Consider the following 72,089-nt stretch of genomic DNA (forward strand, 5'->3'; position numbering starts at 1 on the left):
CAAAGCAAAAGTATTTTCAGTTATTTGTTACAGATATATGTGACATATGTTTAAGATAACTTGGTAAATTTTCCCACACTTGGCTTTTATTTTCCTTTTTATCGTCCTCTATTCCATTTTAAATGAATTTTAACATTTTGGTTTGTTTCTCAATTTATGTCCTTTCCGAGGTAACAATAATTTCGGTGTTAAAACCTAGTTTTATCGTTCATAAATATGTATAAACATGATTTTGAGTTCATTTAATTGAAATTTTTTTTTAAAATTGTTACTAGAATTGGGTAGTCAGTATATAAGACTAGGGCTGTTCTTTATTATCAGAGAGCACTAGATTCTAATACAACTACTGCTTTACTAGTATTTTTAATGGTAACCAAGTGTTTAAGATAAAAATTTTAAAATCCGAAAGAATTTAACCCCTTCCCACACTTAAGATCTTGCAATGCCCTCATTTGCAAGAAATCAGTAACAATTTAAATTATTGAGGGTGATTTTTGTGAAAATGATTAAATTTTTACCAAAGTTTCCAAATATATTGGCGTTTGTTTGCTGAATGATAAATGGTGCACATCATTTGTTCATTCCGTCTTGTTGTTATTTCACATATATTTTGCATCTTGTCGTCAAAATTAGTTGCTTTTGCTGAACTTAATACCAGTCTTTGAAAATGCGTTGTTTTACCCTGTTGTGTACATAAGATAAACTGCAAACATATATACATATTTTTGAAGTTTGGTATATTACCCCACATTCAAAAATTATTAAAATCTAAGAATAAAAGTTAGACAATTATAAAAACTATTACAATATTAACAAAAGTATTAAACGTATCAATCATTACAAATTACAAAAAAAAAAAAAAAATAAGTAGACTAGGGATGATATTGATACCAATAGGGGTTCCAGGCATAACCATAGGTGCTATAAAATGCTTCGGCAGGGTTATACGTAGGATATGGTGGCTGCATCTCTATAGACCAGGGAGGGAAGATGGATTTCGGTGTAGGAATATAGTTTCTACCTATATGTTGGCAATGAGCTATGATTTGGTTCTGATGAACTTGCCAATCTTCAAATGCTCTCTGTCTAGCATTTTCGTACTCCTGAGAAGCTATAAACCTTTGCATTTCTTGCATCTCATTCCCCCCTCCTACATTACCTTGCTGTTGGTTTCTCTCAACCTGTGGATGTCTACCATGGTATTGTACTGCGGCGTTATTTCGCCTCTTCAAAACTTTCGCACCATGGTATACATTTAAACCTATAGTATCGCGGGGTTCTGGTTCTTCTACTAATAATCCCCCCCGACTTATATCCACACCGAGATATTCACCAATCAAAGTAATAAAAATACCATCTCCTATTATGCTATGCGGTCTCATCCCCCGAACCATAGCTGATAAATAATAACCCACACAATACGGTATACTTACAGCGCTTTGTGGGTCTCGAATACACATATGGTAAAACAAATCCTGTTCATTTACTTTTTCCTTGTTCTTACCCCTTTGTGTAATCGAATTAGCTAAAAACCTATGAATTACTCTTAATTCAGCTCTATCTATATCCAAATAAGAGTAATTTCCCCCTTTGAAACGGTGATGGCTTGTCATTTGACTCCACACACCGTGTGTATCAAAATTTTCATCTATCTTTCTACCATTTAGTATCAACCCTTTACAATCGGTAGATGCTAACTCCTCAGGCGTATATATACGTAAAGCCTGAGCCATGTCTAGTAAAGACATGTGGCGCATCGAACTGCCTAACAAAAATCTAATAAAAGAACGATCGGTTAAACTAGCTACCCGATCATTCAACTCTATACTACACAACAATTCTTCACACCATAATTTATATACAGGTCTACGCATGGTGAATAAACGTGCCCAGTCATTAAAAGTAGAATTACCATACCTCTGTACAAGTAATTCTCTAATTGGCCCGGCCAATTCTACAGCTTCTAAGGGTCCCCATTCTATGACCCTCGGTACCTCAACAACCTTAGAATGAAGAGTATGCAAACCCCTTTGATATTTTGGATAATCTATCCAAAGTCTGTCAAATCTCAGGTTCAGGTGCAACTCTTCCAAGTGCATATCAGAAAAGGTCATGACTGGATGAGGTATATCCTGCTTGTAGTAGTTATCCACCTTCTGTTGTTCCGCATTCTCAGCAGGAGCATTGCGAGCTTGGGATGAAGATTCACCCCTTTCAGTCTGCAAAACACATCAAACACAATTTTTGTGCATCCAAATATGCATTAGTGTCAGCAAAATCATCAATCAAAATAATTACAATGACATGATCAATTTATATCAAACTTAAGCTCTTTTTCATATTTTCATCAAATCTACACTTTTTCAAAATAGCATATACGAAAATGTTTGCCAAGTTCATAAGTAATCAACTCAAACAACATGTCAAAATAATCATTACTAGCAATTAAACAAGTTTCAAATGGCATTATCTCTCAAAAATCAAGTTCATGAATTTTAGACTTGAAAAAGTCCACTTTAATTCTCAAAATCATGTTTAGGCTCAAAGTTTATATCATTTAACTACCTAGACATGTTACACTACTTAATTTAGCAACAATTCATGACAAAAATCGGCCATAACCTGTTTATATCAAAAAGCCCCAAATTTGCTCAAGAACACAAACCCTAGATTACTCAAAATTTGAAGTTTAAGGCTTCTAATCATGTTAAACAGCATCAATCTAGGTTATACAAACATAATACATAAACAATTTAATCATAATTACACTAAAAAGCATTAAAATCAAATTGGGGAAAAAATTGCTCAAGAACACCAAATTTCGGATTAAATGGTGTTTAGGTGTAGAAATTTACCGTTTTTCTTGAGTAATTCCTAGATAGCATCCTTCTCAACATGATTTTAGTAAAAAATTTGGTGATTAACGGTTAAAAATTGTGATTTTGGGGTGTATTTTTCGGGTTTTTGCGTGTTTATGTTCGCAGTATTTGTGTGTTTTGTGGGTTGGGACTGATCTGTTCCAGCTCTTTATTTTTTTCTGATTTTGGGTCCTCCCGCGACTCGCGGCATTTAAGCCTTCAGACTTCGCGAGTCGCGGAGTTTGGTATATATATATATATATATTTTAAATCTTTAACTTATAAAACAATTAAGTAAATAATTTTTAAAATTTTGTTTCCCTTATTATTGAGGACGAGGTCGTTTCGGATCGATGTCCTAGTCTGTCCCTCGACAAAATTTTAAAATTTGTCTTTTTGTAGAGATTGTTTTAAAAGCTAAGATTTTTGGTTTTTTAATGTTTTTGGCATACTTTAATTCAATAAGATTAAAAATAATGATAATAAAAGTTCTCGTCCCTCCCTTGGGTAAAGCAATTTCGGTTCAAAGACCTAGTCTTCAACTTACGACGAATTTTAAAAATCATATTTTTAACTTAATGAGATAAAGTAAATTTTTTTGTTTTTAAATTCACACAATTTAATTATAAAATTCAAAATTAATATTAAAAATTCACACCAAACTTACAATTTAAAATGCATAAAATTAAAAATTCATATTTTAAAAATTAAAAATTCATATTAAAAATTCACACCAAACTTATTTTAATTTTTCAAATATTTACAATTTTAAAAATATTGATTTTACAAAGTTTACAATATTTATAAAGGGTTCAAATATTAATTTTAAAAACATGGTAAAAACAAAATTAAAAATCTTTTTGGCTTTTTATCCCACTTTAATCAATCAAATATTATCAAAAATATGCGCCCCTCTTTTCGGTAAAGTAATTTCGGTTCCAAAACCTAATTTAACTCATGACGAATTTTTGAAATATTTTGGGTTGATTGATTAAAGATATTTATACCTTAAGAATAAACGTTAAATTTCGAAGTGATGTAATAAATTTTTGAATGATATCAATAATTTCGGTCGCCAAACCTAATTTTATTCAATACCAATTTAATACTTTTTAGCTAACAAATTAGCGTTTATTATCAAAAGGTTAAAAAAAAAATAAAAAAAATATAAAAACTGTACAGACTTACCTGTGAAATAGATTTCTTAGTTATATGATCTATCCCATTCATAAGATAGTCGGTTTAATTGGTTTTCCATAGCTACATAGGCGTAACCTCGAGCATTCAGTGTCTTTTCTTCTAAACATATGAATGGTCCGTCTCTGCATAAAGTAACAAATTCGGTGTTTGAATAGGTTTGATTATTTGAACATTTACCTCCATGTGACCATTTTCCGCATTTGTGACATCTTTCTAGGTGTCGTGCTCTTCTTTTCGCTGCGGATTTTGATTTTCCTTTACCAAATTGTAACTTATTATCTTCGCATCTGGATTCTTTTCTAACTCCGTCCATTCTTTCTCTGATTACTGATACTAGTTCACTCGGTAGTATGTCATTATTACGTTTAGTGATCAAAGCGTGTAGCATTAGACCATGATTTAGTTCACAGGCAGTCTTCATTTTGTAAAAACCTAAAAAAATAAAAATTCATAATGGGGGGAGAAGACTAGTTCTTTAGGGTCTGCTAGGGAAAGACCATTCGGGTTCCATTTTCGAGAACTACATGAAAATAGACAATCTAACTCTAACAGAAATACATATTATCCTTTAAAGACTTGATTCTCCCCACACTTAGTTAGCCGTGGTGTCGAAATTGTGATTAACTTCGTTGTCAACTTCCATCGGACCATGTATGTAATGTTTAACTCTGTGACCATTAACTTTAAATTCAATCCCATTTGAATTTATTAATTCTATCGTTCCGTATGGAAAAACTCTTTTGACTATGAATGGTCCAGACCATCTTGATTTCAATTTTCCAGGAAATAGCTTGAATCGTGAATTGAAAAGAAGAACTCTGTCTCCTTCTTTAAATTCTTTTGAACTTCTGATTCTTTTATCATGCCATTTCTTCGTTCTTTCCTTATAGATTAACGAATTTTCGTATGCTTCATGTCTTAATTCTTCTAATTCGTTTAGTTGACTTAATCGTAGACGTCCAGCTTCATGTAAATCAAGATTACATGTCTTCAAAGCCCAAAATGCTTTGTGTTCAATTTCTACTGGAAGATGACATGCTTTTCCATAAACAAGTCTAAAAGGTGTGGTTCCAATTGGAGTTTTGTAGGCTGTTCTAAAAGCCCAGAGTGCATCCTCCAATTTAATGGACCTTTCCTTCGGATTTGATCCTACGGTTTTCTCTAGAATACGTTTTAAAGCTCGGTTGGTATTTTCAACTTGTCCACTTGTTTGTGGATGATATGCGGTGGAGATTTTATGAGTTACTCCATATCTTTTAAGAACTTTCTCAAGTTGATTATTACAGAAATGAGTACCCCGATCACTTATTAAAGCTTTCGGTGTTCCAAACCTTGCAAAAAGACGTTTTAAAAAGTTGACTACAACTCGTGCATCGTTAGTTAGGAGAGCTTGTGCTTCCGCCCATTTAGATACATAATCAATGGCTACGAGTATATATAGATTATTATGAGATTTTGGAAATGGACCCATAAAGTCAATACCCCAAATGTCAAATACTTCACATACTTGGATGACATTTTGTGGCATTTCATCACGTTGACTTATTTTTCCGGCTCTTTGACATGCATCACAGGATTTGCAAAGAAGGTGTGCGTCTTTGTAAATTGTAGGCCAATAGAATCCAGCTTCATAAACTTTTCTTGCTGTTAGTTGAGGCCCATAATGCCCTCCTGTTGGTCCTGTGTGACAATGGTTTAATATTTTACTGGCTTCATCTCCAAATACACATCGGCGTATTATTCCATCGGGACAACTTTTAAACAGATGAGGATCTTCCCAGAAATAGTGTTTTATATCACTGAAGAATTTCTTTCGTTTTTGGTACGATAATCCTTTTTTAAGGAATCCACAAACTAAGTAGTTTGCATAGTCTGCAAACCATGGAATTTCTTTATAATCTATCTTCAATAGATATTCATCAGGAAAGTTGTCTTGTATGGCCGATTCATTCAGAACTTCTAATTCAGGATTTTCAAGACGAGAAAGATGATCAGCGTCGAGATTTTCTGCTCCTCTTTTATCTCGGATTTCAATATCAAACTCTTGTAAGAGTAAGATCCAACGGATTAATCTTGGTTTAGCATCTTGTTTTGAAAATAGGTATCTAAGAGCAGAATGGTCGGTATAGACCACCATTTTTGTTAGAACGAGATATGATCGAAATTTGTCAAAAGCAAAGACAATAGCAAGAAGTTCTTTTTCAGTAGTTGTATAGTTCGTTTGTGCTCCTTGTAACGTCTTACTAGCATAATATATAGGTTGAAATCGTTTTTCAATCCTTTGTCCTAAAACGGCTCCCATTGCAAAATCACTTGCATCGCACATTAGTTCAAATGGTAGATTCTAATTTGGTGTTATCATGATCGATGCATTAGTGAGTTTTCTGTAAGAATATTAAAAGATTTGATACACTCATCTGAAAAGATGAATGGAGCATCCTTTTCTAGGAGTTTATTCATAGGAGTGGCAATTTTAGAAAAATCTTTTATGAAACGTCGGTAAAAACCGGCATGCCCTAGAAAACTCCTAACTCCTCTAACATTGGTGGGATGTGGAAGTTTAGCAATTACATCTACTTTAGCTCTATCCACTTCAATTCCTTCTTTTGAAATTTTATATCCAAGAACGATGCCTTCTTTAACCATGAAATGGCATTTCTCCCAATTAAGTACTAGATTTGATTGTTCGCATCTAATTAGCATTCATTCCAGATTAACTAGACATGATTCAAATGTATCACCGAAGACTGAAAAGTCATCCATGAAAACTTCCATGCATTCTTCTATCATGTCGTGAAAAATCGCCATCATGCACCTTTGGAAGGTTGCTGGGGCATTGCAAAGTCCAAATGGCATGCGTTTGTAAGCAAAAGTACCATAAGGACACGTGAATGTGGTTTTCTCTTGATCTTCGGGTGCTATTGGAATTTGAAAATATCCGAAAAATCCATCTAGAAAACAATAATAACTATTTCCGGCTAATCTTTCCAACATTTGATCTATGAAAGGTAAGGGAAAGTGATCTTTTCTGGTGGCGTCATTTAATTTTCTATAATCAATACATACACGCCATCCTGTTACAGTCCTAGTAGGAATAAGCTCATTTTTCTCATTTGTAATGACAGTCATGCCACCCTTCTTAGGCACGCATTGAACTGGGCTTACCCATGGACTATCAGAAATTGGATAAATTAAACATGCATCTAGCAGTTTAATAATCTCTTTCTTAACTACATCTTGCATATTAGGATTTAGTCTTCGTTGGCGTTGCACATACGTTTTATGACCTTCTTCCATAAGGATTTTATGTGTGCAATACGAAGGACTTATTCCTTTAATATCATGAATCTTCCATGCAATGGCTGGTTTATGAGATTTCAACACAGAAATGAGTTGTGATTTCTCATTTTCAGTAAGAGAAGACGATATTATTACAGGTAATTCAGATTCACCATGTAAATAAGCGTATTCCAAATGGTTTGGAAGTGGCTTTAACTCTAATTTCGGTGGTTCATCTATCGATGATTTATATCGATATCTGTCTTCTTCTTTTAGCATTTGAATTTCTTCTGTTGTTGGTTCATATCCATTAGCTATAAGTGTAGCTAACATTTCAGCTTCATCAATTGGTTCATTACCTTCTCCTAAAGAACATTCTCCTGTTCCTTGTAATTCTGAAAATTCTTCTAATAATTCTGCATGTGCATCTATAGTTTGAATATAATAACATGTATCATCTGTAGATTGTGGTTGTTGCATTGCTCTATCAACTGAAAAGGTAACACTCTCATCCTCTATACTTAGGGTCAGTTTCTTACCGAACACGTCTATCATTGCTTTAGCCGTGTTTAAGAATGGTCTTCCTAATATGAGAGGAACTTGAGAATCTTCTTCCATGTCCAAAACAACAAAATCTACTGGAAATACTAAAGTACCAACTTTAACTAGCATGTTCTCCATTATCCCTCTAGGATATTTTATTGATCTATCGGCTAGTTGTATGCTTATTCTGGTTGGTTTCAATTCTCCAAGGTCTAGTTTAGCGTATAGTGAATATGGCATTAGATTTATACTAGCACCTAAGTCTGCCAATGCTTCTATTGAACTAAGACTACCCAGAAAACATGGAATTGTGAAACTTCCTGGATCAGATAGTTTTTCTGGTATCTTATTCAACAGCACTGCTGAACAATTAGCATTCATGGTAACAGCCGAGAGTTCTTCCATTTTCTTTCTATTTGAGATTAGATCTTTCAAGAATTTAGCATATCTAGGCATTCCTGAAATCACATCAATGAAAGGAAGATTTACATTTATCTGTTTAAACATATCCAAGAATTTGGATTGCTCGGCTTCAAGTTTCTCTTTCTTCATTTTACTCGGGTAAGGAAGTGGTGGTTGGTATGGTTTAACATAAGGTTTATCCTTAGCTGTGTTATCTTCATTAGCCTTTTCAACTACTGGTTCTTTTTCCTTATCTTGATCAGGTTGTGGTTCTTGTGGAGTAGGAATAGCTTCATCAGAAGTTACAGGTATTTCCGGTGGTTTAAGTGTTGTACCACTTCTTGTGGTAATAGCTTTAGCTGTTTCATTCCGGGGGTTAGCATTTGTATCACTAGGTAGACTTCCCGGTTTTCTTTCACCTATTAACCTTGCTAGGTTACTTACTTCTTGTTCCAGATTTTGAATAGAAGCTTGTTGATTTCTAAATGCTTGAGCATTTTGTTCATTAGTTTGTTTTTGAGATGTGAAAAACTGCGTTTGAGTTTCAACTAGCTTCGTCATCATATCTTCTAAATTCGGCTTTTTATCATCGGTTTGTTGTGGTGGTTTGTTTTGAAAATTAGGTCTTTGCTGATTGTAAGTATTATTGGATACTTGTTGATTGCTAGGACCTTGTTGGTTGTTGTATGGAATATTTCGGTTATAATTCTGGTTTTGATTGTAAATCGGTCTTGGCGGTTGATAATTATTCTGATAATTGTTTCCAGGCCTTTGGTTTATGTATGAAATATTCTCTCTTTGTTCCATTGTTAATTCAATACTGAAACAATCTTTTGTCAAATGTGGTCCTCCACACTGCTCACAACTAATTCGTATTGAGTGAATATCTTTAGTCATCTTTTCCATTCGTCTCTCCACATCATCTATCTTTGCGGAAATGGAATCTAAGTCATGGCTAGAATCGGCTCTAGCTGCTTTAGATGATCTAACGATATCTTTTTCTTGGTGCCACTCATGTGAGTGGGAAGCAGTGTTATCAATAATTTTGTAAGCATCAGTTTCGGTTTTCTTCATAATAGAACCACCAGCTACTATATCTATGTATTTCCTTGTAGTGATGTCGCATCCTTGGTAGAATATTTGTATTATTTGACAGGTATCTAAACCATGTTGCGGACATCCTCTTAACAACTTTCCATATCTTGTCCACGCCTCATATAGAGTTTCATTCGGTTTCTGTGTGAACGTAACAATTTCTGCTTGAAGTCTTACGGCTTTAGATGCCGGAAAGAATTGTTTAAGAAATTTTTCAACTAAAACGTCCCATGTATCAATCGCCCCTTCAGGTAACGATTCCAACCAATCTTTGGCTTCTCCCTTTAAAGTCCAGGGAAATAACATGAGATATATCTGTTCATCCTCCACTTCTCGGATTTTAAATAGTGTGCAGATCCTATTAAAGGTACGTAAATGTTCATTTGGATCTTCCTTCGGCGCACCACTAAATTGGCATTGATTAGTCACCATGTGTAGAATTTGTCCTTTGATTTCATAATCTGGCGCATTAATGTCTGGATGAGTAATTGCGTGACCTTGGCCAGTGCGTTTAGCTCTCATTCGGTCTTCCATACTTAAAGGTTCCAGATTCTCCATAATTGAATTTGTTGAATCGGAATCACTAGAGGATTCTGATTTAATGGTTCGTTCCTCAACAATCTCTGTTTGAATGATTGGTGGTTCCGGAGGAAAGTTTAGTGGTTCAGGATCTACGAATCGTTCCTGAATAATCTCCGGATTCTCAATTGTGAGGTCGGGTTCAAAAAATGGATTATCGGAAATTTGAACTGAAGTACTTGGTCGACTGGATGACGATTCTAAAGAAAAATCAACGGCAGTAATATTTGCTAAATGTCTTGATCTAGTTACAGGTGGTGAACGTACAAAAGGTGGTGAACGTCTTGCTCGGTGCATTCACTGAATATCTTATTAGTTTTTAACAGGAAAGAAAAATTATAATAAGTTATCCCATCAATAGACTTTTCTGATTTTGCCCACGTTTGGAATAGCCAAAAGATGCAGCAGAGGGGCAGGATTCGTTTGGTCTCAATATAATTGAGGACTGTTTGGCTCCAATAACCCGGTCCACGTACAAATCCAACTATTACTACGAACCAGAAAATTTTGATGTCTATCAATTTAACCACTTAAAATAAATTTTCGTAATTTTAAGAAAATTTAGATAAGAAGTAGAATAAAAATCTATGTCCTAAAACTAGAATAGCGAGAAATAAGAAAGAAAAAGAGTTCGTCGGAAAAGGTCGAAAAAGAAAAATGGTTGAAAAATAAAAGGTGACGGAAAAATAAAAGAAACTTATAAAACTTAAAAATACTTGACTAACCTAACCTTATTACTACAACTAACTTAAAATTATAATCGCAAATTGAGATAACTAATTGGAATGATAATTGGTACATAGTAAAAGGTGTCTAAAAATATTAAAGCTTACAGGAAAAACTATATCCCAAATGGAAATAAGTTAAAAAGAAACTAAAACTTAAAAAGGCGTCGCAAAATTCTAAAGCACCTAAATCTTAGTCTAAATAAAAAGCACTTAAGGAATTCTACGGCAAAGCCTAAAAATCTAGAAGTAAAAATAACTATGGCAAAAACTAAGTTTAAAACTAAATATGAGCTAAAAATACAAATATTACGCTAAAACGATTGAAAAGAGACAAAATATAAAAATATACAAAAAGTTGTAAAAAGTACAATTTTTATAAAAATATTATTTTTATATTATTTATTTATTAAAACTACTAATTTTACAAATTAATTAAACTAATTAATACTAAATAATACAAATTAATTAAAACTTAAATTAAATACTAAATTAATTAAATATTTAACCCTAATTACAAATTAATTAATAATAATTAATAATACTCCGTAATAAATGCAGGATTAGGGCTTCCTGTTGGTGTCAGGTCCCCTCCGCGAGTTGCGGTATTCAAGGCACCAAACCCCGCGACTCGCGGGGTTCAGAAATTCAACTGACAGGTTTAAAATTCGACGCGTTTTTCTTTATTTTTTTTTTATTTTCTGTTTTCTGTTTTTATATTTTCTGTTTATATTAATTAAAATATTTATATAATTTAAATAAAACTTATCTTTAATAACTAAGATAAAAATAAAATACTTTATAACAATAAAAAAAATAGATTTATATATATTTATATTTTTTTTTCGGTTTTTTATATTTATAAAATATATTTATAAAATAAATTAAATAAAACTTATATTTTTACAAACTAAAGAAACTTTATAAAACTTAAATATTTATCAAAATCTTAAAAATACCCATATTTTTGTTTTTCTTTTTATATTTTCGAATATTTAAAACGTATTTTTATAAAAACGAATTTTAATAAAAGTAAACTAAATTTTTTTTTTCTATTAGCGTTGCACTTCCGGCTTTTAAGAGTAGTTCTCCGGCAGCGGCGCCAAAAATACTTGATGTTTTGCGAGGTGTATATAAAATACTATTAAATTTTACAAGGAAATACTTATTAAATACGATACAATTTTACACAAGATATTTATTTATTTATAGAATGGATATACTTAAACCTTGCTACAACACTTATAGGCAGTGTACCTAATCGTAAAGTAGTGTAGTTTTTAGTAAGTCCGGTTCGTTCCACAGGGAAATCTTTAAACAAAGCTTAACGCTATATGAGTTTACTTTTATAAAAATACAAATATATATATAAGTAATATTATTATTATAAAGGGGGGGGGCTACCGTTTAATGACCGGTTTGTCGATTTTAAAAATTTAGTCGCAGTTAAAACCAAATGTAAAATATTAAAAATAAATACAAGATTTAAATTAAAGCGTAAAGTAAATAACGATAATGAAATTGCAAATAATAAAAATGCGATAAAATAAACTTGCGATAATTAAAAAGTACGATAATTAAAAGTGCAATTAACTACAATAATAATAAAAATGTGATAATTAGAAGTGCAATTAAATATAAAATAAAGGAAATTAAATATGAAATAAAAGAATTATGCTTATTTAAACTTCCGTAATCATGATGTTTGACGTGTTGATTTTAGTTTTATGCCCATGGGTTAATTGTCCTTTGTCCTAGATTATTTAATATGTCCGTCTGGTTTTTGTCCATAACAGTCCATCAGTCATAAATATAAAGTGCGAGTGTGCTCGTCAAATTATCCTTATACCCGAAGTTAAATATTCCAACTAATTAGGGACTTAAACTGTAACAAGATTTTAATACTTTGTTTAATAATTACACCAGGATGTCGACTGAGTGTAACCCAAGGTTTTAATATTTTGTTAGCAATTATACCAAGTGTCCTTGTACATAATTTCACCCCTGTTTTAATTATTCTAGTGGCTATTAATCCATTCCCGTGTCCGGTTAAATGAACGATTATTCGTACATATAAATACCCCGCCCATCGTGTCCGATCGAGTGTATATGGTAATATATAAATACGTCGAATTATAAGTTTGTATATTAAATTAACAAGGTATTGTTTAGTTAATATAAAACCCATTAATAACCCATAGTCTAATTTCCACAAGTGTCGTTCTTTTATCCAAACCCAAATTATGGTACAAAGCCCAATTACCCAATTTTAGTAATTAGCCCAACATCATGATTACTTCGGATTAAATAAGCATAATAATAACTTAGCTACGAGACATTAATATAAAAAGGTTGAACATAACTTATAATGATTAAAAATAGCGTAGCGTTACACGGACAGAATTTCGACTTACACCCTTACAACATTCGCTAACATACCCTTATTATTAGAATTATAATTAAAATTAAAATTAAAATATAAATTATAAATATATATATATATTTTACGATATAGATAGAGAGATGGATGGATATATGATGATTAAAATGCTCAGAATTCGGTTGGCTTTATAGGGAGTTTCAAAACTTGGGGCTCCGCGACTCTCGGCCCTTTTGGCCTTCAAACTCCGCGAGTCGCGGAGATTGAAATTACAGCTCAGTCCCTTTTGGAGTCTTTCTTGCCGACGGTTTTAAATATAAATATAATATATTAAATAATTATAAGAATTATTTAAATATTATATTAAATTTATGTGCATAGTTGACTTGTAATTTTTAGTCCGTTGCATCGAGCGTTGAGAGTTGACTCTGGTCCCGGTCCCGGATTTTCGAACGTCCTTGCGTACAATTTAATATCTTGTACTTTGCGTTTTGAATCTTGTACTCTTGTAATTTCGAGACGTTTCTTATCAATAATTGGAACCTCTTTGATTGTCTTTTGTACTTTTGAGCTTTTTGGTCGTTTGCGTCTTCAATTCGTCGAATCTGTCTTTTGTCTTCACCTTTTATTATTTAAACGAATATCACTTGTAAATAGAACAATTGCAACTAAAAGCTTGTCTTTCTTGAGAAATAATGCTATGAAATATATGTTCGTTTTTAGCATTATCAATGGTATTCAAGTAGATCCGGGGAAGATTGAGACGGTGAAGAGTTGGGGACGACCGACTACGCCTACGGAAATCCGAAGTTTTCTCGGGTTGGCAGGTTATTATCGTCGGTTTATCCAAGACTTTTCCAAGATTGCTTCTTCGTTGACGAAATTGACGAGGAAGAACGCGAGATTCATTTGGGAGAACGAGCAAGAAATTGCTTTTCAATTGTTAAAAGAAAAGTTGTGTCAAGCTTCGGTGTTAGTGTTGCCGGAAGGGGTAGAAGACATGACGGTTTATTGTGAAGCGTCTCTAAATGGGCTCGGGTGTGTTCTAATGCAAAGAGGTAAAGTCATCGCTTACGCCTCTCGACAATTAAAGAAACACGAAACGAGATATCCGACCCATGATCTTGAGTTGGCGGCGGTTGTGCATGCGTTGAAAATTTAGCGCCATTACTTGTATGGTGTCAAGAATATGGTTTATTCGAATCATAAGAGTTTGAAACATCTCTTCAATCAACTAGATTTGAATTATCGCCAACGTAGGTGGATGGATGTGGTAAAAGATTATGATTGTGAAATACTTTATCATCCGGGCAAAGCGAATGTGGTCGCGGATGCGTTAAGTCGAAAGAGTTACCACCCGGCGTTACGATTGGGATTGTTACGTATGATTATTACTAACGATTTTCTTGAAAAACTTGGTGTTATTCAAATAGAGGGTTACGTCCACAACAAGCATGCGGAACGAATAGTGGGGCAATCGGAGTTCATTACTATGGGCTCGCGTGGTTTGTTGTCTTTTCAAGGAAGAGTGTGGGTGCCTAAGATGGGGGATTATCGATGAGTGCTACTTGATGAAGCACATAAGTCAAAGTATTCCATTCATCCGGGCGTAACAAAAATGTATCTTGATTTGAGGAAGGAGTATTGGTGGCCGGGCATGAAACGTGATGTTGTTAAGTATGTTGAGCAATGCGTCACGTGTTTGCAAGTTAAAGCCGAACACCAAAAGCCGTATGGTAAGTTACAACCGTTAGAAATCCTGAAGTGGAAATGCGAGCACATTACCATGGATTTTATCACAAAGTTACCAAAGACGACGAGAACCCAATTTGATTCAATTTGAGTGATAGTTGACCGATTGACAAAAAGTGCTTTGTTTCTTCCCATTCGGGAAGCGATATCGTTGGAGACCTTGGCTAAATTATTTATTAAGGAAGTAGTCGCTCGACATGGGGTTCCTATATCTATTATTTCAGATCGAGATACCCGTTTTACATCTCAGTTTTGGGAAACGTTTCATGACGATATGGGTACACAATTAAAATTGAGCACGGCGTATCATCCTTAAACGGATGGTCAAACCGAACGTACGAATCAAACTTTGGAGGATATGTTACGGGCGTGCATTATTGATTTCGGTGGTAGTTGGGACGAGCACTTGCCTTTGGTGGAATTCTCGTACAATAATAGTTATCATACTAGTATCGGGATGCCACCTTATGAGATGCTTTATGGGCGAAGGTGTTGAACTCCAATTTGTTGGGGTGAAGTGGGACAAAAGGAGATCGGGAGTACCGATTTGGTTTTAGAGACGAATAGCAAGATTGATGTGATTCGAGATCATTTGAAAAAGGCGCAAGATAGACAAAATTCGTATGCCGATAAACGTAGGCGAATGGTCGAATTCCAAGAGGGCGACATGGTGATGCTTAAGGTTTCGCCATGGAAAGGTATTATTCGGTTTCGAAAACGGGGAAAGTTAGCTCCTCGGTTTATTAGCCCTTTTAAGGTTTTAGCTCATGTTGGTGAAGTTGCGTATTGTTTGGAATTACCCGAAGAACTTGCGGGGATCCATAATACATTCCATGTTTCCCATCTCCGTAAGTGTCTTGTGGATGATTCATCATGGGTACCATTGGACGAGATTGAGCTAAATAATAAGTTGGAATATGTTGAGGAGCCGATTGCTATACTCGACGAGAAGGTCAAAAGGTTGAGAAATAAGGTGGTTAGGACTTTTAAAGTTCAATGGCGTATAGTAAAGGTTCCGAGTTTACTTGGGAACCCGAAGAGTTTGTTTTGGTATATCTTCCTACGTGTCATGCGGCTTGGATCGCGAGGTCGCAATCCGGTTCAAGTGGGGGAGAGTTGTAAGATCCAGTTTTTCCAGGTTATATTGGACGCCGTCCAAATAGGTGGGACGCTGTCCCGTTGTAAAGGGCTGGACGCTGTCCAGAAATTTGAACGCTGTCCAGATTGGCTGGCAGGCCAGCTACTTTGTTTTTAGATATTTAAAGTGGGTATTTTGGTAATTTCACTTGGGGGCCGAATTGAAAGCCCTAGATCCGTTTTTGGAGCTTCATTTACTCCATTTACAACCACCAAACTTCATCCACTTCAATTCTAGTGAGAGAGTGTGTTTCAAGTGTGAGAAAGCTCAAATAGAAGAGGAAGAAGCTTGTTTCGGGTTAGATCTCGAGCATTAAAGTTGTTCATCTCCTCTCTAGCTACGTTTTGATTGTGGTGATAAGTCCTAAACTTAATTTCCTTAGTTTAAATTGTTAAGGGTTAGGGTTTGGGCTAGTGATGAACATTAAAACCCATTTGTTAGTGATTTGGGGGTTTTTGAGTAAGTTTGGGTCATGAAGACTCAAAGATGACTAACCTAGGGTTTTGAAGTGATGAATGTAATTATGAGACTTAAATTGGTTAGTTAACTACTAGCACACCTAGATGTTAAGTAAATGGGTGTTATTTGGGTATGTGGTGACCCGAATGGGTGTGGAAACCTCGAATGGGTAAAACGGGTCCTTTGACGACCTAAGTTGTCTTATTAGTGTGAAAAAGAGGTAACATTTTGAATTAATGGGTATCAATACCATAAATGGCTAGAGCTAGGGTTTTTGGTGAAATTAACCCATAATAAGGGTTAAGTGTGCAAATGGGTCGAAATTGCACCTTGGGTCAAAAAGACTCTAGAATGTTGAATGAGTTGGTTGACCAACTTGAGTTGTGATTGATTATGTGCTAAATGTAATAGGTACTTTACATTGAAGGTTCACAAGCTCGGGTATCTTTCACTAGAGACTTTGAGGTGAGTGGAATAAGTATACATGTACGTATATGATGTGTTTATTTGTATGAGTGGATATGTGTTGTCCAAGTTAGTGATATATGTGTTGTACACTAACGATTGTATAAATGGATATGTGTTGTCCAATTTAGTGATATATGTGTTGTACACTAACGATTTTATAAATGGATATGTGTTGTCCAATTTATTGATATATGTGTTGTACACTAACTATTTTATAAACGAATATGTGTTGTCCAAGGGTTAGTGATATATGTGTTGTACACTAACGGTTGTTATGAACACCGGTGGGAAATTTGAGTACCATTCCTCTTACGATTGGTTAACCATGGTTGTGTGATTTGGATATTAGCATACTTAATTGTGAACTATATGCTATTGTTGTCGCTAGCTCAATATGTATTGCGGATATTGGTTTGTGCATGTTGGTTGCATAGTTGTCGAATTGCTAGCTTGAATCCGGTATTGTGTAAGTGAATGCAAGTAGATAGATTATATATGCAGATGTATAACTATTGCACTTACTAAGCTTTAGCTTACCCTCTCGTTGTTTACCTTTTTAGGCTCCGGCGTGGACAAAGGCAAAGGTATTCGGTTGGATTAGTGGTCTCCCGCTTGTATTGATAGGGGATGCTTTTGGGTGTTTAGCTTTTTGAAGTTTGACCAATATTGGGTAGTTTAACCCCAAACACCGTGCTCTAGGTGTCGTTTGGAACTTAAACTCTAATGGTCGAAACTTGTAATTTTGAACAAAACTTGTAAAATGGGCGATGTGGGCCCGATGATGTAAAACTTGTATTGATTATGAAAATCTCTTAGTTTTACTTATATTGTTATGTTGCAAAAAGGTTTTCGTTTTAAAAGTGTCGGGAAGCGGGTTTTCCGCTCATGTGAGTTGGAACCGTGAGCAGAATCTGGCAGGCCTTTTGGACACCGTCCAGATCTGCTGGACGCCGTCCATGCTTTCTTTGCTGGACGCCGTCCAATAATCTGGACGCCGTCCAGATGTGCTGCACCAGAAGAAAAAAAATTTAGTGTGTTTTTGGTAAAGCGAAGTCGGGTTGTTACACACGAGTAATCAAAACTACATTATATGCTTGGATTATTAAACTGAATATCGCCCCTTCAAGTCTGGTAACCTAAGAATTAGGGAAATGTCCCCTAATTGACGTGAATCCTAAAGATAGATCTATGGACCTCGACAAGTCCCATCCGGGGTACGGATGCTTTAGTACTTCGAGATTATTATTATACAAAAGAGACGTTCTGTTTGGGGATATTCTATCCATTAAAGTTAAGTCGGTTATCAAGCGTTCACCATATGAATGATTTTTAATTCGCGGGTTACGCGTGTTATTTTGTACTCGGGTTACGTATACAATTAAATATATGAAATCTTGTGGTCTATTAAAATGATGGAAATGAATGTTTATGATAAACTAATGAACTCACCAACCTTTTGGTTGACATTTTAAAGCATGTTTATTCTCAGGTATGAAAGAAATCTTCCGCTGTGCATTTGTTCATTTTAGAGATATTACTTGGAGTCAATCATGACATATTTCAAAAGACATTGCATTCGAGTCGTTGAGTTCAACAAGATTATTATTAAGTTATTGATAGTTTGGATATATTAGGAAATGGTATGCATGCCGTCAACTTTCGATGTAATGAAAGTTTATCTTTTAAAAACGAATGCAATGTTTGTAAAATATATCATATAGAGGTCAAGTACCTCGCGATGTAACCAAATGTAATGTATTCGTCCGGATGGATTAGGACGGGTCGTTAGAATTGCGATTAAAGTAAACAGTTTCTAATGCACAGACTACCTCTTAACTTGCAAATAAATCATTATTTGAGCTTGTTACTGTGTTAAATTACTTGTTATATATGAAGATTGCAATTCAAGCTTGTCGTTTTCAACATCACCAGAACCACCATCGTCAAAACCACCATCACTGTAACCACCATCTTTAGAACCACCGTCACCGTACCCACCATCTTCAGAACCAACATCACCGGAACCACTTTTCGACCAAAATATTCACTTTTCGGCAATTTCAGGGACTGTAAATACATTTTGAGGATTGTTCAGATTCGTGTGGTGATGAGGATACTCGATCTAGCTTCAATTTCATGTTCTAATGGGGAAATCAAATTTTAATATTTTTGGTGAAATAAATGATGACGATGATGATGAATCTAGTGAAAAAAAATGATGAAGACGATGATGGATTACAGTGGGTTGAAGATGAGACAATATCCCCTAAAATCGATTAGGTGTTCATGATGAGTTGATGATGACGAGTTTATAATTTGATTTTTTGATTTAGTAGAAGTGTAAAATTAGGGTTTGCACATAACTGACCAATAAAGAAAATAAATAAAATAAAAAGACTAAAGTAAGTTAAATAATAAATAAAATAAAAAGACTAAAGTACCCTCACATGGTTTGCACATGACTGAACAAACGGCTGAAATTGACAGAAACTAGATGGGAGGACGAGGGATGTATAATTGTGATACATTAGGGACGAGAGATGCACAAAAAAAAAGAAAAAGGATGAAGAGTCAAAGTTGATGTAAAGTTCAGGGACGAGGAAGGAAATTTTGTCTTTAGGATATGAATACTTTTCATATTTGAGAAAATCATTAAATAGATGGGAAGAACCATAGGATGATATGTGGCAAGAATAAATGAGGAGTTGACACGTCAGCATAAGGGCACGTGCTTTATATAATGTATAGATAGATAGATAGATAGATAGATAGATAGATAGATAGATAGATAGATAGATAGATAGATAGATAGATAGATAGATAGATAGATAGATAGATAGATAGATAGATAGATAGATAGATAGATAGATAGATAGATAGATAGATAGATAGATAGATAGATAGATAGATAGATAGATAGATAGATAGATAGATAGATAGATAGATAGATAGATAGATAGATAGATAGATAGATAGATAGATAGATAGATAGATAGATAGATAGATAGATAGATAGATAGATAGATAGATAGATAGATAGTGTAACGTCCTCCCAATAGGGTCTGGAAGGAACGTCACTAATATCAAAACATACCAACATATTATAATAAACGAGAACAATACTAAATGATGAATTTAACTTTAATGAGTACGCAGCAGAAAATGAAATGTCGTTACAATGACAGGAATAACAATATCGTAAATGTTCACATGCAGAAGTAATAAATGCGATATCTCTTGATCCTATGTCCAAGTAGCATCACATAAGCAGTAAGTATAAGAGCTTGAATCAAACAGCACCTGCGACAAAACATGCTAAAGTGTCAACCAAAAAGGTTGAGTGAAGTTCATAGGTTTAACAAAAAGTTTGTCGTTGTTTTAGACCACAAGATTTAGTTTGTAAAGTTGATCTCCCGCAGGATCAAAAAGTTATGCCAATGCGTGATATTTAGACTAAACGTTCAAGTTTGCCCCATGACAAGTTGTGTCTGTCCTTGTCAGTTTAATTTCATTATTAAGTAATACAATGACTTGGTCAAATGTATCGGGGACGTTACTCCCGATAGGCCTACCCCCAATAATTAAGCATGCCGCAGCAATTAAAAATATCACTGTAGGGACTTAGTCGGACATAGCCGGGTATAGCATAGTTTAACAGTTTGGTACTTGTGTCTAAAGTGTAATAAGTAAAAACAGCATGTGTCTCACCCCAAGTAAAAGTAAGTAAGTTTGCTAGCAATTAAAGAGGGGCTATGAATTCACCTTAGTAAGTAGAGAGAGTGTTATTCCTCGGAATAAAGAGTTGAACGAGTGAGCAGGAAAGTCAACCTATTGACATTTAAGAGTAGTTAAGTGTTTTGCCCATGTTTAAGTTTAAGTATGTGTTTAAGTATAGTTTGTTTTACTAAGTTTCTATTCCTAGTAAGTTACTATTTTTATAAAGTTTCCATTTTTAGAAAGTTTCTTATTTTACTAAGTTTCTATGACTAGAGAGTTTCTACTTTTATCAGTGTTTTCCATTTTAGGATACTTGTCGTATTAGATAAGCTTCCAATCACCCCTTTTCCTTCGAATGGCTAATTTAGATCTAGGGGCTTGAGCCATAGGACCCTTTAAATCGGAAATCCAAACCCTCTGCCTAGAATCTCATAGAAACCATTCGTCAAGAAAGTTCGAAGATCTATACATCTCTAATACATATCCCAAAATGTTTTTATGTTACAATATAAGTAGTAGGTTATAGGTGCTAGTAATAGTAATAGTGTATACATGTTATTTATTTTATTTTTAATTGCATATAATTTATAACATTATTTACATATTTCGGTAAAAATAATAACCGAAGTAAAAAGTAAAAAGTAAAAAGTAAAAAGTAAAAAGTAAAAAAAATAAAAAGTAAGAAAAGAATACTTACTAGTAGTAATTCTTCAAAGAGAGAAATGAGAGAAATTTTGGTGTGAGTTTGAATGAGAAATGAGGGGTATTTATACTTGAAAAAATTAGGTAAAAAGAATAAAATAATTAAAAGAAAAAGAAATATTTAATTCTTAATGGGATTTTAAAATTAAAAAGTATTAAATGTTAGGTCATGAGATAATGCACAAAATAAAATAATAAAAGTAGTTTTTCCATTAAAATTTTTAATTAAAAAGTAATTTATTTATTTATTTATTTTTATTTATTTTAAGGATTTTTTTATGTAAATAAACAAATTTATTTAATGTTTTTCCAAGAATATTTGTCAATAATATTTTTTTTTTATTTTTTATTTTTGTTTTATTTAATTAATAAATACAAATTTTTGCATAAAAATAATAAATAATTCGGTATTTTGTATTTTTAATAATAATTATGATTTTAATTATTAAACTATAGTTTTAGTAAGTTTGTAAATATTATTACATTTATATATAATTAGATTTATTATATAGTTAAATATATAATACATTAACTAAATAATAAAAGTGATACAAAGTTTATATACTTAGTTAAATTATGTCAAATTATATAAATTAATAATATATTATTTATTTAAGCGTACATTGTTGACTAAAAATTACTATTCGGTCAATATTTAATTGTATATAACAACCCTTAATACATATAGTCAGACATATAACCCTAGGGTTAATTCAGTAATTTAGAAGTCGAAAAGTGAGGGTTGTTACAGTACCTCCGCGTTAATAAAAACTTCATCCCGAAGTTTTAGGTAGACTTCTCGAATGCATCAGCGGTTGAGAAGAGATGGGGATATTTCTGTTTCATTTGGTCTTCACGTTCCCAGGTATGTTCGGGGCCTTGCGTGTTTTCCAAAGGATAGAATATTGTTTTGTTTCAAGCGTTTAAGTCATACAAACCATAATCTCTATAGGTTCTTCTACGAAGTGCATTTTATCATTAATGCAGAGATCATTCAAAATGATGATGTTATGCAAGTCATTTCAGTAAATTGGATACATGAAATGTGTTATGAATAATATTGAGCTCATTTAAAACCTTGAGCGTTTATGCTGCAATATTAGGCAGACAAAACAGAGAGGAGTTCATGAAAATCATAGTCATGAAATTTGATAGAGATCGTCATTCTTTATAACAAGAATGATGAATTAGAGTTTTATCGACATTAAATAATATGGATAAAGTAATTCGATTATAGAAAGAGTATAAACGAAGCTATCGTAAAAGAGTAAATGAGAAAATTAAATGTTTGCCTTAACATTTGACGTAGTTACGATTGATTTCCGGATTTCAAGGAATTAAAGAAATCTTCGAAATCTTTATAAGATTTGATTTTCCGGTAATTACAGAAATTAGAATTTTCTTTAATTAAAGGCGGTGAATTGCCTCGATTGCTGTGTCTGGAATTTTTGCTATAAATTAGCTTCTTCCGTTTCATTATCTTCACCACTTATATACTTTCTTTCTCAATTCATACTTCCAAAAGTTTTGTTAATATGCTCAATCCAGTTCTTGTCTTTGACATTATATTGGTTATCGCCACAATCATCCTTCTTTTCCAACTCCCACCAGAGGAGTCTGTTTACTTCTACTATGCTCTAGAATTTATTGTGTTTTTAGTTCTCCCGTGTCTTTATATTGCTATACGCATTGATATACACGGTTTGTAATTTCAGTGTTGTTATCGGGATTTATATTTTCCCTTATATGTCGAAGCTTCATGCTTTTGTAAAGCAAGTAACGGTCCAGAATTCGTAGGTATGAAGTTTCGAATGATCATGATATTTAAAGCAGAAGGAAAGGTAATAGCACGATTTGATTTGTCATATTACCAGAATATCCGAAAAAGACCGAATTATCAAGAAAAATATTTTCTTGATATGTTTAGAGTTTAAATAGATAAGAGTCGTGTAACATGAGAAATGATGATTATAAAGTCTATGAATCATCATCTTCCATTAAAAATTTAGCATGACTTACTGTAATATAATCACGTTGGCCTGACGTCATTATATTATACTAACTCATGCTTCAATTCCCAACACTACTTCAAATCATTCATAATTTAAACTTGAACTTTACAGAATATAGAAATTAAAACAGTTTCCTTTATGATGTGATAAAGATATCGCAAAGAGATAATTAATTGCTGACAAGAATCGTTATAAAGATATCTTCAGAAATATAGAGGATATTTATAACGAAAGATACAGTGATATCTCAGAATTTCTAAGTTCCAATGACGAGGAAAATTCTTTTGTTTCCTCTACATTTAATGCTACCATATCTGAATCATTGGTTATCAATCCGAGATGGTTTCAAGAAATTTTATTTTTTTAGATGATTAAACGCTGATTGTAATCGTCAACGGATCTAATGGTTAACGAATATGCATTGTTGATGATAATTTCGGTGGTTTGATGTGATAATTCATCATAGAATACGAATGAATATAATTCATGAATGTAGTGATCTTTAGGAAGATAACACCTGCTAAAGCTTTACTTGAATTCTGGTATGTTAATTTCAGAATGTGTAATTAAATTTGTATGAAAATGATTGTGTATCACAGTGAAGGCAGTGAGTATAATTAATGATTTATGAGTCGAAATTGAAGAATGTACAGTGTATTTATGTGAGATGTAAATATTTCTCGGGTATTACCTACCCGTTAAAATATTTTCATAATTAACAGTTTTTACAATCTTTATGAAGATATACGTTCATATATGTATTCTTCAGATATAATCATGGATTTAATGAGTTAATATATATTAAACTCTTTTGATTTGCGGTTTGGAACGAGAGTAAATAATCTCCAAAATCTTAGAGATTTCATAATTGTTGCGAAATATTTCGCTAATGAAGTTATGAATCAATACATTCATCGTTATACTTGATTTATTATGAAATGGAGTTTATTGTGCTGAAGCAGTGATTAACAATTGTTAAGTCATTAGCGAAGGGTGTACATCATAGCATATTAGTGATATGAATTAACCAAGTAGTACATACTAGTTGAGATTCTCACGTAATTGCTTAGTACGACAAGATTTATTATTGTTCCAAATCATATATATATAAGGTATACATATATAATTCTTCACGAAGAATGAGTCAATACATCTTAACTCTTTATTGCTAATATTCATTGGTATCTATGGGGCGTATCATGTTGATGTTTGAGGTACTGAGTGTGTTGTTGAGGTGGGGGATGCGAATGTTGTTGTTGATGAAGCTGATGCTGTTAGTGGTGATGTTGATGGTACTGGTGGTGATGCTGGTTATGCTGCTGGTGCTGCTGCTGGTGTTCGTAGGTTTCGTACCGGATTTTCCAGAGCCACTACTCGAGCGCGAAGCTCATTGACTTCTTCTATTATTCCGGGATGATTGGTGGTTGGAACAAGGGGGTGAATAAGATCTAGAATCTTCGATATTATATATTCGTGACGGGATACCCTGGAAAGAAGAGAGAAAATGGTGTTTCGGACTGGTTCGCCGGTAAGCGCTTCAGGTTCTTCGCCAAGAGGTGAATTCGGTTGGTGGAAGGGATCACCTTCTTCTTGTCTCCATTGATTGAGTCGGCTACGAACCCATCCCCAATTCATTCAGAATAGATGATGGCTGATTGGTTCGTTTGTTCCAGTTACGCTGCCGTGGGAGCTTGAAGAGTTTGAGAAATTCATATTATATGTTTGGAATAGGGTTTGATATGAAATGGGTATTGAATACCGAATGATATATTCGTCTCCTTGAATACGTATTTATAGCAAAAAGATTTCCGTAATTTACGAAGGAAATTTAGGATAAGTGGTAGACAAAGTTTATAGACATGATAATATATGATAAGATATGATGTGTCATCCATTTATGTAATAATGATGGTATAACGTGTTGAGATTTGTAACCAGATATTGATTAAAGAATTTTAATTCGTATACTGTGATAACCCAATAATATTTTCCGGTTCGCAAACTGATGCATAAAGGCATAAGATACGTGAGTGTTTGAAGTAGTAGCAGGAGCTTGTGGACGAACCGTTATCTTCAATAACATATAGAAGTTTGATAAACTTGATAGGTCATAAGTTTGAAAAAAAAATTAAGTGGAATAAAGATGAATATGATATAAACGAAACACTTTATTTTATTAAGAACAAGGCTTTAAACAAGCCTTCTTATTACACGATTCGGGGATAGAAATAGTTTAAGGCCTAGCCTTTGCATAGATAGAAAATAACTAGGAAATATTAAGATTGAAGTAGTCTTCATATTTCTTCTTCTCGTCCTCAACCTCCTTTATAAACTTCTCAAACTTGTCGTTCTTCTCCTTTTGTTCCTCATAAAGATACTCGATGTTATCATAAAGATTGGAAACATCATTGTTGATTACATGGTACTTGTGGTCCCCCATAGAAAGTTGATTATTCACGCGGTTTTCCTCCATCTTCAATCTAAAGTCAACATCTTCTCTTAGGTAGGAGAGATATTGCTTCTCCCATCGGGAATTTCTTGTAAGGGTGCAAACCAAAGTCTCACATCGGTCATGGGATAAAACAAATGTATGTATATAATCTCTTTCTTTAGCTCAGCATTTTCTTTCATGAGCTTCTTGATCGCTAGGTCTTTTTCCTTCATTTGAGCATCGATCCTTGCAATATGGCGAATTAGGCCTTCGGTAGTTCTTCGCAGATTCATGATCTCGTACTTGACATCAACTTCATCGTAGGAAGGAGATCGGGATCTTTTCTTTGACGGGCCAGTTTCTTCAAGACGTTTCCTCTTGTCTTTATTTCTTGGGGTTGGATAGTATTGAGGAGACCCATGTGAATCAAGATTAGTATTTGGGCTATAATTTGGTGATGGAGGACCACCAAAGCCATAAGGTGGGCTTTGGACTAGTCTTTCAGTGGAAGATCTTTCAGTATCTTTTTCAGTTGGCTCAAAAAGATTCATTTTGTTCGCTTGATGAGAATTAGACATCCTAATATTAGGAAAGAGATTTTGATTAGAATCTTTAAGTCAAGTATATTAAAGCATAATCGTTAAGATTATGGAGCAATCCTAAGTGCTTTAATTCTAAGGCAGGAAAGGTTACAGTGTCCTAGATTGCTAAGGCGCCCTAGCTAACAAGTAAGGCACACATAAAAATGCAATCCTGGTTCTCTATAACAGCCTGGTTATGCTCTGATACCAATCTGTAACGTCCTCCCAATAGGGTCTGGAAGGAACGTCACTAATATCAAAACATACCAACATATTATAATAAACGAGAACAATACTAAATGACGAATTTAACTTTAATGAGTACGCAGCGGAAAATGAAATGTCGTTACAATGACAGGAATAACAATATCGTAAATGTTCACATGCAGAAGTAATAAATGCGATATCTCTTGATCCTATGTCCAAGTAGCATCACATAAGCAGTAAGTATAAGAGCTTGAATCAAACAGCACCTGAGACAAAACATGCTAAAGTGTCAACCAAAAAGGTTGAGTGAAGTTCATAGGTTTAACAAAAAGTTTGTCGTTATTTTAGACCACAAGATTTAGTTTGTAAAGTTGATCTCCCGCAGGATCAAAAAGTTATGCCAATGCGTGATATTTAGACTAAACGTTCAAGTTTGCCCCATGACAAGTTGTGTCTGTCCTTGTCAGTTTAATTTCATTATTAAGTAATACAATGACTTGGTCAAATGTATCGGGGACGTTACTCCCGATAGGCCTACCCCCAATAATTAAGCATGCCGCAGCAATTAAAAATATCACTGTAGGGACTTAGTCGGACATAGCCGGGTATAGCATAGTTTAACAGTTTGGTACTTGTGTCTAAAGTGTAATAAGTAAAAACAGCATGTGTCTCACCCCAAGTAAAAGTAAGTAAGTTTGCTAGCAATTAAAGAGGGGCTATGAATTCACCTTAGTAAGTAGAGAGAGTGTTATTCCTCGGAATAAAGAGTTGAACGAGTGAGCAGGAAAGTCAACCTATTGACATTTAAGAGTAGTTAAGTGTTTTGCCCATGTTTAAGTTTAAGTATGTGTTTAAGTATAGTTTGTTTTACTAAGTTTCTATTCCTAGTAAGTTACTATTTTTATAAAGTTTCCATTTTTAGAAAGTTTCTTATTTTACTAAGTTTCTATGACTAGAGAGTTTCTACTTTTATCAGTGTTTTCTATTTTAGGATACTTGTCGTATTAGATAAGCTTCCAATCACCCCTTTCCCTTCGAATGGCTAATTTAGATCTAGGGGATTGAGCCATAGGACCCTTTAAATTGGAAATCCAAACCCTCTGCCTAGAATCTCATAGAAACCATTCGTCAAGAAAGTTCGAAGATCTATACATCTCTAATACATATCCCAAAATGTTTTTATGTTACAATATAAGTAGTAGGTTATAGGTGCTAGTAATAGTAATAGTGTATACATGTTATTTATTTTATTTTTAATTGCATATAATTTATAACATTATTTACATATTTCGGTAAAAATAATAACCGAAGTAAAAAGTAAAAAGTAAAAAGTAAAAAGTGAAAAGTAAAAAAAATAAAAAGTAAGAAAAGAATACTTACTAGTAGTAATTCTTCAAAGAGAGAATGAGAGAAATTTTGGTGTGAGTTTGAATGAGAAATGAGGGGTATTTATACTTGAAAAAATAAGGTAAAAAGAATAAAATAATTAAAAGAAAAGGAAATATTTAATTCTTAATGGGATTTTAAAATTAAAAAGTATTAAATGTTAGGTCATGGGATAATGCACAAAATAAAATAATAAAAGTAGTTTTTCCATTAAAATTTTTAATTAAAAAGTAATTTATTTATTTATTTATTTTTTATTTATTTTAAGGATTTTTTTTATGTAAATAAACAAATTTATTTAATGTTTTTCCAAGAATATTTGTCAATAATATTTTTTTTTTTTATTTTTGTTTTATTTAATTAATAAATACAAATTTTTGCATAAAAATAATAAATAATTCGGTATTTTGTATTTTTAATAATAATTATGATTTTAATTATTAAACTATAGTTTTAGTAACTTTGTAAATATTATTACATTTATATATAATTGGATTTATTATATAGTTAAATATATAATACATTAACTAAATAATAAAAGTGATACAAAGTTTATATACTTAGTTAAATTATGTCAAATTATATAAATTAATAATATATTATTTATTTAAGCGTACATTGTTGACTAAAAATTACTATTCGGTCAATATTTAATTGTATATAACAACCCTTAATACATATAGTCAGACATATAATCCTAGGGTTAATTCAGTAATTTAGAAGTCGAAAAGTGAGGGTTGTTTCAGATAGATAGATAGATAGATAGATAGATAGGTAGGTAGGTAGGTAGGTAGGTAGGTAGGTAGGTAGGTAGGTAGGTAGGTAGGTAGGTAGGTAGGTAGGTAGGTAGGTAGGTAGATAGATAGATTATATAATATTTAGATAGATAGATAGATAGATAGATAGATAGATAGATAGATTATATAATATAATATTTCTAGTTTTTATTTTAATTACCTTTCAATAAATAAATAAAGGATAAGTCGAATACAATTATCACAATGTAGCTCAATGGTTAAGGTCTGACATCTTTGCAAAAGATCTCCGAGTGATCAGGGAAGAGTTGGATTAACCCTCATGGGCTTTTTACAGTACATCGAGATTCGTGAGGGTCACCCTAACGTGAGCTCCTTATTTTAAACGTGATCTTTAAGTCTCCAAATGTTAGACACACTTATTCGCATTTTGAACCTACCCTTCGAGTTCATGCACCCATCTTGCGAACGATGAGCCCTTGATCATGATCCGTGAGGTCTTGTCTGCTCGAGTTTTTCTTTCGATCTGGTTCCTTCCTCAAAATCAACAATCTCCCACTTGAAGATTGAAGAACCCAAACCTGATTACCATTATAAGATTATTAAACCTACTCATCTATACAGCCAAAGAAATTTGAGATACACACAATCCAGCCACGACGAGCATACAACTTTCTATAAAAAGCACTCCAACTTTTACCAGCCATAACGTAATTAACCAATCTCAAAACGTAAGCCTTTACTCGGACCATCCCATAACAATAACTGATTACATGACTACAACTCCTTTTGAAATACCACCGGATAAACCACCTGGGAAACGTCGCACTTTTGTAAAGCCATTTGACTCAAATTTTCATATATATATATATATATATATATATATATATATATATATATATATATATATATATATATGTATATATATATATATATATATGTATATATATATATATATATATATATGTATATATATATATATATATGTATATATATATATATATATGTATATATATATATATATATGTATATGTATATGTATATATATATATATATGTATATGTATATGTATATATATATATATATATATATATATATATATATATATATTATAAAATCTAGCCTAGATGTGGCGCGTTTACTGTGATGCGGGGCATCCGACCAGAGCGACCACATTAAATGTTTAATAGAAAAGGACTTCACTTGCCAGATGCGACACATCAATGTAGATGCGGCGCAGGGCCCTCTCAACAATTTAAAGGACCTAGACAAAAATAAAATGGGCCCACATATACTTTAAAATTTTTTACTACGCACAAAAAATAATACTCCAATTTATCTATTTATTTACATTGTAATTAACTATTAAAAACAAGACATTTTAATTTTAATTGACAATTTTTATTCGATTTAATTAAATATATTGAAAAAAAATTTGGGCCCTAGACGGTTGCCTATCTTGCCTATGCTCGAAGACACCTCTGATGCGTCGCATCTGGACCTGCACAAAATATTTTGACAACTTTTACCCATTTTGCCATTTTCTCACGTTTCTCTTAGGACATACAATCTTCCAAACTACATGGTAGCAAGTTTCATCAATAACCTGTTATGAAAAGTGACACCGAATTATAGCAAACCGCTAGTAATACTTGAAATAATGACAATAAAGGAACACAAGATTTAACATGGAAAACCCCAATAGGGTAAAAACCACGGGCAAGGAAAGAAACGTTTCACTAATATGAATAATAGAAATTACACTTCTCTCTAATTACAAGGATAAGTACCAAGTTTTATATCTCTTGTAATTAGGAGATTTATCACTTACTAATTCTCTATTAGACTACTAGAACACAAGAATGAAGAATGTGTTGGGATGATTTAAATGAGCTAACATACTGCTCCATTTATAGTACTCCATAATGGCAATATTGTAAATAATATGGAGACAACTTGTGTGGTGATGACAATTGAAGTCTTCGTGGCATAAGTGTAGCCTTTCAATACCATATGCAAGTTGACAACTTGCATCCACCAATACATGTGCAACTTGACTACTTGTATCCACCAACTATATCTCATCTATTATTCAACAATCTCCCACTTGAAGATTTGATTAAAGCCCAATTAATCTTCACACGATAATCATTCCTTGCCAATGATGTTGCTTACGTTTCTGCTAGGTCGCATGAGGAACGGCACCAAATAAATTTGTCACGATTGATTGACTTTGTTAGAAAATCAGCTACATTTTTATCAGTATGAATTTTCTGCACATCCACGGTTCCTTCTTCCACTTTTTCACGAACGAAGTGATACTGAACTCGTATATGCTTTGTCTTTGAATGAAATGCTGGATTCCTTGCAAGATGCAAGGCACTCTGGTTGTCACAAAATAGAGTGATATTCTTTTGTTTGTGTCCGAGTTCCTCCAACAACATCTTCAACCATACTGCCTCTTTAGTAGCTTGAGTAGCTGCTACATATTCTGCCTCTGTTGTTGACGTCGCCACAACTGACTGCAGTTTTGAAACCCAGCTTATTATTCCACCACAAAGTGTGAAAACATATGCAATGGTAGATTTACTTTTATCGATATCACCTGCATAATCTGAATCAACATACCCTTTGACTATAAATTACGGTTTCCCATAACATAATGCAACATCTAAGGTTCTCTTGATGTATTTAAGGATCCTCTTTACCGCATTCCAATACTCTTTACCAGGATTCGCCATGTACCGACTAACTACTCCCACTGCATGTGCAATGTCTGGTCTTGTACATATCATTGTGAACATTAAACTTCCCACTGCTGATGCATACGGTACGCGAGACATCTCCTTCCTCTCGTATTCACTGCTAGGACACATAACGGAGGATAACTTGAGATTAGTAGGAAGTGGGGTTGAGATTGGCTTACTATCTTGCATATTGAAGCGTTGCAAGACTTTCTTCAAATAATTCTTTTGAGAAAGCCAAATCTTCCTATTATCTCTGTCTCGGTGAATTTGCATCCCTAGAATCTTGTTTGCGGCACCCAAGTCTTTCATTTCAAACTCCCTAGCCAATTGAGCCTTCAGCTTATTAATACGATCTTTGTTGGGGCCTGCAACCAACATGTCGTCTACATATAACAGCAAAATGACAAAATCATTGTCCCCAAACCTCTTGAAATATGCACAAGGGTCTGCATAAAGTCTGTTATATTCAAGGCTCATTATGAAAGAATCAAATCTCTTGTACCAGCATCTCGGCGCCTGTTTGAGACCATACAGAGATTTCTTTAACCTGTAAACCAAGTTCTTTTTTTCTTGTAGTTCAAAACCTTCTGGTTGAAGCATATAAATTTCTTCTTCAAGATTTTCATGAAGAAATGCAGTTTTCACATCTAGCTGCTCTATATGCAAATCAAATGTAGCACACATCGCTAGAACTACTCGAATTATTGTAAGTCGAACCACATGAGAAAATATTTCATTAAAGTCCGTACCTTCTTTTTGAGCATATCTTTTAACCACCAGTCTTGCACGACACCGCTCCACTTGATCATCGCCATTTCGTTTGATCTTATACTCCAATTTATTTCCAATAGGTTTTCTACCTTTCGGCAATGGCACAAGTTCCCATGTTTTATTTTTATGAAGAACTTCAATTTCTTCCTGCATAGCTGTCATCCACTGAGATGCATCTGAATGATTTAGTGTCTCGCGAAGAGTTGTTGGCTCTCCTTCCTCTGTTAGAAGACAATATGCAACATTGCTTTCCATAATATAATCTGAGTGCCACCCTGGACGTTTCCTTTCCCGATTAGAAATATGAGTCGCTGGAGCTTCATCAACGACTACTTGATTTTCATCGTGCTCTGGTAATGCTTCAGAAGAATCTTTATGAAATTCGTTACCCACCTGTATCGGTATAGTTTCTTTTGAAGTGCTAACATCTTCAAGATCTTTGTTTTCTGTAAAGACAACATGTCTGCTGATGACTACTTTGTGGGCAGTGGGGTCCCACAAGCGATACCCCTTAACTCCATCAGCATACCCCAAGAACAAACACTTTCTGGACATCGGATCCAACTTTGTCATTTCTTGAGAATTGTACATTGCATACACAGGACCTCCAAATACATGAAGGTCATAATAATTAACTGGTTTTCCAGTCCACATTTTCATCGGCGATTTCAACTCAATTGCAGTTGATGGTGACTGATTTATCACGTAACAGGCAGTACTTACTGCTTCTGCCCAGAATGATTCTCCCAAGCTTGCAGTTGCCAACATCGCCCTTGTTCTATCTAATAAGGTTCTGTTCATCCGCTCTATCACTCCGTTTTGTTGAGGAGTGTATGCTGTTGTGAACTGCCTTTTGATACCTTCTTGTTTGCAAAACTTATCAAATTCATCACCAGTGTATTCTCCTCCATTATCTGTCCTCAAACACTTGATCTTTTTACCAGATTCAAGTTCAATCCGCGCTTTGTAAACTTTGAAAACTTCAAACACATATGCCTTCCTCTTGATTGGGTACACCCAACATCTCTAGTGTAATCATCAATAAATGATACAAAATACTTTGCTCCTCCTAGGGATTGAACTGGCGCTTGCCACACATCAGAGTGAACCAATTCTTGAATCAATTTACTTCTAGAATTTGATGTGTTAAACTTCAGGCGATGCTGCTTGCTGATTACACAATGCTCACAGAAAGGTAGCGATACCTTTGTATGACCAGGAATAAGATTTCTTTCAACAAGAATCTTCATACCTTGCTCAGACATGTGTCCAAGCTTTTGATGCCATGTCATAGCAACTTTATCACTTGAACTATTCGAAGCAACAGATGCTTCCGATTCCTGTACCGTCTCACCTTTCAGAATGTATAAATTAGCACCCACCTTTTCTCCTTTCATAAGTACAACCGCGCCTTTCTTGATTATCATGATCTTCTCATGTATCACCATCTTACAACCAAGATCATCCAATTGTCCTAAAGACAATAAGTTTTTCTTCAAACCCTCCACGTGTCGTACACCTTGAATAGTACAAACTGTACCATCGTGCATCTTCAGAATGATATCTCCAATTCCAATGATCTTTAGTTCATGATCATTGCAACTGTATACAGATACTCCTGAGATACGTTCATATTGTTTGAACCATTCTCTTCTAGGGGTCATGTGAAAAGTAGCTCCCGATTCAAATAACCAGACATCAACAAATGTCTTTCTGCCTTCATTTGCTACCACTGCCTCACTAACCAAAGCAGTCCCATCATCTGAAGTGCTTGCAATATTTCCTTGAGGATTTGAGTTATTTAAACTCCGGCAATCCTTCTTCAGGTGACCTTTCTTGCCACAATTGTAGCATGTAATGGTCTTCTTCTTTTTAGACTTCGGTTTACCATGATTGTAACTCCCACTTGGGCCACGTTCCGTTGATCTCCCTCCTGACACCAATAAGGCCTCCACTTGTCGTGAACCGGCCTGTTTGTCCTCCTTGTTATTGCGCCGATTTTCTTCTTCTAGAATAGCAGCCGCAACTTCATCATAGACTAGATACTCTGAGAGAACATTATTGGTTAAGTTAATAATGAGTTGATCATACGAATCAGGTAGACTCTGAAGTAAAAGTTCAGCACGTTCTTTTGGCTCTATATTGCAACTTAATAAAGCGAGTTGAGAAAATAGAGTATTCAAAGAATTAATGCGCTCATTAACTGAAGTAGATTCATTCATGCGTAGCGCATAAAGTTTCCTCTTAAGGAATATCTTGTTGTGGAGTGATTTGGTCTCGTACAATTTTACGAGGTGATCCCAAATCTCTTTCGCCGTCTTCTTTTCTTCTATGCTAGACAAAACGCCATCTGCTAGTGCCAGATGAAGATTTGCGATAGTTTGGCCGTCCATCTCTTCCCATTTTTCATCAGTGACTTCGGCAGAACGTCCACTGATGGTCGCCAAACACTTATCCTTTCTCAGGATAGCTTTCATCTTTAGTTTCCATAACGAGAAGTTACTCCCGTTTGAACTTTTCAATTTCAAATTTCGTAGACATCGCTATAATTACAATATTCTTTTCGACAATACTATTTTTCTTGAAATCACACCCAAGGACTTTTACCGAGTGAAAATAATCTTACTTATTTTCTGATGTGGACGATCCACTCCCGTGGCAACCACAGAGCATACTATAAGTAGATTAATACACACTAGATATTAGACCTTAGCTCTGATACCACTTGTTATGAAAAGTGACACCGAATTATAGCAAACCGCTAGTAATACTTGAAATAATGATAATAAAGGAACACAAGATTTAACGTGGAAAACCCCAATAGAGTAAAAACCACGGACAAGGAAAGAAACGTTTCACTAATATGAATAATAGGAATTACACTTTTCTCTAATTACAAGGATAAGTAACAAGTTTTATATCTCTTGTAATTAGGAGATTTATCACTTACTAATTCTCTATTAGACAACTAGAACACAAGAAGGAAGAATGTGTTGGGATGATTTAAATGAGCTAACATACTGCTCCATTTATAGTGCTCCATAATGGCAATATTGTAAATAATATGGAGACAACTTGTGTGGTGATGACAATTGAAGTCTTCGTGGCATAAGTGTAGCCTTTCAATACCATATGTAAGTTGACAACTTGCATCCACCAATACATGTGCAGCTTGACTACTTGTATCCACCAACTATATTTCATCTATTATTCAACATAACCTTCTCACACTTCATTTTACTACGACTACTACCACTGTACAACATAGGCGTCATTTGATCATAAGCTTTTCAAACATGACTTGACAATCTTTAAACACTTGCAAAATATTGAAATTTATTGAAATTTAACATACACATGAATCTAGCGTGGTTATATCTAACATTGCGATTGGTTTAATTTGTGACCAACCAGAGAGAGTTTTCTTCTTAATATTCGTAGGTACTTACTGATACAATAAAATTAGGGTTACAATTATATGAGAAAAAAACGAAATCCTTTCCTAAAATCGAGCATGTTGCTGACCAAGCTAGACTTCACGTTTCGCGAAGTCTGCCTCTCTATCCTCGAGGGTGACCCAAACGTGAGCTCCTTGTTTCAAACACAGTCTTTAAGGCTCCAAACGTTCAACACGCTTATCCACGTTTTAAACCTTCCCTTTGCGTTCCTACACCCATCTCGCGATCGGCGAGCCCTTGTTCACGTTCATCTTTACAGTCAATAAGATCATGTTATTTTTTCGCCCTAAACAAAAGGGTTTAACTTTTGTCACTTGATATGCCCCGCTTATTTTTTTTGTCGTTAAGTTCAGTAGTTCATAAATATGGTTACATTATAAGCAAGCAAATTATACACTTCAATAGGGATGTTCTTGATTTCCTTTCCAATATGAAAACATGCATTACTTTGTTTGTATCCATTTTGTTGCTAAAATGACTGATTATAGTGAACATGTTTTGCTAAAACATGGTTTACTTTATGTAACATTGCAATGTTTTCCTTCATACGAGACAAATAGGAACTAAAATCATACATTCATCCCAAATGTTATAAATTTGTAAAGTGAACGTAGGACATATTTGAAACTTTAACCGGGTAAATTTCAGAAAATATAACAATATTAACCTGTGCTTATGTTAACTGCGAATAAACGTACTATGTGCATCAAGAAACGACGCCGTACAATGAAATCCCAGCAAAACAGCATTCAATTCTCAGAAACCATCTTTGGGTTCTAAACATTTATATATAAAAAAGAGCCGAACATAATATAACAGTCTTGGACACATCTTTATTTAACTAGACTCACAGACGCAAACCATAACCATCAGCTATCCAACATTACAAGCTACATGTTACTAAAAAAAACGAGCACACATGTACCTAGCTAGCAGCCTTTTTTGAACCCGCGTTGCCTTTGGTTAAATCCTCAATTTGCGACTGCAGAATTTCAATCATGGCTTGGGCCCGCATCATTTCAATCTTCAACGTCTCTTTCTCCATTGAAACATTAAGAAGCTCGTTTTCCAAGTTACTTATGAACTTCAAGTAACCAGGAGGAACCGACTTCTCGAGCGTTGCAGCGTCAAAGGACGGTAAAGTGGTTGGCGGGCGGCAATCTTTGGCTTCGATTGACTCGAGTAACGGGAATTCTAAAAGTGCTCTTCGTGGATCTTCGCTTGTGGTTGTTGAATCTTCTGAACCGTTTTGATTGCTTGTGTTTGGATCACTTACCTTTGATCTTTTGTTGTTGTGAAATAATGAGAATATTTCGAGCTCGGGTTCACGATTTAATGTTTGATCTTCGGTTCTTTCTCTCTTGCAAACAAATGGAATGGTTTGTTGATCATCGGTTCGATCAGGGATCTGCTTCGCAGAAGTTTCCTGCAAAAATGAGTTCTCTGTCATCAATTAGGTGTTGTTTGTTTTTCAGTCTGCAGATCTTATTATGTCTTATGTATGCGCGCCCGCAAACGTTTTTACTGCAGCATGTTTGTTTTTTTGAGGATAAAAGACATAATAATGTCTTATTCTGTCTGCAAACTGCATACTTAGAAATATGTTTGTTGGTGCTACAGACCTGATTAAGTTATTTTGCAAATATAAAAACACACAGTCCTTACCTTTAGACCACATCTTCTCTATAGACATGGTCCGCAGATCTTTAGACAAAAGCATTTTAAAAAACAAACAACACCTTAGTTGTGCACGATTTGGTACTTCATATCCGTTTGGCGTAAACTAAATCCACGGACTTAATCGTGTATTTAGAAGGAAAAAAAAACATTTACTAATGATGTATCTATTACATAATTAGTCTGATCATACAAAAACTGGACTCGGTTGATTATGGTTTGCGCCTATCCAACTTTTAGGAAGTAGAATACAACACATCTGCAAATAACTTTCTGTATAAAACTTATACTCCATATAAAAATATAACAATACCTGCGCAGTTTCATTTCCTTCGGCACGAGTTTCGTCACCATTGGCCACATCATCATCTGCTTCACCACCAGGAACTACCATTACGGCTGCATCATCGGTCCATTCTTCTTCAAGAAACGGTGCATAACGATCCCCATTTGGTGGCCCTAATCCACTCTTTTGAAATATCCTGCACAACACAAACGAATCCTTTTCCCAACCACCACAAAACAAAAACAACAACAATCAACCAATCAGTTCAATATCCTTAAACGATCATCTCGTTAAGTGTCAAGAATTTTTCAAACCTGTGATACTCCAACACGTAGCTGGTCATTATCCAAAAGGCGGTATTCATGCATAACCCAATTAGTCCGTTTGCCATCGGGGGCTCGACCACTATGGAATACAAGTGTCTTTTTCATCCCTATGGTCTCCGATTTATGGCGCACAAATCGGTCCTTTCCGGTTGCCTTCCAATACCCTTTGCCCGTAGCACGGTTCAACCGTGAACCATTTCCGTATTTTCGATCTACCGGGCTGAAGAAGTACCATTCTTGATCTCTTGTCTTCAATGATGAATAGTCTATAATATCACAAAAATGATCAACATGTAGAATGTATAAAATTTTGCACCAAACATAAGTCAAACAATTGTTCAATCCAAATTAACAGTTAACATACACAAAGATCAATAGGAAAAACCTAAAATCAACCAAACATATATAAATAAGTTATTAACATATCTATGTGTGTGTATGGATGGATGAATGCACTTTTTGTTCCTTGTAATTTGCTTTTAACTATTTTAACATTTTCCCTTAAATTCAATCATTCCTGAAACATTTTCAAGACTTTACATGTCAATCATGAATCAAAAATTAAAAGATTGAATGTTTGGTGAAAAACTCAAATCAAGGGTAATCAACAACTTCTACAATTTCACACTAAACTTTTTCAGCAAGTTTACATTTTTACCAATTCCCTTCATATCAGTTGAATAAAAATCAAAACTTTGCCCATTAAAAACAATTAAACAATACAAAAAAACTTAATATAACAATCAAATTTCAATTGAATTTGCAAATTAACCAAACCCCAACAATAAAAATCAAAACTTGATCATACCGGCAAGTTCCCAAGGCTCAGATTTATAAACATCAATTTCAGTAACAGCTTGAAACCTAAAAGGTTTACCACAAGCTTTTCGTCTCAAATAATACATCACAAGTTCTTCATCGGTGGGATGAAACCGGAATCCAGGTGCAAGTGACGTCGGAGGAGGTGATGGTGCCGGAGTAGCAGCCGCCGGAGATGTAACGGACATAAGTTCATGACCCATCTTTTTAATTTTACGGATCTATAAGTAATAAGAAAGTAAATTGGGACTTATATTAAGATAAATAAAAGATTGTAGAGGAAGTAAACAAGTGGGGAATGATTTTATGAATTGCCCGTGAGTTAAGAAACCTCCGATCAGTGGATGCTTGATAGACACGGAAATCGAAAATGAAGCTGTATAAAAAAGATATACTTCTCCTTATCAAAATATAAGCATGGACATTTCTGTTTTAACTTATCTCAAAATAAATATAGATATATAAATAAATACTTATTTATAAAGTAGATAATTAATAATTAATTTTATTTTTTATTGTTATCGTCATTACCCAATTGCTTTTTTTTTTTTTTTTTTTTAATCTATGCCCAAAATAAAGAATATAAATGACATTTAACTCTCAAAAATTGACATCCTTGTATGCTCCATCCGTATCGAAATTATTGTCTGAGTTGACTCTTTGTTAAATTTAAAAATATTTACATGAGGCTTAAATTATGTCATTTGATTGAATGAATTATTTTAAAATTTTAATTTTTAAAAGTAATTAATAATTTTGTATTTAGTGATTTATTATTTTTATTAAAATAAGGAACAATATTTTTGAAACAAAATAAAATAATAAGGTAGACAGTTATTTTAGAACGAAAGAATTACATTACTCTCTGTCTCAGATTAATTGTCCTCAGACAAAAAAATATGTAGTTTAAGAAATATCATTATCACACTGTAGTTTCCTCTATACTTTTTATTTTCAACTTTGCAGTTTTACTTTCAATCAATTAATTAGAAAGCCCTCAAACTTTTATAATTTAATTAATTCATTGGGGACAATATTGTAAACTTTGTTAAATTTACTTTCCATTTTTGAAAATAAACAATTAATTTGAAATAGCCTGAATAGAATACTAAACAATTAATCTGGGACAGATGAAGTATTATCTACAACTTTATGACAAACAACCAAATACTCCGTATATATTTTGAGACTCGGTATATGTTTGTGTATATTTGAGACTGTGGGTATTAAATATATTGAGAAATATTCAAATGAAGCCAACTTTTAAGTTGAGATTCAAGTGACCAATCAGGGTGCGACACGTGGCGTGATAATCACATGTGATTGAAAAAAATTCAAATTTTTTTTTAAAAAAATTTTAAATTTAATTTTTTTTTCAAAAAAAAAAATTTTCAAATTTTTTTTTCAATCGCATGTGATTAGATTTAACATGCAGTAAATCACATGTGATTCTGCATGCCAATCACATGTGATTGTAAAACTTAATCACATAATGATTCTGCATTTCAAATCCAATCACATGTGATTAAATTTTTTTTTTTAGTAAAATGACGAATTTCTGTAAGTTTGTACTAAGGGTGCGTTTGATAAAACTGAATGATTTAGCGCTGAATGGTTCATAATCTGAGTGATTCAAAGCCTCTGAATAAAGTTTCTTCTGAATGAAAATAAGCTGTTTGATAAGAACGATATAAACCGAGTAAAATTACCTTATCAAAGTATAACATGAATAAAATATTCAATATACTTGTTAGTTAAGTGTCAAGGATAGAATTTGAGGAGAAAATTACAGAAAATTTAGGCTCTTGATGGTTAATAGAGTATTTCATCTCTGAATGGTTCAGCACTGAATTCTAAATCATATGTCATTCAGAGGTCAGAAACAAACGCACTGAATGCTGAATGGTTCAGCATTCAGCACTGAACCATTCCATTAAGAGGCAAACAAACACACCCTAAAACCTTTAAAAACCAAGTTTTGATCAAAACTTGATCAAATCACCGAATTAAAGTCTGAAATTTTGAAGATATAATCACGAAACGCTAACATAGTTGATCAAATCACCGAATTAAAGTCTGTTTTCGGTTGAATTTTTTTTGAAAAAAAAAATTTGATTTTTTTTTCAATCACATGTTATTGGATTTGACATGCAGAATCACATGTGATTATGTTTTACAATCACATGTGATTGGATTTTAAATGCTAAATTTAAAAAAAAATTGAAAAAATGTTTTTTTTTTTAAAAATTCAAAAAAAATTTCAATAAAAAAATGCAAAAAAAATATTTTTTTTAAATTTTTTTTATTAATCACATGTGATTGTCGCGCCACATGTCGCGTTCTGATTAGTCCGTTGGATTTCAAGCAAATTATTGAATTCAAGATATTACAACTCTACATATATTATATATATTTGTGTATATTTGAAATAAAGTTATGTTAAAAAATATATACTTTTCTTATTTTCTGATTGAATAACACTGCTCAATAAATAATAAATAAATATATAATATATAATGTATGGATATAGATATACGTGTGTGTGGTTAGACTTTACTTCTTCAGTGGGTTTTTCTTTTCTTGCTTATATTTTGTTTTTTTTTATTTGAAAAGATTTCGTTGCAAACTTTTAGCCAAACTCAATCATGATTTTAGGGTTTTTTTTTTTTTTTTTTTTTCCTTGAAAGGCTAGGGAGGTTTTTTTTTTTTTTTTTTTTTTTATCAACTTTCACTGTTTACATAATTTTATTTATTTTATCTTTTTGCTATTATTAGGTTGAATTGAATGTTAGAGTTTTATAATAAATAAATAAATAAATAAATAAAGATGATGCTTTGTCGTTATAATTATGTGTTATACACCGTACTAAGTTATTTTTTATGATTTAAATCTTTAAGCACGTAAAGTAAAAGAATTAATATGTATACCATCAATTTTTATATTACACCGTTATATTATTCGTTTCATAATAATTGTATACCATTATAGTGTATATTTGGGAAGAAAAAAAAAATTGAATCATCAGAAAAAAAAAATAAGAGAAAATGGTTGTCTTGTAATTTAGGCTAACAAGATTGATAATGAATGAAAAAAAAAAAAAAAGGTTTTGTTTGAGGTTGAAGTATTTGACCATGAAAGTGGAATGCATCATTTATTTATGTTTAAAAAACACTTTCTTCAAACCCACACACACTTTCACACTTCACAAGATACATCACTCTCTGCCAGTTTGTTTTCTTGTGAAACATGACTTGAATGATTGATTGTCCAAACTTTTAATTTTCAATATTAAAATCTGCGATGGTTATCCTGGACAGAATTTGTGGATATATTTATACTCGATTTTTTTATCTTTAAAAAGACGTTGAATTAATCAACCAAAATTCATTAAATAAATATCTCTTATTTAAATGTACTCTAAATTTATGTAAATAAATGTTAAGAGATGTGATTGGCTGATTTTTAGGTTTATTATACTACTAGCCTTTAAGAGCCCGTGCGTTGCACGGTGACTCTTAATACAACAAACTGGATACGTATATTTTAAATCAATTAACGGTATATTATTGTAGATGAAATAAATATAATATGGTTAAGTTTTTATGATTTACACAAAACAAATAGATTAAGGATAGTAATCTATTTATAGGGGTGATAACTTAATGCGTAGGATAAAACTTTTTGAAAAATAAAATTATAATAGGAGTTTGTCACACCGGTTTCATAAAATTGACTAACACCGTTAAGTGATGCTCGGTTATAAATAGTTAGTTTGTTTTATCGCTTTCTAGGTTCGAGCCTCGACAGTATTATTCTTGTACTATTGGTTGAAGACGTTTTCCTTTAAAACATCTTCGCTATCTATACAAGTTTTTGTTTTTTCGCCCAAAAAAATATTAGGATTTTGTCACAACAGCCACATGTTGACATGCAATAGCCTCAACATCAACATACTATATAGAGTTGTGCCAACAAATGCTTAAGAAAAAACTTTTGAATGATAAAGTAAATATAGCCATATAACTGTAAGTATGTGATTAGTAAAATCAATACATCATTACAATATACAACAGCTTCATATATAAAGTTCTCTTGAGAAGTTAGAATAACCACACAAACATGTCAAATTATTTCAAAAGTACAAACTTAACATAGCTTCACTCTTTTTTCTTATAATATTATTCAAGGACATATAAGGACTATCCATTGACAACTGTTCCATCTGCCAAAAAATTAAAAAATGAATAATAATAATAAATCAATATTAAAAGTGTGATAATTGATATTAAGTTATTAGCAGATAATAATACCATTAGGATGAAGAACTTGGCCAGTAAAGTAGGAAGAGTCCTCAGATGCTAGGAACACATACGATGGAGCAACCTCATACGTCTGACCCGCCCGATTCATGGGCACAATTGACCCAAACCTTCCTATATCATAGTCATTGAGTGCAGAAGCTTCCGGTGGTGTCCATATAGGTCCAGGAGCCACACCATTAACACGAATCTTCTTATCGACCAGATCCAAAGCTAAACCCCTTGTGAAAGACACTATAGCTCCCTTTGTTGAAATGTAGTCAAGCCAGCTTGGTGGGTCAGGTATGTATGCTAAAATTGATGTTTTCTTTATGATGCTGCTTCCTTCTTTCATGGACATCAAGAATGACTATCCATAACTTATTTTTACTATCAAATTTTAAATGGAAAAAAGTCACTGTATTACAATTTCATCCATCATTAATCATAAATGGCAGTTTCAAAGCTAATCCACTATATGATATCATCATTGAAGTAAGTAATCTCTTATCTCTTATCAATGATGAAAAGGTTAATCTTAAAACTGGGGTACTACATCAGTCACTATCACTATATCACTCTACACATCATATTGCACATTTATTATAACAAAAAACTCCAAATATACTTGGACAACAATAAGAATGACATAAAAATAAATGCGTTCATCCAAGATACATGCTGTCATGTTCTAACCTTACATAAAATACATAACATCTCGTCTGGAAAAAAAAAATAATCACCTTTCATCTCATATTTCATGTTGTGGACTTCACAAACAACCAACAGGCATAACAAATTTGAAAAAGTAATCACCTTTAAGATATTCATCTCATATTTCATGTTCTAATTTAGGTTGTACAGACCAACCCAAATTCAAATGCAAAATTATATATATTTGAAATTGCCAAAAATATCTAAAGTATAAGATGTCAAATTTAGGCACAACAAAATTCGTTTAATTTCAGTAACAAATTGAAAAATTGGATACTTACAGGATGTCATCAAGTTAAACAACCCGTGAGTAGACCATCGAATAGAATTGGTTACCACGATCACAAGTTGAAATGATGAATAAAGTCAGCTCAACCCACCCATTTTGCCATCTGAATAAAACGGCTGCATACTAACTCGTTCAGTGGAAAGTATCCATTTTGACCCATTACCCACCTATCCGGATGACCCATTTTACCACCTTTAGAAACTACAACGATATACTTAGCATTGTAATATATTTTTTTTATGGACGGTTTGATAAACGTTCATAACAATCACCTGATTGCATCTAACATTTTGTCGCCTTGTGACTTTCCGCCTAAGATCATCGAACGTACACATGTAACCATATATCAACAATAGCATTGTGTAGTCAAAAACTGCATAAAAACATGACGTGTTATAGAAAATGCATTGAAATAGTTCATCATTTTTCTATAAATTATTAAACATATTGATTCGTATGCCTGAGTGGCGAGTGATATAGTGTATTCGAACATTTTAACAGATGATCCTAGGGTCTAGGTATTTTATAAAAATATAATTTCGATTATCGAATCATGAATCATACCTACTCATGGAGTATTTATTAAAGTAGCCCAATTATTAATCGATAACAAAACATTCACGTACTGCAAATACGGGTTTAAATCGAAAAAAACTGTGATAATCAATCAGGACCACATCCTGCTGGAAATCAGACCACTAACATACCCAGATTGAAGCCTTTTTTTACGACTTCAAGTGCATAAGACCCTAATTTAGCGCATACCGAGTGAGCAATGGGGAAAACCTCTACAAATACATACTGTGACGATCGCTCCAAATCCATATGGACGAATACAGAAAGGACCCGTTCATATACATTATAAACGATTCATAATAGTTGATTACATTGTGAGGTATTTGACCTCTATGTGATACATTTTACAAACATTGCATTCGTTTTTAAAAGACAATCTTTCTTTACATCGAAAATTGACAGGCATGCATACCATTTCATAATATCCACTATCCAACTATAAATTGATTTAATAATAATCTTTGATAAACTCAATGACTCGAATGCAACGTTCTTCGAAATATGCTATGAAAGACTCCAAGTAATATCTTTAAAATGAGCAAATGCACAGCGGAAGATTTCTTTAACACCTGAGAATAAACATGCTTTAAAGTGTCAACCAAAAGGTTGGTGAGTTCATTAGTTTATCATAATCATTTATTTCCATCATTTTAATAGACTACAAGAATTTCATTTCCAGTTCTCATAAATATACGTCCCATGCATAGAGACAAAAATAATCATTCATATGGTGAACACCTGGTAACCGACATTAACTAGATACATATAAGAATATCCCCTATCATTCCGGGATCCTCCTTTGGAACATGATATAAATTTCGAAGTACTAAAGCATCCGGTACTTTGGATGGGGTTTGTTAGGCCCAATAGATCTATCTTTAGGATTCGCGTCAATTAGGGTGTATGTTCCCTAATTCTTAGATTACCAGACTTTAATAAAAAGGGGCATATTCGATTTCGATAATTCAACCATAGAATGTAGTTTTAATTACTTGTGTCTATTTCGTAAAACAGTTATAAAAACAGCGCATGTATTCTCAGTCCCAAAAATATATATTACAAAAGCATTTAAAAAGGGATTAATGAAACTCACCATACTGTATTTCGTAGTAAAAATACATATAACGTCATTGAACAAGTGCAAGGTTGGCCTCGGATTCACGAACCTAAATTAATTATATATATTTATGTGTTGGTCAATATTTGTCTAACAAATTAGGTCAAGTCATAGTGTACCACAATCCTAATGCTCGAGACTAATATGCAAAAGTCAACCAAAGTAAATTTGACTCAAAATAATTTCCAAAAATCTATACATGATTAATATATAGTTTAAATATCGTTGTTTTATATTTATAAATATTTTTAAAAGATTTATTAGAGTAAATAATATAATTTATTTATTAATAAATAAAATTTTATATTAAATTTATATAATAAAATATACTTTTATATATATTAAGTAATAAAATTTATAGGGTTCATTTAATATCATAAAGATAATATGATAGGTATTATTAAAGTAAGTTATTACACGTAGTAAAATATGTTTGTATCACATATTTATTTTATAAAATAATATCTATAATGATAGTAAGTAAAAGTTGTATTATTTTGTAATAATAATTATTATTATAAAAATATCAATATTTATAATTACTAAGATGACGTTATGATAAAACGATAATTCTAATTATGATAACTTTAATATTTACGATAATTTTTAATATTATCTTTAAAATAATAATTCTATTTAAAATAATAATAATAATGATATTTTATAGTAACAATGACATTTCTATTAAAATGATAATTTTTGTTAAAATGATAGTTTTAATACTAACGATACTTTTAATAATAATAGTAATGATAAAAATAATAAGAACGATAATTTTATCTAAATCAATATCTTATAATATTTTAATTTCATCATGATACTCTTACCCATTATTTCCTAATCGTTTCATTTAATAGCTTTTAATCGTTTTTTATATCGTGTTCATAATAATGATAATAATAGTAATCAAAATAATTAGGTGTTACAAATATTTGTTTTAATTACACTAATATTAATAATGATAGTTACTATAACATTATTAACGATAATACTAATAATTATCTTAATGATAATATAGTAATAATAATAATAACAATAACAATAACCATTTTTAAATAATGATATATATATATTAATAATGATAATAATAATAATAATACCAATAATAATAATAATAATACCAATAATAATAATAATAATAATAATAATAATAATAATAATAATTGGATAATAATAATAATAATACTGATTATAACTTTAACGATAATAACGATAGTAATAATTAAAAAAAATAACAATTTTTAATGATAAATCCCTTTTATTGATAAAGATAATAATAATGATAATAATAAGATAAAACTAGAACGACGATAAAAACGACGATAATAATAATCATTTTTAATAAAAATATCGAAAATTTAATTGATTATAACTTCTAATCCGTTCATCGAAACCATTCGATATCTAAAGGAAAAGTTCTTAATTTTTCGCTAGCTTTCCAAGGACATGCATATCTTATACCTTATCTCAACCGCAAGTGTAACTAATTCAACATTCAACCTAACCTGTCTAATGGCAATATCAAAAGTACAAGCATGCATAATCCTAAATACTCGAGCACTAGTCAGGGATACACTATTAGTATGTAAAAGTTAAATTATGAGTACTCACGTATCAATATTGAGATTCAATATTGCAGGAAAGGTACGTAGACGCAACGGAAATGATAAACACTATATTGACCTCACGAGCATACCCATGAACCATACTCAATCACCTCCATAGCTATAACCCATAATTTCCTTAATCCTATCCCACTCGAAAAACAATTTCGAAATCACTCGGACAGCACTCCGTCGTAATATTTTATGTATACTAATAATATCTTGAAATAATACGGAGTAAATATATATGTAAATCGATTGAGAGAGTTTAGAGAAAAATATTTTCAAGTTTCTATGGAATAATGAAACCTATTGAATTCTATTTATAATAGATTTTTGAATTATTAAAGTGAATTATTAAAGTATGAATTATTAAAGTGAATTATTAAAGTATGAATTATTAAAGTGAATTATTAAAGTATGAATTATTAAAGTGAATTATTAAAGTTAAAGTAAAGTAAAAATAAAGTAAAGGTAAAGTTTAAGTATAGTAAAAGTATAAAACTATGTACGTATAATACGCGTATAAATATATAATATTAATTTAAATCGTTATATATATTTAATAAAATAAAATATAAATATCGTTATCTTTATCATACTAGTTAAGTAATGAGTTGTCAAAAGTGGTTCTAGATATTTATAAAAGTTATATACATTTTAATAATAAAGTTCTTTTTAAACTGAAAATGTTTTTGTACGTTTGAAACTAAATAGATCAATCGAGTCTTTATGAGATTCAATCTTCCACTATCCTTTGTCTAGTTCTCAATGATTGACAATTTGTTCTTATTTATAAATCACTTTACCATTTTCCGAATATTGTTAAAATAGAAAGGTTTCTCAAATCAACGTGGGCCTTTCAACAGAGACTTGTAATCATAATTCAATATATCTGATAATTCAATCATTTGATCTTATCTTCTAATTCCATTGATAAACATTTTGAAACAGATACAATCATATAAAGTATTTAATCTAATATTTTGTTTACGTTTCAAGTTATAATATATATACACATATACATATATAATCATATTCGTTTAATGGTTCGTGAATCGTTGGAACTTGGTCGAGGTTGAATGAATGTATGAACATAGTTTAAAATTCTTGAAATTTAACTTAACAAATATTGCTTATCGTGTCGGAAACATATAAAGATTAAAGTTTAAATTTGGTTGGAAATTTTCGGGTTGTCACAGTACCTACCCGTTAAAGAAATTTCGTCCCGAAATTTGAGTGGAAAGGTCGTGAATGATAATAAGTATGTTTTCATGATGCATACGGGCTGAAAATTAGAGTTTTATCATCAGCGAATAATTTGGATAAACAATCCATTTATATGAAGAGTACGAATGAAGCTAACATAGAAGAGTGAAATGAGTAAGTGTAGATTCATCTTATCATTTGACGTAGAAATGATTGATTCCCAGATTTCAAGGGATTTAAAGAAAATCTTCTTAATAAGATTTGACTCTCCGGTAATCAAGGGAATTAGGATCCGCTTTAAATGCGATCGTCCATTTTAATTGTTCTGTCGGAGATTTTCTTATAAATTCACCTCCTTCGTTTCCTTACAACTCACACCTTCTGTTGATGCATTTTATGCAAGTCCCTAGACATCTACCCACATCCATTGCAGGTACAACAGTTTATAGGCCACCATGATTGCTCGTTATTATCCTATTCGTGTTTGTATGTGGTTACAGGAACTGCAGGAACGAGATTTAGATGTTTGACTATGTTAGACTTAGTCAGACGTACGAGTGAAGCCTCACTAATATGGCTGACAGGCTCATACGCACAGTTGATGCTGAGCTAAGTCACAATTACAACCTAAATGAGAAGACACGAGTGAGTGATCACCCGTATGGCTGATGAAGCCAACTCGTACGTGTGATGAATGAATCGTATGGGTGAGTCAACATCAGGGGTATATAAGGTCTTATGTTCTTCATTTTAGGTTAAGCCTCTCATTTGTTACACACACTCAGATCTAGTGAGCTCCTCCGATTTTCTCTCAGTCCAAATCACCCAGGTGGTGAATAATAGCTCTAGGTGTTGATCTAATCACACTTGATTTAGTTGGGGTTTGACTAAATTAATAAAAAAAAAACTTAACCTATTCACTAGAGGGTTTGATTCACTTATTCCGCCATTGTGTGAGTTAAATCTGTTAATTTCTAAGTTCCTAGTCATGTTTCATCACCTTCTATTCTTTCCCCCTCAACTCATATTTTAAAGTATTCATCAATATGCTCCATCCAGTTCTGATTCTCGATATACTTCTAACTTTTATATCGGTCATTCTTCTTTTTCATCTACCGCCGGAAGAATCTATTTACTTCTACTATACTCTTGGGTTTATAGTGTTTCTAGTTCTCTCGTGTCTTTATATTGCTATATGCATCGATATATATGATTTATAATTTCTGGTTTATCGTTGGACTTTATATGTTCCCTTATATTTCAAAGTCTCTGCTTCTGTCTTCTATAATCATTATCATTCACAGTTAATGCTCTCTTTTATTTGCTGCAATTTATACCCCAATTTCTATTTCGGAGTTTTGTCCTTTTGTTTCTTCTTCTTGCGATTAAGCACCGCTTGTAATGGTCCAGAATTCACAGATATGAATTTCGAAATGAACATTGTTAATGTTCTAGGAAGGAAATTATGATGGCACGATCTTGACTTGTCAAATTACTAGAATACCTTGGAAAAGGCCGAATCGTCAAGAAATATTTTCTTGATATTTTAGAGGTTAAATAGAATACAAGAGTCGTATAACATGGCACATGATGATATTATGATCTGTGAATCATCACGTTCCATTTAGAAACTCAGCATGACTTACTATAATATAATCACGTTGATCAAGTGTCATTATATTATACTAATTCATGCTTCAGTTCCCAACACTACTTTAAAATATTCCTATTTTAAACTTGAATGTTTCAGAATTTAGAAACTAAAATAGTTTCTTTTATGATGTAATACAGATAGTGCGAAGAGGTAAATGATTTCAATTAAGAAAAATTAAGAAAATATCTTCAGAAATATGGAGGATATTTATAATGAAAGATATGATGATATTTTAGAATTTCTAATATCAGAGGATGATGAAGAATATTGTCCGCAGGGGTTTAGAGTCAGGAGCAAGGTATTCGTTAATGACTTCAGCAGGTACTGAATCATTTGGATCCTTTGAAGTCAGGTTCAGTCTTTGTAATTTGTACAAAGCCTCCTTCCAACTTTGCTCAATCCGTTTTCCAGTTCTAAAACTTCTCTTTTTCTGCGCTTTGCCAGCACACTTCATCATTATCATCCAGCTTTTACCGTTTAAAGTCGTTTTTAGTTTTTGCTGCTTCATCAGCATTTTTTCCATTTTCGGAGAACCAATTCTTAGTTCGGAGTGTTTTTCAGAAACTTCACATTCAAATTAAGTCCAGAAGATAGACGTTATATATACACATATAACTGTTGGCGTAGACATGCTGCGAGATTTCAAAATACTGATTGCTAATTCCCAATGATTCGTATGGCAATTCTCATTACAAGATGCGAATGAGTAAATGATGGGGTTTCAATAAATAATTATAATGACTTTTTGGAGAGGCTAAAGTCAAAGGGTAATGAAGTTGTTGGTACATCTGCTAATAATGTGGTGGAATGTAAAAGGTTCCCTGGTAATGATGGTGTATATTTTAAGGTTATAATAAGGTTAGTCTGACTGAAAAGTTGAAGTTGACTTGCTGGAGCTGTGACAAAACCGGCTACTTTGAATAGGAGTCGCAAAGTTATTTTTGCTAATAAATGCCAAAGAATCTGACGCGGATACGTTGTTTAAACTTTTACTTTGGTTTCAAGAGTTTTTCGGGTACATAACTGTGGGTAACATGTGGTTGGATCATCATCTCGATTGCTCATCATTCGAAGTGTCTTCAGAAATTTTCGAAGGGTTTGAACACAGATTGTAATCGTTAACATACATTTGATGTTCTAACATAGTTTTGAAGTCAAAATATAGCTTGTGAAAGATGTAAGGATCTAAGAGTGATGATTTTGGTCATATCTCGAGTTGAATTTTGAGATTTCAAAATCAGAATATGTAATTAAATTTTGAATGAGTATGGTTGTTTTGATTTCTATAAAAGAATGTATATTGTTGTGAAAGTAGGGAGTATAATGGATGATTTGCTGAATCAGATTCGAAGAATGTAATATATTATTTGTGAATTTATATATCTCTCGGGTATTACCTACCCGTTAAAAAAAATTTCACAATTAATATTTTGTACAAAAAAAATTTTATTACAGTCTTTATGAAAATATATATATTTATATTTTCTTCAGATGTAACATAGATTTAATGAGTTAATGTTAAATTAAACTCATTTGATTTACGATTGAAACTAGAATTTAATAATCCCTAAAGGCTTTAAAAAGTACATAACTTTTACGCAGTATTTCTTTAATGACATTGAAATTATGAATCAATACTTCGTTATTTATTGATGTATGATGTTCGGTTCGTGGAATTCTTGTGAATTTCGCAAAGTACGAATAATGTTATCTGAAAAGTTTCGGGTACATCGATGATGAAAGTGTAAAATCAAATATATACTTGATTTATTATGAATTGGAATTTGTTGAATTGCGACAGAGATTGTAGTTAACACTGGTTAAGTTGCGACCGAAGGACGTACATTATTGCATATTTGTAATATGAATTAACCGAGTAGTTAAGATTCACACACAATAGTTTAGCACGGAAAGATTTATTTCAAAATATATATATATATATATATATATATATATATATATATATATATATATATAACATACATATAATTTCTTCAGAGGGAATGAGTTAATTCTTCATAACTCGTTGATACAATATACACGTTATTGATTCGTAATGATGTCCACAGTGATTCTTGAACTGACAGGGTTTGTGATGTTATCATTGTTGTTGATTCGGATGTTGACTGTACTGACGATGCTGGTAACTCTGACGGTGCTGCTGATGCTGTTGGTAAAGCAAGTTTAGCTTGTTAATCACACACCATTTTTGTCAGGGTTTCTACTCTTCCTTCTATCATTTTTGGTTCGCTTAACTGATTTATGGTTAGGGCTAGATTAGATAATCTCTAAGACTTTAGAGATTACATAATCGCCGCGGAATGTTTCTCCAATGAAGTTATGAATTAATACTTCGTCAGTTATTGTTGTTGGTACTCCTTGGTATCTATGGTGCGTATGACGTTGATGCTCGTGGGACAGATTGTGAAGTTGAGGTTTACGACGCAGTTGTGGTTGGAGGTGGTAATGGTACTATTGGCGTTGATGATGGTGGTACTGGTTATGCTGCTGATGCTGCTGCTGGTGTTTGTAATCTCTGCACCATATTCTCCAAAGCCACTACCCGAGCGCGAAGCTCGTTGACTTCTTCTATTACACCGGGGTGATTGTCGGTTCGGACAAGCGGATAAATAAAATCTAAAATTTGATGTAATATATAATCGTGACGAGATACTCTGGAAATGAGTGAGAACATGGTGTTTCGGACAGGTTCGCTGGTAAGTGCTTCAGGTTCTTCGTCAAGTGGGCAATGTGGTGGATGGAAGGGATCACCTTCTTCTTGTCTCCAATGATTGAGGAGGCTACGAACCCATCCCCAATTCATCCAGAATAGGTGATGACTGATTGGTTGATCTATTCCGGTCACACTGCTTTCGGATCTTGTATGGGATTCCATTTCGGAATCTGAGTGACTTGAACTGATGACGAATTCCATTTCGTACAATTGGATAAAGGATTATTTTTTTTTCGATATGAAATGATTTTGGCTAACGGGTGGTATTCTAATTACAAAGAATATATATATATATATATATATATATATATATATATATATATATATATATATATATATATATATATATATATATATATATATATATATATATAGATCAAAAGATTCCGTAGATTACGGAGGACTTTGCGGGATATGTCAGGCAAAGGTTAAAGTAACAGATACGATAAGATATGATTCAGCAGATATGCTAAGATATGAATTTTTGTCTATACACTATTCATGCAATCAATGCAGCAAGACGTGTCTTAGACTAAAAATGATAAGCAGGTAATTTCCTTAGGATGATAAGTAGTTAATTTTCGACACAAAATGATAAGCAAAACTTTTGACATGCAGACACGGTCGAAGTCCAGACTCACTAATGCATCCTATCGACTTATCAATTAGACACACTAATGCAGACCTGGTTCGCTAAGACCACCGCTCTGATACCAACTGAAAGGACCCGTTCATATACATTATAAACGATTCACAATAGTTGATTACATTGCGAGGTATTTGACCTCTATGTGATACATTTTACAAACATTGCATTCGTTTTTAAAAGACAATCTTTCTTTACATCGAAAATTGACAGGCATGCATACCATTTCATAATATCCACTATCCAACTATAAATTGATTTAATAATAATCTTTGATGAACTCAATGACTCGAATGCAACGTTCTTCGAAATATGCTATGAAAGACTCTAAGTAATATCTTTAAAATGAGCAAATGCACAGCGGAAGATTTCTTTAACACCTGAGAATAAACATGCTTTAAAGTGTCAACCAAAAGGTTGGAGAGTTCATTAGTTTATCATAATCATTTATTTCCATCATTTTAATAGACTACAAGAATTTCATTTCCAGTTCTCATAAATATGCGTCCCATGCATAGAGACAAAAATAATCATTCATATGGTGAACACCTGGTAACCGACATTAAATAGATACATATAAGAATATCCCCTATCATTCCGGGATTCTCCTTCGGACATGATATAAATTTCGAAGTACTAAAGCATCCGGTACTTTGGATGGGGTTTGTTAGGCCCAATAGATCTATCTTTAGGATTCGCGTCAATTAGGGTGTCTGTTCCCTAATTCTTAGATTACCAGACTTTAATAAAAAGGGGCATATTCGATTTCGATAATTCAACCATAGAATGTAGTTTTAATTACTTGTGTCTATTTCGTAAAACAGTTATAAAAACAGCGCATGTATTCTCAGTCCCAAAAATATATATTACAAAAGCATTTAAAAAGGGATTAATGAAACTCACCATACTGTATTTCGTAGTAAAAATACATATAACGTCATTGAACAAGTGCAAGGTTGGCCTCGGATTCACGAACCTAAATTAATTATATATATTTATGTGTTGGTCAATATTTGTCTAACAAATTAGGTCAAGTCATAGCGTACCACAATCCTAATGCTCGAGACTAATATGCAAAAGTCAACCAAAGTAAATTTGACTCAAAATAATTTTCAAAAATCTATACATGATTAATATATAGTTTAAATATCGTTGTTTTATATTTATAAATATTTTTAAAAGATTTATTAGAGTAAATAATATAATTTATTTATTAATAAATAAAATTTTATATTAAATTTATATAATAAAATATACTTTTATATATATTAAGTAATAAAATTTATAGGGTTCATTTAATATCATAAAGATAATATGATAGGTATTATTAAAGTAAGTTATTACACGTAGTAAAATATGTTTGTATCACATATTTATTTTATAAAATAATATCTATAATGATAGTAAGTAAAAGTTGTATTATTTTGTAATAATAATTATTATTAAAAAATATCAATATTTATAATTACTAAGATGACGTTATGATAAAACGATAATTCTAATTATGATAACTTTAATATTTACGATAATTTTTAATATTATCTTTAAAATAATAATTCTATTTAAAATAATAATAATAATGATATTTTATAGTAACAATGACATTTCTATTAAAATGATAATTTTTGTTAAAATGATAGTTTTAATACTAACGATACTTTTAATAATAATAGTAATGATAAAAATAATAAGAACGATAATTTTATCTAAATCAATATCTTATAATATTTTAATTTCATCATGATACTCTTACCCATTATTTCCTAATCGTTTCGTTTAATAGCTTTTAATCGTTTTTTATATCGTGTTCATAATAATGATAATAACAGTAATCAAAATAATTAGGTGTTACAAATATTTGTTTTAATTACACTAATATTAATAATGATAGTTACTATAACATTATTAACGATAATACTAATAATTATCTTAATGATAATATAGTAATAATAATAATAACAATAACCATTTTTAAATAATGATATATATATATTAATAATGATAATAATAATAATAATACCAATAATAATAATAATAATAATAATAATAATAATAATAATAATAATAATAATAATAATAATAATAATAATAATAATAATAATTGGATAATAATAATAATAATACTAATTATAACTTTAACGATAATAACGATAGTAATAATTAAAAAAAATAACAATTTTTAATGATAAATCCCTTTTATTGATAAAGATAATAATAATGATAATAATAAGATAAAACTAGAACGACGATAAAAACGACGATAATAATAATCATTTTTAATAAAAATATCGAAAATTTAATTGATTATAACTTCTAATCCGTTCATCGAAACCATTCGATATCTAAAGGAAAAGTTCTTAATTTTTCGCTAGCTTTCCAAGGACATGCATATCTTATACCTTATCTCAACCGCAAGTGTAACTAATTCAACATTCAACCTAACCTGTCTAATGGCAATATCAAAAGTACAAGCATGCATAATCCTAAATACTCGAGCACTAGTCAGGGATACACTATTAGTATGTAAAAGTTAAATTATGAGTACTCACGTATCAATATTGAGATTCAATATTGCAGGAAAGGTACGTAGACGCAACGGAAATGATAAACACTATATTGACCTCACGAGCATACCCATGAACCATACTCAATCACCTCCATAGCTATAACCCATAATTTCCTTAATCCTATCCCACTCGAAAAACAATTTCGAAATCACTCGGACAGCACTCCGTCGTAATATTTTATGTATACTAATAATATCTTGAAATAATACGGAGTAAATATATATGTAAATCGATTGAGAGAGTTTAGAGAAAAATATTTTCAAGTTTCTATGGAATAATGAAACCTATTGAATTCTATTTATAATAGATTTTTGAATTATTAAAGTGAATTATTAAAGTATGAATTATTAAAGTGAATTATTAAAGTATGAATTATTAAAGTGAATTATTAAAGTATGAATTATTAAAGTGAATTATTAAAGTATGAATTATTAAAGTGAATTATTAAAGTATGAATTATTAAAGTTAAAGTAAAGTAAAAATAAAGTAAAGGTAAAGTTTAAGTATAGTAAAAGTATAAAACTATGTACGTATAATACGCGTATAAATATATAATATTAATTTAAATCGTTATATATATTTAATAAAATAAAATATAAATATCGTTATCTTTATCATACTAGTTAAGTAATGAGTTGTCAAAAGTGGTTCTAGATATTTATAAAAGTTATATACATTTTAATAATAAAGTTCTTTTTAAACTGAAAACGTTTTTGTACGTTTGAAACTAAATAGATCAATCGAGTCTTTATGAGATTCAATCTTCCACTATCCTTTGTCTAGTTCTCAATGATTGACAATTTGTTCTTATTTATAAATCACTTTACCATTTTCCGAATATTGTTAAAATAGAAAGGTTTCTCAAATCAACGTGGGCCTTTCAACAGAGACTTGTAATTATAATTCAATATATCTGATAATTCAATCATTTGATCTTATCTTCTAATTCCATTGATAAACATTTTGAAACAGATACAATCATATAAAGTATTTAATCTAATATTTTGTTTACGTTTCAAGTTATAATATATATACACATATACATATATAATCATATTCGTTTAATGGTTCGTGAATCGTTGGAACTTGGTCGAGGTTGAATGAATGTATGAACATAGTTTAAAATTCTTGAAATTTAACTTAACAAATATTGCTTATCGTGTCGAAAACATATAAAGATTAAAGTGTAAATTTGGTTGGAAATTTCTGGGTTGTCACAAACACGTCATTCATCGATTTCATTGCGAGGTATTTGACCTCTATATGATACGTTTTATAAATATTGCATTCGTTTTGAAAAGGTATATCATAAATGAATATTTAAATTCAAAGTTTTCAACATCTGATGATTTCTGCATATAGACAATCACTGTAAATAATGGTTTACAATAATACTTTCGTTGACAATGCAGTCAAAATAAGATAAATGGTGATGATTTGGTGAATGCAACGTTTCCTTGAATAAAGTATGTCATGTAAGACTCCATGCACATAGCTTGTCTAACATATAAGCAAACAGCGGAAGGCTTCTAGGAACTTGAGAATAAACATGCTAACAAGTGTCAACACAAAAGTTGGTGAGTTCATAGTTTTAGTATTTTTTATAATCTGTATATAAAAGTGGATCACAAGATTTCAGTTGTTTCATCCAGAAACGTTTATCAAAATATTCTACAAAATTGAGCACCCTGGTAACTAAACTTAACGTATATATATTTTATACCCTTTGTATAATCATCTTAATAATACACGCAAACCAATGTGTACGCTTCTCAAATAGCATACGTCCGTTAAAAGGCTAGCGCTCTAGCTCGGACGGGGATATCAAGCCCTATGGATCCATATATAACTACTCGCGCCCACCAGTTCTTATAACAGGCAGTTACTAGTTACCAAAGCTAAGGGATTTTCGGTTCAAACTCAGTGTAGAATTTAGTATGTACTTGTATCCATTGCGTTTAAAATAAAGTGCATGTATTCTCAGCCCAAAAATATAGATTGCAAAAGCAATTAAAAAGGGAGCAAATGAAACTCACGCATATAAATCTAGTATTTTCAGTATTTATAAACAGTCGCATGTATTCTCAGTCCAAAAATATATTGAGTAAAAGGGATCATATGAAACTCACTTTAGCAGCATATAAAGTCGTTCACCAAAATGTGACCGAAACTCGGATTACCAAATAACCGTAGATCTCAACCTAGAGAACATATGTTGGTCAATAAATGTCTATCAAGCTAGGTCAGGTCATAGTGTATCACAATCCTAATGCTCGATATTGACATACAAAAGTTATCCAATATTGTTTCAAAAAGTCAATTTTGACAATAGTTTAACAAAACGAGACGTACCTTATATAAGGATTCATTTACTCGGTTGGTAATATTCAAAAATCTAATTTATCAATCTCGTAAACAAGTTGTTTAAATCTTAATTGTAGATTCAAAAGCAATTTCAATTAACTTCAATCATAATTCAGTTGCTCGTATCTTTTAATCCGTTCATCGAAATTATTCGATATCTAAATGAAAAGTTATTGATTTTTCGCCAGCTTTCCAAAAACATGTATATCATATACCTTTTACCAGTAATATATGTATTTAATTCGTGGTACATCATAAACTGTTTAACAAGGAAATTTAGCATACAAGCATGTATAAATATATATACTCGAGCACTAGACATGGATACACAATTATTATATAAAAGATAAAATATAAGTACTTACATATCAATATTGAGATTCAATATTGTAGAAAAGTACGTAGACGTAACGGAGATGATAACACTAGATTTAACTTGCAAATAATACCCATGAATATTACCCATAACCTCCTTGGCAATAACCCACAATTTCCTTAGCTTTATCCCGCTCATAAAACTATTTTGAAAGTGACACGCTCATGACCTCGTCGTAGTATTTTATGTATAATACTAATAATAATACAAATACTACTAATAATAATAAGATTAATAATAATATTAATCTTAATAATAATAATAATAATAATAATAATAATAATAATAATAATATAATTAATAAATATAATACGGAGTAATTTTTAAATTAAAACAGAGGCAGATATCTCGAGCTTTATAGGTGTGGCCTGTCCAGGACTGCCATGCGATCGCATGGCCTCCAAGACCATTTCCCATGCGATCGCATGGGATGGATTTCCAGCTCATGATCTTTTAACTTCTAGTTTGTCGACATATTTTTTAATTATTAATATAATATATTTAATTTATATAATTAATTATATATTATATTAAATTCACATGCATAGTTGACTTGTAATTTTCATTCCGATAAGTCGTACGTCGTCAATCGACTTATGTCCCAGTTCCGGTTTTTTGAACGTCCTATCGTATACTGAGAAAACTTGTACTTTACGTTTCGTGAATCGTACCTTTGTCAAAATATAGTCTTAAATCATCCATAAACTATACCACTGTAGCAAAGTTACTGGCAATTTTTACTGTAGCAATTCACTGTAGCAAAGTCAATTTTTACTGTAGCAATTTCATTGTAGCAAATAGTGATTTTCAAAAACACTGTAGCATTTTGGGTACTGTAGCAATTTGAAAATACTGTAGCAAATTAGTGTTTTACTGGTTCATCTTAAACGCTTTAGTTAACTTATCTAAATATCAATTGAATCAATAAACGAATGTTACTATCGTTTACTAAATAACTTGAAATTATATATATGTATATATCTTTTTAATATACATAAATCAATTTTTAAATACACATTGGAAGTTATTTATAAATAAATTTTAATAATAAATATTTTAACTTATCATATATATTCAAATAGATATTTAAACCAATAAGTTTAATGTACGGTATCAAATAATTAATACATTGTTACCTTTTCAAGTCATAGTATATATGTATCTATTTACATATAATTGTTCGCGAATCGTCGAAAACAACCGAAGGGTATTTAAATATATAAAAGTAGTTCAAAAATTTTGAGATTCAGTTTTACAGACTTTGCTTATCGTGTCGGAAATGTTAATCATACAAAGATTAAGTTTAAATTTGATCAGAAATTTCCGGGTCATCACACATACACCATCACAAAACCCACAATCAACAATTACAAACAAAAAGTAATTCATAAAACATAACTGAATAAAAAAAACTAATTTAGTGCTTACCGAGTGAACAATTAAAAACCTTGCAACAACAATGAATATACATGATATGTCAACCTACATGTCAAGAAATACTTCCGAGAAATGTTGTTGTAGCTACATATTGTAAATTTGCACCATCTCGGTGTTAATGTTCTTTCATTAATTAAAAATGAAAACGTGATATTGAATAACCACAATCCGATAATCATATGTAACATAGTACATTGCTTGGGAGGGTATTTAGATCAGATGAACCTAAACATATATTTTTCTAAATGCATCGATATACACTGAAAATTGTGTGTAATAAGAAGGTCGAACATATGTAAACTTATTACCAATATTAACATCTTAAGAATCAGCAATGCTGCAACATGTATAAATATAATTATCGAAAACATACTATCCAAAACATACATATAATGACCATTAATTCTAAAGTGTGTAAATATTAACCTCTTAAGAATCAACATTTCTGCAACAAGTATAAATACAATTATCCCAAACATACTATCCTAAAGATACATATAATGAACAAACATAAAAAAAAAATACAAATGTGATGAACAAAGCTCTTTAAACCATTCATGGTCTAGAATCAACAAAGAAATAATCGGTATAAAAATATGTCTATGTGATAAAGTTACCTCTTTAACATTCATGTTATATTATTTCGAATAAATGGAATAATGATTATAAAAATTAAAATAGTTATAAACATAAAAAAAGATAACCTGTATTTGTGATTACGTCAATTGAGATTGAGATCGAAGGAGATATCGAGATGACTTTACAAATCGATTCACAGATTTGTGCCCTAAAGTCGAATACTTCTGATCGAGATGAAGGTTATATTGATGATTATGTAAAAAATTGGGTGAGGAGAAGAACGGTATATATTGGGCGATGATTAGGGTTGTGACCATTCCACTTCAAGCTACTATCAATTTCTCAAAGATACCTCGTAAAACTTCAATAAATGGTAAAAACCAAGAACCCGATACAATTTTCAATATATAAGCAAAATACTATCGTTGTCACCGCCGTTGAAATAAAAAGAGAATATTAGGGCAAAAAAATTAATACAATCGATTATTACAAAATTTATACCATTAGGTGCGTAAAATTGTAACGGATAAATTAGTGGTAGTGGCGTGGTCGATTGCTGCAGTCTTCGGCCATCTTCTCCGACAAAAAGGCTGAGGTTTTCGGATTTTAGAAGAGAGAGAGAGGGGTGCAGTGGTGATGTTTCGCGAGGTGTATATAAAATACTATTAAATTTTACAAGGAAATACTTATTAAATACGATACAATTTTACACAAGGTAATTATTTATTTATAGAATGGATATACTTAAACCTTGCTACAACACTTATAGGCAGTGTACCTAATCGTAAAGTAGTGTAGTTTTTAGTAAGTCCGGTTTGTTCCACAGGGAAATCTTTAAACAAAGCTTAACGCTATATTAGTTTACTTTTATAAAAATACAAATATATATATAAGTAATATTATTATTATAAAGGGGGGGTTTTACCGTTTAATGACCGGTTTGTCGATTTTAAAAATTTAGTCGCAGTTAAAACCAAATGTAAAATATTAAAAATAAATACAAGATTTAAATTAAAGCGTAAAGTAAATAACGATAATGAAATTGCAAATAATAAAAATGCGATAAAATAAACTTACGATAATTAAAAAGTACGATAATTAAAAGTGCAATTAACTACAATAATAATAAAAATGTGATAATTAGAAGTGCAATTAAATATAAAATAAAGGAAATTAAATATGAAATAAAAGAATTATGCTTATTTAAACTTCCGTAATCATGATGTTTGACGTGTTGATTTTAGTTTTATGCCCATGGGTTAATTGTCCTTTGTCCTGGATTATTTAATATATCCGTCTGGTTTTTGTCCATAACAGTCCATCAGTCATAAATATAAAGTGCGAGTGTCCTCGTCAAATTATCCTTATACCCGAAGTTAAATATTCCAACTAATTGGGGACTTAAACTGTAACAAGATTTTAATACTTTGTTTAATAATTACACCAGGATGTCGACTGAGTGTAACCCAAGGTTTTAATATTTTGTTATCAATTATACCAAGTGTCCTTGTACATAATTTCACCCCTGTTTTAATTATTCTAGTGGCTATTAATCCATTCCCGTGTCCGGTTAAATGAATGATTATTCGTACATATAAATACCCCGCCCATCGTGTCCGATCGAGTGTATATGGTAATATATAAATACGTCAAATTATAAGTTTGTATATTAAATTAACAAGGTATTGTTTAGTTAATATAAAACCCATTAATAACCCATAGTCTAATTTCCACAAGTGTCGTTCTTTTATCCAAACCCAAATTATGGTACAAAGCCCAATTACCCAATTTTAGTAATTAGCCCAACATCATGATTACTTCGGATTAAATAAGCATAATAATAACTTAGCTACGAGACATTAATATAAAAAGGTTGAACATAACTTACAATGATTAAAAATAGCGTAGCGTTACACGGACAGAATTTCGACTTACACCCTTACAACATTCGCTAACATACCCTTATTATTAGAATTATAATTAAAATTAAAATATAAATTATAATATATATATATATATATATATATATATATATATATATATATATATATATATATATATATATATATATTTTACGATATAGATAGAGAGATGGATGGATATATGATGATTAAAATGCTCAGAATTCGGTTGGCTTTATAGGGAGTTTCAAAACTTGGGGCTCCGCGACTCGCGGCCCTTTTGGCCTTCAAACTCCGCGAGTCGTGGAGATTGAAATTACAGCTCAGTCCCTTTTGGAGTCTTTCTTGCCGACGGTTTTAAATATAAATATAATATATTAAATAATTATAAGAATTATTTAAATATTATATTATATTTATGTGCATAGTTGACTTGTAATTTTTAGTCCGTTGCGTCGAGCGTTGAGAGTTGACTCTGGTCCCGGTTCCGGATTTTCGAACGTCCTTGCGTACAATTTAATATCTTGTACTTTGCGTTTTGAATCTTGTACTCTTGTAATTTCGAGACGTTTCTTATCAATAATTGGAACCTCTTTGATTGTCTTTTGTACTTTTGAGCTTTTTGGTCGTTTGCGTCTTCAATTCGTCGAATCTGTCTTTTGTCTTCACCTTTTATTATTTAAACAAATATCACTTGTAAATAGAACAATTGCAACTAAAAGCTTTTCTTTCTTGAGGAATAATGCTATGAAATATATGTTCGTTTTTAGCATTATCAAATATTCCCACACTTGAGCGTTGCTTGTCCTCAAGCAATATCGTCTTGAAATACTAGAATCACTTCTTTATTCTTCACACTTTGTACATCAGTGATTTCTATACGGTGGTATAAACAATGGTAGTAACGATATGGTTTACAGTCCCACATGACTATAAAAATTTAGATCCATTAAGGAAATTGGATCTTTATGAAAACATTTGATCTTTTGAAAATTAAATCTAGTTTTTACCCTAGATAAGTTTTCCGGAATAACCCTTTACCGGTGTTTGCAAAATATTTTTGTGGGTTTGGTGGGTTTCAGATTTGAAAATTTTAGCTCAAAACTTGCGGTTTTGTGTCACCCACTTGCTAACCTTGTATTTGGGAAGCAACACGTCCAGTTTACTTGCTCCGTATATTACCTTTCAGTAAACTACCGTCCGGTTGTAAAAGCGTTGAACAAGCAACTGTTAAGGCAATGTCTAATGACATGTATTTGATTATGGTCTATAACGTGTCGGACGCAATTACTATCCTTGGTAGGAGCAATAGTAAAGCTCACCCTTATAATTTTTCGGTCTGGCACAAGGTCTTGTCTTTGACCATGCTATGCAACCACCGTTCTTATGGTTGACACCCGATTTGGATCAGGTGACCTAATGAATTTCAGGTGAATTCCTAGGATTTTACGTTCAATGGTAATGAACGCTTTGAAAATAGGGTTTTCAGAAAACAAATCGGTTTGTAATTTTGATCAAAATATTTTCTCGTTCAAGCTCGAGTTTAGATATCATTGAATTCCATGAGTTTGAATTCTCAATCTTTAAGGTCAATCTCTAGGATTGAGTAATATCAGGCTTAAAAGCTGATTTTTAATCTTTAAGGAGATTATCCTTTCTGGGGATCTGATTCATTAGTCTTATCCAGCTAATTTGCATGGTGCCCCCCCATTTTACGAGATAAATCCTTCTCATGGTTAGGATAAATCTGATCACTTGGCGACCCTGTTTAATGCTGAGGTCCGTGGATTTCCTGCTGATTTTAGTGATGACTTTTCTAGATTTTTTGTCAACCTACAGCTGGTCTGGACGACAACTTCATGACCTAAATCAAGAAGCGCGTTTCTTTTTTCGGAAGACTTTACTTTCTTTTAATGATGGAATTGATTCATCGTGTAGATCCATCTTTCTTTTCTTTTATCGGGTAAAATAGTTTAGTTTAGTCCAAAGCAAAAGTATTTTCAGTTATTTGTTACAGATATATGTGACATATGTTTAAGATAACTTGGTAAATTTTCCCACACTTGACTTTTATTTTCCTTTTTATCGTCCTCTATTCCATTTTAAATGAATTTTAACATTTTGGTTTGTTTCTCAATTTATGTCCTTTCCGAGGTAACAATAATTTCGGTGTTAAAACCTAGTTTTATCGTTCATAAATATGTATAAACATGATTTTGAGTTCATTTAATTGAAAAAAAATTTTAAAATTTTTACTAGAATTGGGTAGTCAGTATATAAGACTAGGGCTGTTCTTTATTATCAGAGAGCACTAGATTCTAATACAACTACTGCTTTACTAGTATTTTTAATGGTAACCAAGTGTTTAAGATAAAAATTTTAAAATCCGAAAGAATTTAACCCCTTCCCACACTTAAGATCTTGCAATGCCCTCATTTGCAAGAAATCAGTACCAATTTAAATTATTGAGGGTGATTTTTGTGAAAATGATTAAATTTTTACCAAAGTTTCCAAATATATTGGCGTTTGTTTGCTGAATGATAAATGGTGCACATCATTTGTTCATTCCGTCTTGTTGTTATTTCACATATATTTTGCATCTTGTCGTCAAAATTAGTTGCTTTTGCTGAACTTAATGCCAGTCTTTGAAAATGCGTTGTTTTACCCTGTTGTGTACATAAGATAAACTGCAAACATATATACATATTTTTGAAGTTTGGTATATTACCCCACATTCAAAAATTATTAAAATCTAAGAATATAAGTTAGACAATTATAAAAACTATTACAATATTAACAAAAGTATTAAACGTATCAATCATTACAAATTACAAAATAAAAAAAAATAAGTAGACTAGGGATGATATTGATACCAATAGGGGTTCCAGGCATAACCATAGGTGCTATAAAATGCTTCGGCAGGGTTATACGTAGGATATGGTGGCTGCATCTCTATAGACCAGGGAGGGAAGATGGGTTTCGGTGTAGGAATATAGTTTCTACCTATATGTTGGCAATGAGCTATGATTTGGTTCTGATGAACTTGCCAATCTTCAAATGCTCTCTGTCTAGCATTTTCGTACTCCTGAGAAGCTATAAACCTTTGCATTTCTTGCATCTCATTCCCCCCTCCTACATTACCTTGCTGTTGGTTTCTCTCAACCTGTGGATGTCTACCATGGTATTGTACTGCGGCGTTATTTCGCCTCTTCAAAACTTTCGCACCATGGTATACATTTAAACCTATAGTATCGCGGGGTTCTGGTTCTTCTACTAATAATCCCCCCCGACTTATATCCACACCGAGATATTCACCAATCAAAGTAATAAAAATACCACCTCCTATTATGCTATGCGGTCTCATCCCCCGAACCATAGCTGATAAATAATAACCCACACAATACGGTATACTTACAGCGCTTTGTGGGTCTCGAATACACATATGGTAAAACAAATCCTGTTCATTTACTTTTTCCTTGTTCTTACCCCTTTGTGTAATCGAATTAGCTAAAAACCTATGAATTACTCTTAATTCAGCTCTATCTATATCCAAATAAGAGTAATTTCCCCCTTTGAAACGGTGATGGCTTGTCATTTGACTCCACACACCGTGTGTATCAAAATTTTCATCTATCTTTCTACCATTTAGTATCAACCCTCTACAATCGGCATATGCTAACTCCTCAGGCGTATATATACGTAAAGCCTGAGCCATGTCTAGTAAAGACATGTGGCGCATCGAACCGCCTAACAAAAATCTAATAAAAGAACGATCAGTTAAACTAGCTACCCGATCATTCAACTCTATACTACACAACAATTCTTCACACCATACTTTATATACAGGTCTACGCATGGTGAATAAACGTACCCAGTCATTAAAAGTAGAATTACCATACCTCTGTACAAGTAATTCTCTAATTGGCCCGACCAATTCTACAGCTTCTAAGGGTCCCCATTCTATGACCCTCGGTACCTCAACAACCTTAGAATGAAGAGTATGCAAACCCCTTTGATATTTTGGATAATCTATCCAAAGTCTGTCAAATCTCAGGTTCGGGTGCAACTCTTCCAAGTGCATATCAGAAAAGGTCATGACTGGATGAGATATATCCTGCTTGTAGTAGTTATCCACCTTCTGTTGTTCCGCATTCTCAGCAGGAGCATTGCGAGCTTGGGATGAAGATTCACCCCTTTCAGTCTGCAAAACACATCAAACACAATTTTTGTGCATCCAAATATGCATTAGTGTCAGCAAAATCATCAATCAAAATAATTACAATGACATGATCAATTTATATCAAACTTAAGCTCATTTTCATATTTTCATCAAATCTACACTTTTTCAAAATAGCATATACGAAAATGTTTGCCAAGTTCATAAGCATTCAACTCAAACAACATGTCAAAATAATCATTACTAGCAATTAAACAAGTTTCAAATGGCATTATCTCTCAAAAATCAAGTTCATGAATTTTAGACTTGAAAAAGTCCACTTTAATTCTCAAAATCATGTTTAGGCTCAAAGTTTGTATCATTTAACTACCTAGACATGTTACACTACTTAATTTAGCAACAATTCATGACAAAAATCTGCCATAACCTGTTTATATCAAAAAGCCCCAAATTTGCTCAAGAACACAAACCCTAGATTACTCAAAATTTGAAGTTTAAGGCTTCTAATCATGTTAAACAGCATCAATCTAGGTTATACAAGCATAATATATAAACAATTTAATCATAATTACACTAAAAAGCATTAAAATCAAATTGGGGAAAAAATTGCTCAAGAACACCAAATTTCGGATTAAATGGTGTTTAGGTGTAGAAATTTACCGTTTTTCTTGAGTAATTCCTAGATAGCATCCTTCTCAACATGATTTTAGTAAAAAATTTGGTGATTAACGGTTAAAAATTGTGATTTTGGGGTGTATTTTTCGGGTTTTTGCGTGTTTATGTTCGCAGTATTTGTGTGTTTTGTGGGTTGGGACTGATCTGTTCCAGCTCTTTATATTTTTCTGATTTTCGGTCCTCCCGCGACTCGCGGCATTTAAGCCTTCAGACTCCGCGAGTAGCGGAGTTTGGTATATATTTTTTTTTTTTAATCTTTAACTTATAAAACAATTAAGTAAATAATTTTTAAAATTTTGTTTCCCTTATTATTGAGGACGAGGTCGTTTCGGATCGATGTCCTAGTCTGTCCCTCGACAAAATTTTAAAATTTGTCTTTTTGTAGCGATTGTTTTAAAAGCTAAGATTTTTAGTTTTTTAATGTTTTTGGCATACTTTAATTCAATAAGATTAAAAATAATGATAATAAAAGTTCTCGTCCCTCCCTTGGGTAAAGCAATTTCGGTTCAAAGACCTTGTCTTCAACTTACGACGAATTTTAAAAATCATATTTTTAACTTAATGAGATAAAGTAAATTTTTTTGTTTTTAAATTCACACAATTTAATTATAAAATTCAAAATTAATATTAAAAATTCACACCAAACTTACAATTTAAAATGCATAAAATTAAAAATTCATATTAAAAATTCACACCAAACTTATTTTAATTTTTCAAATATTTACAATTTTAAAAATATTGATTTTACAAAGTTTACAATATTTATAAAGGGTTCAAATATTAATTTTAAAAACATGGTAAAAACAAAATTAAAAATCTTTTTGGCTTTTTATCCCACTTTAATCAATCAAATATTATCAAAAATATGCGCCCCTCTTTTTGGTAAAGTAATTTCGGTTCCAAAATCTAATTTAACTCATGACGAATTTTTGAAATATTTTGGGTTGATTGATTAAAGATATTTATACCTTAAGAATAAACGTTAAATTTCGCAGTGATGTAATAAATTTTTGAATGATATCAATAATTTCGGTCGCCAAACCTAATTTTATTCAATACCAATTTAATACTTTTTAGCGAACAAATTAGCGTTTATTATCAAAAGGTTAAAAAAAAAATAAAAAAAAAATAAAAACTGTACAGACTTACCTGTGAAATAGATTTCTTAGTTATATGATCTATCCCATTCATAAGATAGTCAGTTTAATTGGTTTTCCATAGCTACATAGGCGTAACCTCGAGCATTCAGTGTCTTTTCTTCTAAACATATGAATGGTCCGTCTCTGCATAAAGTAACAAATTCGGTGTTTGAATAGGTTTGATTATTTGAACATTTACCTCCATGTGACAATTTTCCGCATTTGTGACATCTTTCTAGGTGTCGTGCTCTTCTTTTCGCTGCGGATTTTGATTTTCCTTTACCAAATTGTAACTTATTATCTTCGCATCTGGATTCTTTTCTAACTCCGTCCATTCTTTCTCTGATTACTGATACTAGTTCACTCGGTAGTATGTCATTATTACGTTTAGTGATCAAAGCGTGTAGCATTAGACCATGGTTTAGTTCACAAGCAGTCTTCATTTTGTAAAAACCTAAAAAAATAAAAATTCAGAATGGGGGGAGAAGACTAGTTCTTTAGGGTCTGCTAGGGAAAGACCATTCGGGTTCCATTTTCGAGAACTACACGAAAATAGACAATCTAACTCTAACAGAAATACATATTATCCTTTAAAGACTTGATTCTCCCCACACTTAGTTAGCCGTGGTGTCGAAATTGTGATTAACTTCGTTGTCAACTTCCATCGGACCATGTATGTAATGTTTAACTCTGTGACCATTAACTTTAAATTCAATCCCATTTGAATTTATTAATTCTATCGTTCCGTATGGAAAAACTCTTTTGACTATGAATGGTCCAGACCATCTTGATTTCAATTTTCCAGGAAATAGCTTGAATCGTGAATTGAAAAGAAGAACTCTGTCTCCTTCTTTAAATTCTTTTGAACTTCTGATTCTTTTATCATGCCATTTCTTCGTTCTTTCCTTATAGATTAACAAATTTTCGTATGCTTCATGTCTTAATTCTTCTAATTCATTTAGTTGACTTAATCGTAGACGTCCAGCTTCATGTAAATCAAGATTACATGTCTTCAAAGCCCAAAATGCTTTGTGTTCAATTTCTACTAAAAGATGACATGCTTTTCCATAAACAAGTCTAAAAGGTGTGGTTCCAATTGGAGTTTTGTAGGCTGTTCTAAAAGCCCAGAGTGCATCCTCCAATTTAATGGACCATTCCTTCGGATTTGATCCTACGGTTTTCTCTAGAATACGTTTTAAAGCTCGGTTGGTATTTTCAACTTGTCCACTTGTTTGTGGATGATATGCGGTGGAGATTTTATGAGTTACTCCATATCTTTTAAGAACTTTCTCAAGTTGATTATTACAGAAATGAGTACCCCGATCACTTATTAAAGCTTTCGGTGTTCCAAACCTTGCAAAAAGACGTTTTAAAAAGTTGACTACAACTCGTGCATCGTTAGTTGGGAGAGCTTGTGCTTCCGCCCATTTAGATACATAATCAATGGCTACGAGTATATATAGATTATTATGAGATTTTGGAAATGGACCCATAAAGTCAATACCCCAAATGTCAAATACTTCACATACTTGGATGACATTTTGTGGCATTTCATCACGTTGACTTATTTTTCCGGCTCTTTGACATGCATCACAGAATTTGCAAAGAAGGTGTGCGTCTTTGTAAATTGTAGGCTAATAGAATCCAGCTTCATAAACTTTTCTTGCTATTAGTTGAGGCCCATAATGCCCTCCTGTTGGTCCTGTGTGACAATGGTTTAATATTTTACTGGCTTCATCTACAAATACACATCGGCGTATTATTCCATCGGGACAACTTTTAAACAGATGAGGATCTTCCCAGAAATAGTGTTTTATATCACTGAAGAATATCTTTCGTTTTTGGTACGATAATCCTTTTTCAAGGAATCCACAAACTAAGTAGTTTGCATAGTCTGCAAACCATGGAATTTCTTTATAATCTATCTTCAATAGATATTCATCAGGAAAGTTGTCTTGTATGGCCGATTCATTCAGAACTTCTAATTCGGGATTTTCAAGACGAGAAAGATGATCAGCGGCAAGATTTTCTGCTCCTCTTTTATCTCGGATTTCAATATCAAACTCTTGTAAGAGTAAGATCCAACGGATTAATCTTGGTTTAGCATCTTGTTTTGAAAATAGGTATCTAAGAGCAGAATGGTCGGTATAGACCACCGTTTTTGCTAGAACGAGATATGATCGAAATTTGTCAAAAGCAAAGACAATAGCAAGGAGTTCTTTTTCAGTAGTTGTATAGTTCGTTTGTGCTCCTTGTAACGTCTTACTAGCATAATATATAGGTTGAAATCGTTTTTCAATCCTTTGTCCTAAAACGGCTCTCATTGCAAAATCACTTGCATCGCACATTAGTTCAAATGGTAGATTCCAATTTGGTGTTATCATGATCGGTGCATTAGTGAGTTTTTCTTTAAGAATATTAAAAGATTTGATACACTCATCTGAAAAGATGAATGGAGCATCCTTTTCTAGGAGTTTATTCATAGGAGTGGCAATTTTAGAAAAATCTTTTATGAAACGTCGGTAAAAACCGACATGCCCTAGAAAACTCCTAACTCCTCTAACATTGGTGGGATGTGGAAATTTAGCAATTACATCTACTTTAGCTCTATCCACTTCAATTCCTTCTTTTGAAATTTTATGTCCAAGAACGATGCCTTCTTTAACCATGAAATGGCATTTCTCCCAATTAAGTACTAGATTTGATTGTTCGCATCTAATTAGCATTCGTTCCAGATTAACTAGACATGATTCAAATGTATCACCGAAGACTGAAAAGTCATCCATGAAAACTTCCATGCATTCTTTTATCATGTCGTGAAAAATCGCCATCATGCACCTTTGGAAGGTTGCTGGGGCGTTGCAAAGTCCAAATGGCATGCGTTTGTAAGAAAAAGTACCATAAGGACATGTGAATGTGGTTTTCTCTTGATCTTCGGGTGCTATTGGAATTTGAAAATATCCGGAAAATCCATCTAGAAAACAATAATAACTATTTTCGGCTAATCTTTCCAACATTTGATCTATGAAAGGTAAGGGAAAGTGATCTTTTCTGGTGGCGTCATTTAATTTTCTATAATCAATACATACACGCCATCCTGTTACAGTCCTAGTAGGAATAAGCTCATTTTTCTCATTTGTAATGACAGTCATGCCACCCTTCTTAGGCACGCATTGAACTGGGCTTACCCATGGACTATCAGAAATTGAATAAATTAAACCTGCATCTAGCAGTTTAATAATCTCTTTCTTAACTACATCTTGTATATTAGGATTTAGT

At 32.2% G+C, this 72,089-nt stretch overlaps 2 protein-coding genes across 2 annotated transcripts; both read right to left on the reverse strand.

The window, feature by feature from the left end:
* Positions 1-36,341: 36,341 nt before the first annotated feature.
* On the reverse strand, positions 36,342-39,159 carry LOC139893676 (NAC domain containing protein 50-like). The gene is made up of 5 exons (XM_071876849.1): positions 39,085-39,159; positions 38,743-38,974; positions 37,923-38,200; positions 37,636-37,824; positions 36,342-37,071 (listed from the first exon to the last, which is right to left on the reverse strand). Exons 2-5 carry the CDS (start codon positions 38,954-38,956, stop codon positions 36,571-36,573), a joined length of 1,182 nt encoding a protein of 393 aa, XP_071732950.1. The 5' UTR covers positions 38,957-38,974; positions 39,085-39,159; the 3' UTR covers positions 36,342-36,570.
* A 3,794-nt stretch (positions 39,160-42,953) lies between these two features.
* Positions 42,954-43,407, reverse strand: LOC139890115 (glucose and ribitol dehydrogenase-like). Its single transcript, XM_071873016.1, has 2 exons — positions 43,065-43,407; positions 42,954-42,976 (listed from the first exon to the last, which is right to left on the reverse strand). The coding sequence occupies exons 1-2, from the start codon at positions 43,405-43,407 to the stop codon at positions 42,954-42,956; spliced, it is 366 nt and encodes a 121-aa protein (XP_071729117.1).
* Positions 43,408-72,089: the final 28,682 nt, after the last annotated feature.

This window comes from Rutidosis leptorrhynchoides, chromosome 2 (assembly GCF_046630445.1).
Source record: "Rutidosis leptorrhynchoides isolate AG116_Rl617_1_P2 chromosome 2, CSIRO_AGI_Rlap_v1, whole genome shotgun sequence".
NCBI lineage: Eukaryota > Viridiplantae > Streptophyta > Magnoliopsida > Asterales > Asteraceae > Rutidosis > Rutidosis leptorrhynchoides.

Bases quoted from the DNA above. Each gene is read 5' to 3' on its own strand.
- LOC139893676 (XM_071876849.1), bottom strand. From the start codon at position 38,956: ATGGGTCATGAACTTATGTCCGTTACATCTCCGGCGGCTGCTACTCCG. The intron at 38,201-38,742 runs GTATGATCAAGT...GTGATATTATAG, and splicing joins TGAGCCTTGGGAACTTGCCG to ACTATTCATCATTGAAGACA. The intron at 37,072-37,635 runs GTATTGTTATAT...TCATTTTTGCAG, and splicing joins AAGGAAATGAAACTGCGCAG to GAAACTTCTGCGAAGCAGAT.
- LOC139890115 (XM_071873016.1), bottom strand. From the start codon at position 43,407: ATGAAAGAAGGAAGCAGCATCATAAAGAAAACATCAATTTTAGCATAC. The intron at 42,977-43,064 runs GTATTATTATCT...ATTTTTTGGCAG, and splicing joins CCAAGTTCTTCATCCTAATG to ATGGAACAGTTGTCAATGGA.